This window comes from Triticum aestivum, chromosome 6B (assembly GCF_018294505.1).
Source record: "Triticum aestivum cultivar Chinese Spring chromosome 6B, IWGSC CS RefSeq v2.1, whole genome shotgun sequence".
Lineage (NCBI taxonomy): Eukaryota > Viridiplantae > Streptophyta > Magnoliopsida > Poales > Poaceae > Triticum > Triticum aestivum.
Genome location: NC_057810.1, coordinates 24,111,249 through 24,182,924, shown reverse-complemented (window position 1 = coordinate 24,182,924; position 71,676 = coordinate 24,111,249). Strand labels below are relative to the sequence as shown.

General features: G+C 44.2%; 4 protein-coding genes across 14 annotated transcripts in view; 1 reads left to right on the top strand and 3 right to left on the bottom strand.

The window, feature by feature from the left end:
* Positions 1–20,215: 20,215 nt before the first annotated feature.
* On the bottom strand, positions 20,216–28,466 carry LOC123135488 (disease resistance protein Pik-2). 6 transcript variants are annotated; one of them, XM_044554572.1, is made up of 6 exons: positions 28,153–28,466; positions 27,608–27,722; positions 25,787–27,532; positions 25,596–25,691; positions 24,514–25,263; positions 20,216–22,333 (listed from the first exon to the last, which is right to left on the bottom strand). In XM_044554572.1, the coding sequence occupies exons 3-6, from the start codon at positions 26,927–26,929 to the stop codon at positions 20,411–20,413; spliced, it is 3,912 nt and encodes a 1,303-aa protein (XP_044410507.1). In that variant the 5' UTR covers positions 26,930–27,532; positions 27,608–27,722; positions 28,153–28,466; the 3' UTR covers positions 20,216–20,410. The 6 variants fall into 6 exon arrangements, with proteins under 6 accessions (XP_044410507.1, XP_044410504.1, XP_044410505.1 ...); XM_044554569.1 differs by having other exon boundaries at positions 27,608–28,466; XM_044554570.1 differs by having other exon boundaries at positions 27,651–28,466.
* A 15,979-nt stretch (positions 28,467–44,445) lies between these two features.
* Positions 44,446–54,936, bottom strand: LOC123135485 (disease resistance protein Pik-2). 6 transcript variants are annotated; one of them, XR_006466018.1, is made up of 6 exons: positions 51,661–54,936; positions 51,473–51,568; positions 50,385–51,134; positions 46,500–49,458; positions 44,789–44,937; positions 44,446–44,616 (listed from the first exon to the last, which is right to left on the bottom strand). XR_006466018.1 is itself a non-coding variant. In XM_044554565.1 (4 exons), exons 1-4 carry the CDS (start codon positions 52,726–52,728, stop codon positions 47,557–47,559), a joined length of 3,816 nt encoding a protein of 1,271 aa, XP_044410500.1. In that variant the 5' UTR covers positions 52,729–54,936; the 3' UTR covers positions 44,446–47,556. The 6 variants fall into 6 exon arrangements, 1 of the variants encoding a protein (XP_044410500.1); XR_006466017.1 differs by having other exon boundaries at positions 46,826–49,458; XR_006466016.1 differs by having other exon boundaries at positions 44,789–49,458.
* Positions 54,937–62,619: 7,683 nt separating this feature from the next.
* LOC123135484 (wall-associated receptor kinase 3) lies at positions 62,620–66,529 on the top strand. The gene is made up of 4 exons (XM_044554564.1): positions 62,620–63,646; positions 63,929–64,417; positions 64,813–64,959; positions 65,042–66,529. Exons 1-4 carry the CDS (start codon positions 62,788–62,790, stop codon positions 66,292–66,294), a joined length of 2,748 nt encoding a protein of 915 aa, XP_044410499.1. The 5' UTR covers positions 62,620–62,787; the 3' UTR covers positions 66,295–66,529.
* Positions 66,530–67,860: 1,331 nt separating this feature from the next.
* LOC123135483 (disease resistance protein Pik-2) overlaps positions 67,861–71,676 on the bottom strand; it is an 8,652-nt gene continuing 4,836 nt past the window's right edge. Inside the window, exon 6 of the mRNA XM_044554563.1 lies at positions 67,861–70,499. Within this exon, the coding sequence (XP_044410498.1) occupies positions 68,583–70,499 (1,917 nt within the window). The 3' untranslated portion in view covers positions 67,861–68,582. The remainder of the gene's footprint in view (positions 70,500–71,676) is intronic.

Here is a 71,676-nt window from a genome sequence, read left to right as displayed (position 1 = left end):
GGTATAGCTTCTACTTAAGATCCGAGGGCAAGATCTTTGTTGCCAAGAACGGATCCTTTCTGGAAAAAGAGTTTCTCTCGAAAGAAGTAAGTGGGAGGAAAGTAGAACTCGATGAAGTACTACCTCTCGAACGGGATAGTAGTGCAGCTCAGGAAAATGTTCCTGTGATGCCTACACCAACTGAAGAGGAAAATAATAATGATGATCCACAAGGACACGTTCCGCACCAGAGTGGTACGACAACCATGTCCTGGAAATCATGTTGTTAGACAACGGTGAACCTTCGAACTATGAAGAAGCAATGGCGGGCCCAGATTCCAACAAATGGCTTGAAGCCATGAAATCCGAGATAGAATCCATGTATGAAAACAAAGTATGGACTTTGACAGACTTGCCCGATAATCGGCGAGCGATAGAAAACAAATGGATCTTAAGAAGAAGACGGACGCGGATGGAAATGTTACCATCTATAAAGCTCGACTTGTCGCTAAGGGTTATCGACAAGTTCAAGGGATTGACTATGACGAGACATTCTCTCCCGTAGCGAAGCTGAAGTCCGTCTGAATCATGTTAGCAATTGCCGCATACTATGATTATGAGATATGGCAGATGGACATCAAAACGGCATTCCTTAACGGACATCTTAAGGAAGAGCTGTATATGATGCAGCCAGAAGGTTTTGTCGATCCTAATAATGCTAACAAAGTATGCAAGCTCCAGCGATCCATTTATGGGCTGGTGCAAGCATCTCGGAGTTGGAACATTCGCTTTGATGAGATGATCAAAGCGTTTGGGTTTATGCAGACTTATGGAGAAGCCTGCGTTTACAAGAAAGTGAGTGGGAGCTCTGTAGCATTTCTCATATTATATGTAGATGACATACTCTTGATGGGAAATGATATAGAACTTCTGGACAACATTAAGGCCTACTTGAATAAGTGTTTTTCAATGAAGGACCTTGGAGAAGCTGCTTACATATTAGGCATCAAGATCTATAGGGATAGATCGAGATGCCTCATAGGTCTTTCACAGAGCACATACCTTGATAAGATTTTGAAGAAGTTCAAAATGGATCAGTCCAAGAAAGGGTTCTTGCCTGTGTTGCAAGGTGTGAGATTGAGCTCGGCTCAGTCCCCGACCACGGCAAAAGATAAAGAAGAGATGAGTGTCATCCCCTATGCTTCAGCCATAGGATCTATTATGTATGCCATGTTGTGTACCAGACCTGATGTAAACCTCGCCGTAAGTTTGGTAGGAAGGTACCAAAGTAATCCCGGCAAGGAACACTGGACAGCGGTCAAGAATATCCTGAAGTACCTGAAAAGGACAAAGGACATGTTTCTCGTTTATGGAGGTGACGAAGAGCTCGTCGTAAAGGGTTACGTCGACGCTAGCTTCGACACAGATCTGGATGACTCTAAGTCACAAACCGGATACGTGTATATGTTGAATGGTGGAGCAGTGAGCTGGTGCAGCTGCAAGCAGAGCGTCGTGGCGGGATCTACATGTGAAGCGGAGTACATGGCAGCCTCGGAGGCAGCGCATGAAGCAATTTGGGTGAAGGAGTTCATCACCGACCTAGGAGTCATACCCAACGCGTCGGGGCCGATCAAACTCTTCTGTGACAACACTGGAGCTATTGCCCTTGCCAAGGAGCCCAGGTTTCACAAGAAGACCAGGCACATAAGGCGTCGCTTCAACTCCATCCGTGAAAATGTTCAAGATGGAGACATAGATATTTGCAAAGTACATACGGATCTGAATGTCGCAGATCCGTTGACTAAACCTCTCTCGCGAGCAAAACATGATCAACACCAGAACTCTATGGGTGTTCGATTCATCACAATGTAACTAGATTATTGACTCTAGTGCAAGTGGGAGACTATTGGAAATATGCCCTAGAGGCAATAATAAAAGTATTATTATTATATTTCTTTGTTCATGATAATTGTCTTTATTCATGCTATAATTGTATTATCCGGAAATCGTAATACACGTGTGAATACATAGACCATTATATGTCGCTAGTAAGCCTCTAGTTGACTAGCTCGTTGATCAACAGATGGTCATGGTTTCCTGGCTATGGACATTGGATGTCGTTGATAACGGGATCACATCATTAGGAGAATGATGTGATGGACAAGACCCAATCCTAAGCATAGCACAAGATCGTGTAGTTCGTTTGCTAGAGCTTTTCCAATGTCAAGTATCCTTTCCTTAGACCATGAGATCGTGTAACTCCCGGATGCCGGAGGAGTGCTTTGGGTGTACCAAACGTCACAATGTAACTGGGTGAGTATAAAGGTGCACTACAGGTATCTCCGAAAGTGTATGTTGGGTTGACACGGATCGAGACTGGGATTTGTCACTCCGTATGACGGAGAGGTATCTCTGGGCCCACTCGGTAATGCATCATCATAATGAGCTCAAAGTGACCAAGTGTTTGGTCACGGGATCATGCATTACGGTACGAGTAAAGTGACTTGCCGGTAACGAGACTGAACGAGGTATTGGGATACCGACGATCGAGTCTCGGGCAAGTAACATACCGGTTGATAAAGGGAATTGAATACGGGGTTGTTTAATCCTCGACATCGTGGTTCATCCGATGAAATCATCGAGGAGCATGTGGGAGCCAACATGGGTATACAGATCCCGTTGTTGGTTATTGCCCGAGAGTCGTCTCGGTCATGTCTACGTGTCTCCCGAACCCGTAGGGTCTACACACTTAAGGTTCGGTGACGCTAGGGTTGTATGAATATGAGTATGCAGCATACCGAATGTTGTTCGGAGTCCCGTATGAGATCCCGGACGTCACGAGGAGTTCTGGAATGGTCCGGAGGTAAAGAATTATATATATAGGAAGTGTTGTTTCGGCCATCGGGAAAGTTTCGGGGTCACCCGGTATTGTACCGGGACCACCAAAAGGGTCCCGGGGGTCCACCGGGTGGGGCCACCCATCCCGGAGGGGCCCAAGGGATGAAGTGGGGACGGGAACCAGCCCATAGTGGGCTGGTGCGCTCCCCTTGGCCCACCCCCTGCGCCTAGGGTTGAAACCCTAGGGTGGGGGGGGGCGCCCCACTTTGCCTTGGGGGGCACTCCACCCCCCTGGCCGCCGCCCCCTTGGGAGATTGGATCTCCCAGGGCAGGCGCCCCCCTGGGGGCCTATATAAAGGAGGGCAGGGGGGAGGGCAGTCGCACCCTGTGCATTGGCGCCTCCCTCCTCCTGCTACACCTCGTCCTCCTCCCGCAGCAGCTTGGCGAAGCCCTGTCGGAGTTCTGCTGCATCCACCACCACGCCGTCGTGCTGCTGGATCATCATCAACCTCTCCTCCCCCCTTGCTGGATCAAGAAGGAGGAGACGTCTCCCGTCCCGTACGTGTGTTGAACGCGGAGGTGCTGTCCGTTCAGCACTTGGTCATCGGTGATCTGAATCACGGCGAGTACGACTCCATCATCACCATCCCCTTGAACGCTTCCGCACGCGATCTACAAGTGGTATGTAGATGCAATCTCACTCCCTTGACTCGTTGCTTAGATGAACTCATAGATGGACCTTGGTGAAACCGTAGAAATTTTTTTAATTTTCAGCAACGTTCCCCAACAGGTGGGAGGTGCGGCGCGAGCTGCGATGGGAGATCGTGGCGGGGGTAGATCCGGAGGCTGGCGCGACAACACGGCGCGGGGGGGATTTGGCGGAGGGCGCAGGGCACCGCTGCCAAACCAGACCCGTCACATGGTCTGGCAGGGGCCAGATCTGCCACCGACATCGTCGGGCGAAGCGAGATCTGCTGGCGAGGAAGTTGCAGATAGATGGGAAGCTGCTGCGCGTGCCATGAGCGGCGCAACCAAGGAGAAGATGGCGGGGAACAAGGAGCCGCCTCCGCCTCCAACATCTGGGCAAGCGACGGCTAAAAACAGTACTGAGATCTGCATCAACTGCTCCCTCCCAGGTCATTTCGCTCCTTGCTGCCCTACTATTCATTGTGAGAGATGCAACAAATTAGGTCATATGGCTCAATTATGCCAGGTCTTGAGACCTTGGGAATGCATTCCATTCATGTGTGGTTTCCAGTCCCCTGGTCAGGGTTTCTTCTATATACCTGATTCGTGTGCTGCCAAGCAGAATGTTGAAAAAACTAACAACGTGGTCATCACTGTAGTCGAGGGGGAAGCTACTGTGAAGGATATTGAGCAGGAATTCAATGCCATCTTCGCGAAGAAACCTGGCAAAAAGAAATGGCGCTGCACGGCCCGTTCTATTGGCCCTGATAGGTATGTGATGTGATTCCCTAATGCCAGTGAAGTTGAGAGAGCATGCTATTATGGGAAACGCTTGCCATTGAAAGAAGGGACCATTGTTGTCTGTATTACTCCTTGGACTGCTTCGATTGGAGCCAAAGGTATCATGGAAAAAGCCTGGGTTAGGGTTCATAATATCCCTATTGAGAAAAGATGCATTGAACATATCGCATATGCTGGGGCTCTTGTTGGGGTCACATTGGAAGTGTATGAGTCCACGATTCATAAACTTGAATATGCTAGAATCCTTCTTGGGTGTAGAGAAATCGAGAAAATTCCACCCTCAGCGGAGGGTATGTGGGGGAGCAATATTATGATTTTTTCTTTGAGGTTGAGAAAGCTGTGACTATGAGTGCTGAGAAAGGCCAATACTCCACTACTGTTGACAATAGTTCATCCCCATCTTTCCCCAAGAAAGCTAGGATGGATTCATATCCTGCTTCTTCTGTGGGTCAGGGGGAAACGAGTACTTCTGTGGGTGGAAACTTCTCTTCCCAGAATTATGACAAGGGCATGCAGAGGCTGCCTGTGGTAGCTAAAAGTGAAGAAGAGGAGGATAGCGAGGAGGGTAACAATACAGAACTGCTGATTGAAACTATGGCGAGAGAACATGCAGATGAAAAACTATCTCTCTGTGGCTCTCAGTCTGGTGATCTGGATGTGGATGAGCTGACTGCATCTCCTTGTAATGAGATCAATATGCATAAAGGTGCTTGGGGGATAATTACTCCTGTTCCACCCTCACCTCTGTTTGCTTATCATGATGTGAATGCTTATGGAAACACATTTCCTCCCCTGTCAGACTATGTGGTGTGGCCATCCCTGCCTCATATCATGCCCTTAGAGGAAGGGTCCATGGAAAGAGGAGAAAACTGTAGCACTTATACAGTTGAGTATCCATCTGGATCACCGATTCATGACAGTATGGCCCGTGAGGAGGATTCTCCGCGCAGGCAGAAACAGAAGCTGGAGAATGTGGGTGACGTGGCTGCCAACAGGATGAGGAAGCGCAACTTGGAAGGTACGAACATGCCCAATTCAAAAAATCAGTTCTCTGCTCTGTCTGATACTGCTATTATATTGCGTGCATCCCTGATGGGAGTGCAAATCCCTGATGATGACTTTGATACTATTGATATTGAAAGAACATGAGGTGCCCCCATGTTTGGTTTTGGTAATTGATGACAATCTCTATGGACTAATGGTTGTCTTGAGTTATATATGAAGGATTTGTCCATAGGCTTTTCTTGAAGTCCATGTGTTGGTTTCAAGGAGTTTATGAGTTGACCAAGGTGCTATTAAGGAATTATCCAAAGATTGGTCATGCGGGTGTTGAGCTTATTGCAAGCATGTCTTGAAGAAGAAGGTTGTGTGATCATTCATGTTTACCTTCAATACATCATCCAAATGAAGAGAGTTGCAAAGATTCAAGGTTGATCAAGACTAAGTTAATAGTGAATGAAGTTGATTAACTCACAAAGTGTAGAAGATGTACCGAGAGGGATCAAGTGATCCCATGGTATGGTAAGCATTGTCCATTGCACTTTGTGTACTAACCCATGGTCTATGTGAGAGTTCTATGTGGGGTTAGGTACGTATCCATGGGCTTGCATCAAGAGGAAGATATCATACAACCCATGGAAAGGATGACATCAAGTGGTGATCGTCATCAAGATTGTCGTGTGCAAGTTCAAGTGGAGCATCACGAAGAGATCAAGTGGTTGAATCTTGCCATCCATTGTGGTGTCATTGGACTTGTGAAGATGAGCCGAAGAGTGGCTGACCCATAGTGGACTATGGGGGAGCAATCATTTAGTCTTCATCGAGCCAACGCAATCAAGAAAGGTGGTCCAACTTGAGGGAGTGAAGATCGTCATCATCTAGCTCAAGTGGACCATGTGCAAGGCAAAGGTTTGCCCTTGATAGGTTTTCTATTTTACCGGTCTCATGGTAGTTGTGGGAGACCGGGTTATAGGATCGATTGCCGTACTATCAAGGGGGGCTCTCGATGAGTTGCTTGATCGTATTGTTCGTAGAGAGCTCAAACCATTGCATCCTTGCATCATGTTTCTTAGTTCTTGTTTGATTCTCTTTGTGAGTCTTAGAGCTTATGGTCATCTTGATGACAAGCTTGAGTTCATCGAAAACGAAGTTTGCATGTGTCTTCTATGATGTTTTCGGTGTTGGAGGTTTTACCGGTCTTCTCCGAGGAAGGGTTCTCAACATTTTCTTTTGGGCCTTTTCTCATTTGCTTATTATTGGTATTCCTTTCAAGATTGTGTTAGCCCTTGTCACTAGCTTTCCAACAAACTTGGTTTCATCGAATTCGGAGTCCGTTTGCAAAAGTTGTGGCAGTTTTGGTGTTCTGAAAAGGCTGCATCGGTACTACCGCAAATTGGAGCGGATGTAATTTTTTACTACCGCTCCAGAGCGGTACTACCGCGGCTCCTAGAGCGGTAATACCGCTCCGGACCAAAAAACTCATCCCAAGTCCTGCGGAGGTAGGTACGGAAGTATATTTTTTGTACCGCAAGCAGTAGTACCGCTCTGTGCGGGTTGTGAGCATAACGGTTGGATTTTACCCCACCTATAAAAGGGTGTCTTCTTCCCCATTGAACCTTATCCTTTGAGCTCGTGTTCTTCCCCCATTGTTGACCTTCTTTGAGCTTGCTAACTCTCAATCCCTCCATGGATTCTTGCTAGTTTTTGAGGGAAAAGAGAGAGGAGATCTAGATCCACGTTTCCACCAATCACTTTCTTCTCTAAGTGAGGGGAACCCCTTGGATCTAGATCTTGGAGTTCTTCGTGTTCTTCTTTCGTTCTTCCTCTCATTTTCCTCCCTAGCATTAGTTGCTACGGTGGGATTTGGGAGAGAAGGACTTGGGCACTCCGTGTGCCCTTGCCATTGCATTTGGTGCATCGGTTTGAGTTCTCCACGTGATACGTGGAAGTTACAAGTTGAGAAGCTTATTACTCTTGGGTGCTTGGTGCCCTTGAGCTTGTTCCTCTTGGGTGCTTGGGCGCCCTAGACGGTTGGTGGTGTTCGGAGCTCAATCATTATGGTGTAAAGCTTCGGGCAAGCGTCGGGGTCTCCAATTAGGTTGTGGAGATCGCCCCGAGCAATTTGACGGGTTCCGGTGACCGCCCCCAAGGGTTGCCAAAGTGTACGGGTTCGGTGACCGCCCCCAAGGGTCGCCATTTGTACGGGTTCGGTGACCGCCCTCAAGGGTCCCTTAGTGGAATCACGGCATCTTGCATTGTGCGAGGGCGTGAGGAGATTACGGTGGCCCTAGTGGCTTCTTGGGGAGCATTGTGCCTCCACACCGCTCCAAACGGAGATTAGCATCCGCAAGGGTGTGAACTTCGGGATACATCATCGTCTCCGCGTGCCTCGGTTATCTCTTACCCGAGCTGTTTACTTATGCACTTTACTTTGTGATAGACGTATTGTTTCTTGTCATATATCTTGCTATCACCTAAGTAGTTTTTCTTGCTTAGCATAAGTTGTTGGTGCACATATGTGAGCCTAGTTGTTGTAGGTTTTGTGCTTGACAAATTAACCGCTAGGTTTATTCCGCATTTGTTCAAGCCTCAACCGTAATTATTTTAAAGCGCCTATTCACCCCCCCCCTCTAGGCGACATCCACGATCTTTCAGATATCTTGCATGAATTAGAGATTTCTAGAAATATGTTACAAGAAAAGAATTTAAATTCTAATCCCCAGAATATTACCATCAATGATGGTTTAGGAAATGATGTGCCCCTATCCTTAGATTGGGACGATGACAATGGAGAGGTCGAAGAACCTTTTACCCTGGTTCAGCCTAAAAATAGGAAAAATAGAAATCCACACAAGAAAATGGTGGTGGCGTTTTCTCCTAATAAGTCCAACAGACCCATGACTAGAAGTCAGCAAAAGAAGGGTGTTGGTAAGGCTGCCATGAATCCTGGCAGACCTGCCAGAGTGAGGGATAAACCTGATCATTATAAATGAAAGGGGTTTTTTGGAATTGTAGGAGTGTGCGTAAAAAAGGTATGTCCACCTGTATTATTGACATGATTAACGGCAATAATCTGGACTTTATTGGGCTGCAAGAGACTATGAAAGAATCCTATGACTCTGCCTTTTTAGAAAAATTGACCCCCACAACAGGTTTCGATGGGAATGGGATCCTTCGAGGGGGAAATCCGGAGGTATTCTTTGTGGTATCAAGAAGGATAGCTTTGATATCATTACTGCCGTGTGTGGTAAATTCATTCTGCAGTTGAACTTGTTCGATAAGAACAAAAACTGTCATTGGTCCTTGATGACTGTGTATGGCGCTGCGCATGATGAGCAGAAACCTGAATTCATTGTTGAACTGTCTGCTATGTGCCACAGGGTCAGCATGCCATATTTGGTCGGTGGTGATTTTAATATCATTCGACATAGTGGAGAGAAAAACAAAAAAACGCCCCTGTCCCATTTTTCAGATGTGTTTAACTCTGTTATTCACTTACTTGGACTGAGGGAGATTCATATGACTGGTGGTCGGTACACTTGGTCCAACAAACAAGATAACCCTACGTTGGAAAATCTTGATAGGGTCCTTATGTCTCCTGATTGGGAGGATTTATACCCTCTTGCTAATGTCCATAAACTGGTCAAGGACAAGTCTGACCACAATCCTTTGGTGCTGGATGGTGGGAGAGCCCCATCCAGAGCACTAGGCAATAGGTGCTTTAGGTTTGATAGTGCCTGGCTCAAGAACCCAGACTTCCTTCCTTTGGTTACTGAAATCTGGTCTAGGCCGGTATACACTTTAAACCCTATTGACATCTTAAACATTAAACTGAAGAGGATTAAGAAATTTTTTAAAGGCTGGGGGTCCAATCTGTTTGGGCACAATAGGATCAGAAAAAATATTATCAAGCTCGAACTTCAGGAGATCGAGAAACTGGAGGAGGATGATGGGTTGTGTGGGGATGCATATAAAAGGAAATTGGATATTTTAGTGGAGCTCAACAATATGTATGTTGAGGAAGAGCTCCATTGGCACCAGCTGTCTAATGAAAGGTGGCTTTTGAAAGGAGATAATAACACTGACTTTTTCCATAAAGTGGCTAATGGTCGTCGTAGGAAAAATTCCATGGTCTCCCTGGAATGTGGGTCCACTATTGTGGAAGGGACCAAAAACCTACTTGCACATGCTACTGAGTACTACAGAGATCTATTTGGACCAGCTCCTGGCAAGATGTGCCAGATCGATGCAACTTTATGGTCTCAGGATGAGATGATTTCCTTGGAGGAGAACGAAGACTTGACTCGACCTTTCTCTTTGGAGGAGATTAAGCATGCTTTATTTGAGATGAGGTCTAACCGTGCCCCCGGACCTGATGATATCCCTGTTGAATTCTATCATCACTGCTGGGATGTTGTAGCTCAGGATCTGTTCTGTTTATTTGAGTGGTTTCACGCTGACAAGTTAGATGTGCAACGTCTGAACTATGGCATCATTACCTTGCTACCTAAGTCGAGCAATGCGAGTAGAATCTAGCAGTATAGGCCCATTTGTCTGCTGCGCTGCCCGTATAAGCTGCTCACCAAAGTCATGGATATTAGGGCTAGCAGATATGCCCATAAGCTGTTCAGTATCCAGCAGAATGCCTTTATTAAAGGGAGGCATATTGTGGATGGTATTCTATCTTTGCATGAGATTATGCACTATACTCATGTCAAAAAACAAGTTGGAGTAGTTCTCAAGCTCGATTTCGAGAAAGCCTATGACAAAGTAAACTGGGATTTTTTGCTTGACTGTCATGAAAAGCGCGGGTTTAATCCCAAGTGGCGTGGCTGGGTCTCTCAGATCCTAAAAAATGGCACGGTTAGTGTCAAGATCAATGATGAGGTGGGGCCCTATATTCAAAGTGCTAAGGGAGTGAGACAGGGGGATCCTCACTCTCCCTTCTTGTTCAATTTAGCAGCTGAATGCCTGACTAAAATGGTGCTGGCAGCTCAGAAGAATGGCCTTGTCAAAGGTTTAGCTGCTGATCTTATTGAGGATGGGGTGGGCATCTTGCAATATGCTGATGATACGGTGTTGTGCTTTGAACATGATGTTGACAAAGCTGTCAACATCAAACTCTTGTTGTATCTCTTTGAGCTTATGTCAGGACTTAAGATCAACTTTGAAAAGAGCGAAATTTTCAGTATTGGGGGTGATAATGATACTGACTTAGTTTATGTGAACATGTTTGGATGCCAAGTGGGGACTCTGCCTATGAAATATCTGGGGGTACCTGTTACCTATTCCACTCTCAGGAATGTTGATCTGGATTTCCTTGAGGGTAAAATGATCAAAAAACTTGATGCCTGGGTGGCTTACGCGGCATCATCTGGGGGCAGACTGACTTTATTAGGGTCCAGTTTGGATGGAATCCCGTCCTTCCTCATGTCGATGTTCCTCTTCAATAAAACTTTTATTGAGAAGCTGGATAAACATCGCAGACGTTTCATTTGGAGGAGAAAGAATAAGAAACATGGTTATCATATGGTTAAATGGACGAGAGTTTGCAGATCTAGGAGGACTGGGGGTTTAGGGATTAAAGATCTTCATAAACAAAATATTGCCCTGCTCGTTAAGTGGTGGTGGAAACTGGAAACGAGTGATGGTTTATGGCAACGTATTGTTCGAGCTAGATACTTCAGGAACAAAACAGTAGCTAACATCCGGAGTCGCTTTTTGGACTCCCCCTGCTGGAAAGCCATTATGAAAGTCAAGGATTCATATATGGCTGGTAGAAAGGTTAACATTGAGAGCGGGAACCTTACTAGGGTCTGGTATGACCCGTGGATCGAAAACATTGTACTGAAAGATCATTTTCCTGATTTGTTCAGTGTCTGCCAGGATCAGGATTGCACTGTTGCATCCTGGGCTGCGAGTAACTATGAGATTGGCTTCAGACGCAGATTGGTTGGGGCGTTGGGTGATCAATGGGCTTGGATGGTCATGGAAGCTAAAAAGCTGACGTTGAATGAATCCCCAAATAAGATTTCTTGGACCCTTGGTGGTAAAGGCAAATTTACCACTAAATCCTTGTACGAGTGGCTGGAGAGAAACCTGTCAAGTCCTAACTATAAAATGGTGTGGGAAGCACCTATCCCGCTGAAGATTAAGATCTTCCTTTGGCAATTATTTCAAAATGCCGTCCTTACCCGTGATAACATGCGTGCCAGGAATTGGCCTGGAAATCCCATTTGTTCCTTCTGTACTAATGTTGAAACGGCAAACCATTTGTTTTTTTCGTTCTCGCTCGCTCGTTCAGTTTGGGGGACGCTGGGCATGACGGCAGGGGCATCTTGCTGCCCTCGCTCCCTTTGGCAAAGTTTGTCTTGGCTTTATAAATTCTTTCCGGGTGGGAAGCATGTATATATGATGATAATTGCTGCAATATGTTGGGGGATTTGGATTCTCCGCAATAAAGTTACGTTTGATAAACATGTCGTTCGATCTCCTCTGGAGGCTGTTTTCATGGCATGCTCTTTTATGATGTATTGGGCAGGTTTGCTGAAGGAAGAGGACAGGGTGAAGCTCCAGGCGGGTGTGAAGAGATTGGCGCATGCTGCTGCGGCTCTGGCGGACAGATCCTTCCCTCGAGACAGGCTGCTCTTGGGAGACAGAGATGGTTTGCAGATTGGCTAGACGCGGCCAGCGCCTGGCAGCTTCTACCTCGCTTCCCACTGGGGTTTGATGCCCGCTGGTGTTCTGTATTGCAACTGTTTCACCTAGTCGCTGGAGTCTGCTAGATGTTTCATCCTGAGTCGTTTTTGGTACTTCGTGTTCTGAGCAGTGGCTTGTAAGTGTCATCAGGTTTTCGCCCCATGGCTGGTGGTCCGTTCCAGGATCATCACGCGGTGGGTTTCCTGGTGATGCGCCAACTCGCTCCCCCCTTTTCAGTCTCATTTCGCGCAAAAAGGTTTTATCTGTTTTTGAGTTGGGTGATGAACTTGGATAAAGACTGATGTATTTCCGTTGATTGCAAAATTAATGGAAAGGGGTTGTGAGCCCGGTTGGAAAAAAAATAGAAAAAGAGAAATGGGAATCCCTAGGGGAAATAGAGAAGTTAGTAGTACGTGAAGAAAGAAAGAAATTAGTTCAAAGACCATGCATGTTGGATCTGTGTATATATGCATTTCATGTCCAACACAGGATTTGTTCAAATAGGCACATTGGGTCATTAGCCTAAAGCACATCAATCCAGAATCCAATTATACCGATTATACATCCATTATTGATAGAAAGCATCCACTAATTCCATCCTCATCATTAAGTATACTCTAAATAAGACTACACTGAATCAAGACATGTAAAGCATGTGTTAATAATAAATATGTAGGACAAGACCAAAGCTGAAACTGAACAGAACAGAGATGACATACGGCCATCCTAGACCAGAGTTGTCACCCATGATGCCCAAGGACGTGTTCAGACCAAAGTCGCTGCTGAATTGATCTGTGGTTCCATATGGTCTATACAACATAAACATGAAATCTCCATAAACAGACACGCAGGCACAGAAAAATAAAAGGAGACAGGAATGGAAGTAAGGAGACGAACGCTTACTACCCACGTACCTGTGAAACGAAGATAGTAGCAGCATGGCCAGATGCAAGAGGAACACCGACGCTTGGGCGGCACCTCCACGCCTGTTCCCTTGGGCCGTTGAGAGAGGCAACAAAGCACGCAGCTGGGGTGGGGGTGCGGCGGCGCGTGGGGTACTGGCAACTCACACGGGGGCATAGGCAGCGGTTGCACGCCCCAGCAGTCGATGTTGTAGAGCGCCGAGAAGAAATTGGTCGACCCGCAGGCGACGCCATCGTGCAAGATGCCAGCAGCTCCCCGACTTTTCTCGGTAAAGCAGCTAGAATGGCGCAGCCGGTTCCTCCATGATGGTGGCTGCTCCTCCTTTGACGAAGATGCCCGAGGGCGGCGCTGGCGGCACTCCCGCTTGGATGGCGAGAGGCAGACCCACCTGGCGATGGCGATGCAGGTTCTCGCTCCTCAGAGCAGCACCAGCACCGACTCGATGCAACTCCTTGCCCGATACAGGGCCCTGGTGGCGGCGACAGAACCCCCCTTTGTGGCCACACCCCGAGTGATCCCTGGTGCCTTGTGCGGCTCCATTGACTGCACACTCAGCGGGCAGCCCTCAATGTCCCTGGCAGCTTCCAGTCTTTCCACGGCTCCCCGCAGCGTTAGGGCAGAGTTATTTACTGAAAACCACCACACTTGGGGCTAGGGTAACAACTTGATACCACATTTGAGCCAGGGCACCAAAAACCACCAACTTTGTGCCTAACCAGTAACGCGGAGCACTGATGGTCTCATAAGCTCGCGAAAACAGTTGTTCTGACATCTTGGGCCCACATGTCGGGCTGACGTGGCGAAGACCAAAACTTTGACCGACTGATGTGGCAAATGCTATGCGGGCCCCGCCTGTCAATGAGTAAAATGGTCATCTTCTTCACATCTATTTCTATGGGGCATTTCATCAAACAGCTTTCCGGCGGCCAGCGGGGAGCTCATTCTTGTAGGCATGCCCATGAGCTTGGAGCAGATGGACCACTGGATGCGGCGAGCCCGCCCACGAGCTGGCAGCACTCGCTCCCGAGCTATGTGCCAACCTGCCTGTTCATGGACTGAGCACAGCCAACATGTCCACCTCCCGCCCACGGATGCACGCGCCAGTGAGGCGGCGGCAGCCGGAGCACAAGGCAGCAAGCGGTGATCAGGGGAGGATGCGCGGAGGAGCTAGGTGACCTTGAGCCGACCACGCGCGCGGTACTCGCCCTGCACTGCACCCACCACGCGTCCATGGCCTCCCCGTCGTAGATGGCCGCCAGGATGCCAATGGCGCACTCGTGGCCGCGGCCGGACATGCCCTCCATGGCACACGCCCGCACGGGCACGGCTGGAGCCTCCCTGCGCACCGCCGAGGCGTCGCCGGCCGTCGTGCACAGCAATTCCAGCGCCGCCAGCGCGTGCTCCTCCGTGGACGTCGGGGCCGTCCTTCCTGCGCCGCACCTAGTCGTCGGGGATGAGCGTGCTGCTTCCCATGATGGCCCCAGCCGCTGCACGTGGACGCCAGAGCCGAGGAAGAACGGCGCGGCCGACAGCTGCTCGGGAACGGGTCCGGCGAAGGGAGGCGGGGATCTGGTGGTCGATTAAGAGGGGAAGGAGGCGGCTGACGGGATCTGGTGACCGGAGGCAGTAGTGGGGACACGCCGCGATGGCTCCCTCGCTGGATCAGGCAACGGGGTGGAGAGCAAGGGGAAGTTAGCCCTCCGGCCTCCGCTACCCAGCGGCGGCGTACGATGAAAGAGAGAGACTAGGAGGAAGAAGAAAAAAGATGGGGGGCTGACAGGTTGGACCCATGTCTAGCTTGGCATATTTGTCCACGTATACATGCCAACTCAGCCTGACTGGTGGACCCAACCTGTCAGGTCTGCTGTTTATGTGAGCTCAGCCGACCATTAGTGCTCCGCGTTACTGGTTAGGCACAAAGTTGGTGGTTTTTTGTGCCCTGACTTAAATGTGGTATCAAGTTGTTACCCTAGCCCCAAATGTGGTGGTTTTGGGTAAATAACTCGTTAGGGCACCATGAACTGTAGCAGAAAAAGAAAAACATAATGAGACCGGAAGAGGTGGAGAGGCGACGACAGCGAGAACATGAACAACAACAACGGGAATGGCATGCCGTCGCCGCCTTAATCCTGCTTCCCGCACGTACGCCGTTTCTGACGATCTCTGTGCGCCATCACCATAGTCGCCGCCTTAATCCTGCTTCCCGCACGTACGCCGAGACGGGTACCGCCGAGAACGGACGTGGGAACAACCTTGATCGAGAGACGCATGCCGAAGGGAGGAGCTTTTATAGCCGGAAATGACGGTAGAGCGGTGCTAAAACATTGGAAGGGATTCTCCGCGACGCGCCTTCGACTGCAGATGAAACGACGACAAATGCACCGATAAGAAAGAAATAGCAGGCTCTGGAATAGACGGTAAAAGTGGCAGCTATGAAAAAAACAGCAACATCTACATAAGACGATCGAGGTGGCGTTCTCTCAGCTGGATGGCACTGATTAGCCCAACGAAGGACAACACATATAACCCAATAAAGAGACTTGCGCAGTCAGCACCATCTAGATCAAACGACCGAGAGCGGTAAGGCGGCACCGCTGTCTCAGAAGGAAACACGCCACCGCGTAGCGAAGGAAGACCAACTGGGCCAACAGCAGCACACACGCAACCCAATGGACAACAGAAAGCGACACAACAACTGGGCCAACAGCGGCACGACCAGAACGGTAGACAACAATTGGGCCGACAGCGACAGAAGCAGAACCCAATGACGAATAGAAATCAAGAGAAGCATCGAGGCAGAACGACCGCGCCAGGGCACGAACTCGACCATACAACCTGCCGCACAGACAACAAAAAATGTAAAGCAACCAACACAAATGTCACGCATTCGTACACGGGCAAACACACAAACGTACGCACGTTCAAATTTTTTGAACGAAACCCTAAACACAGCACGCATTCGTACACGGCCATATATATAAAAAAATACACGTGCCATGTATAAATTTACCCAGAGGTCATTTTCATACAATTGGGTTAACATTAGAGCGAAAACGCCCCCGGAAATAGAGGCTTGGGTAAGGTTTAGTATATTAACAAACAATCATCCGAACCAAATGCTAAAGACACCCCAAGTGCACATGAAAAAATGCGAATGAGTTAACAAAATTTTGATCGAAGGCCTACGGCCGCACGCGTTTTCTACCCCGTAGCCTCCCAAACAAATGCACGTGTCAACAATTGATAGGCCTCCCAGTCCCCATCAGCCAAGTGGCGAGACGTGGGGGCAAAAACCTCCCCCAGATATAGAGGTTTGGATATGAAGAATTGATGTGTGCAGGGGAAACAGAGCAGGGGAAACCGGTGCACGCAAGTGCAGAAACAGAGGGCATGCTCTGTTCGTGCCTCTCCTCTGTGCTAACACACGGTTTGTTTCCAGAACAGTTCGGTGCCTCTCCTCTGTTTCCCCTGTTTCTCTTGCTCTGCCATCACTATCTGTCACGAAACCAATCGTTTGGATTCTCATCATGACATCTCTGTGGCTCTGTGCTTGCTCTCCGGACTCCGGGATTCACCAAAGCACACGTGTCTCAACTATAAGATTACCATCAGTTACCAATATTATTATTAATGTTTTTTCACACAGTTATCCGGCTTTTGTTTGTGAAAAGTCATACTAGCATTTTGCTAATGTTTTGTGTTGCCATGAAGTCCGCGAAAACTTGCATATTAAATCAGTACTTGAGCCTTTCTACACTTAACTTTGCATTCCTTGGCACGAGGACATTTTCTTTTTCCTCGCTTGCTCAGGTTCAAATTTTGGTGGAACTGTCATCATGCAGTCGAGATATCAAAGGGGGTGGCACCAATAGCTGTCCCGACCGATCACCTTCTTCATGCACGAGCCGGCTCCATTCAGTGGTACCTAGTGCTACTCCGACTCAATCATCTGTTGGTTGACATGAACTCCTGGGGATACATGTCAGCGAACCTCTCTTCTACGGCTAGGCTGGACCATGGGCCGCCACTCGTGGACCTTGGCCTGCTCAAATACTACATGAGACAGCCAGTACAAATACAAGAGAGATGCCCTCGAGAGGAGGGGGACTGGAACGGCGGCTTCGGCCGATAGGCTTGGCGTGGCTAGGATAGACTCTGTTCGTCATCTCCTTCCTCTGTTCTGCACCTTCTTACCAATTTCTACTCTGTAATCTCCGAATTCATGTCAAATGAGTGATTGACTATTGAGATCCTAACAATACATATATGCATTGCCATGACACCAAGACAAGAAGTAAAAAATCGCAAGGAAGTAGCTGTGTTGTGCTGAGACTGTGAGAGTGGCGGTGGCAGTTTGACAGACAATATGTACACACCTTGGGCAGCAGCAAACAAGATTGGTTACGGTTCGCTAGCTCTGAGCTGAGGCCTGCCTCCAAATGTTGAGTGGCCTACCTTCGGCATTCTAAATCTGCATGTGCGACTCTGAACCTTCAGCATCCAAATCCACTAATCATTATTTTTTCCTGACGGCTGTGCTGCTGATAGTGCTTTGTCTGTCATACATATGTACGTAGTCCATCATCTTCCTCCTGCAGGAGTTTGGCAAGGGAAGTAAGAAGACGCACTACATAGATTCAGTCATAAGTTTACAAATTGCCATGACTTTCAAATATTCAGTTATAAGTTCCTCCTTATAATGACCTGACCTGACTTCGAAGATCCAGTCATAAGTTGTACAACTGTTCTGTAGTTTGCATTAACTTTGCCTTACAATTCTGCAGTTTGTACTTGTCAAGATGATATGTATGCTTCTTAAGGAAAAAGGAAATAGCTTTGTGAGGATGATATCGTAGCAACTTGCTCTACTTGAATGTTTCGGAATTTTATTACCAGACACTTAAGTTTCGAATAGACAACCGTGGATTTTTTTTTATCATACCCTTGATTTTGTTGGTCTTGCAACAGCAAGAGAAATGAGTGTGCGACGCGATTAATTTGAAAAGAGCATGCTGTGTTGGAATTTCGAGCCGCGGCTGCTTGTTTTAACACAGAATTTTGTATTTGGAGCTATGGCTCGTGCAGACTAGTGAGACTGGTTGCTTGCACAAGTACTGTTACAGGGTGGAGTATTGCTGTTTGTTTCTTTTCTTTTTTGATGGAATCTGTGAACAAGAGTTTACACGGGGTTAAATAATCCAGGTCCACAGGTCAAGACCAAAGGTAGGTTGTCACTGCTGTCTGCCAATTGTACTTCCCTATGTATTAAAATATAAGATATTTTTTGACAGTGTCAAAAAAGAATATCTTAATTTTTTTTTTGGCTTAAGTAGTTAGGAGACAGACTCTCAGTTCCTGTACACAGAAAGTTCTTCAAAAATTTTGGCTTAAGTAGAGTAACAGGCTAACAGCTAGCATCCTATTCCAGCTGCAATCTGTCTATGGTGTTGCATCGTATTCGATGCTTTACAAACAACAACGGACATTTGACAGTAGCTTGATTGAATGATTGTTCTATGAATGTGAAGGAGGCGCCTTTAACTGATACCCCTGCTGCATTACTGTCCTGCTGTGTTCGGCATGCATGGCCCACTTTGTGTTTTGATTAACAAATACGTACTACGTACATCAATTAGTAGCTGATCAACGTCTGTTCGCAAGCTCGAAGAACAATAGACAAAAGGAAAATGCAAAGTGACAAATCCTTAAATCTGGGAGTTACCACCAGAGAAAGAGTTGTGAAATTAAATTCAGTCTGGATAACAAACATATTCAGAATACATAAACAACACCAACACGATGTATACTACAATAGAATACAAGAAGGAAGGAAGAGAGAGAGAGAGAGAGAGAGAGAGAGAGAGAGAGAGAGAGAGAGAGAGAGAGAATCTACTACATAGATGCAGCCATGCATGATATCCAAGATTCAGTCATTAGTTGTGGAACTGTTCTGTAGTTCGGAGTACTATGATGATATTTATCTTCTTATAATAAGAGAAGAAAAAAGAAGGAACAAGCCTGTGAGGATGATGATATCTCTGTGAGGATGATGTAATAAATGGACTCCCTCATTCTTCGTTGCTGCTGTCTTTCTTTGGCTTCAGTTAGCACAGCAACAGCCAACAAAAAGCATCCGTTGCCAGCTGCAGTGTATTGTAAGTTGATGCAACTGAAACGAAAATCAACGAAGCGAAGACCCCTAAACTTGGAGTTGCAGTAGGAGCATTCGATTCACATGTTCCTCTTCCAATGTTTCAATCCTATATTAAATATTTCAGCCTTTTTCTTCCGAGAAAGCCTTTTGTTATCAGCTTATGAAGTTTCAGTCATAAGTCATAACCCTCTTTTCATGCCTTTTTTGACATATATATTATTCACATGCTTATATGACTGAGTTGACAAACTTTCTTTAATTCAGTACTTGGATGTTTCAGAGTTTGCCTATTGTTGCTGGGATGACCCGGCTTCGAGGATTCAGAGTCAAAGGAAGTTTGTGAATTGTGAAGTTAATAAACATATTTGCCCATCTTTTTTGTGCCTGCAGTGGGTGACTAATGAAGTTAGAGCGTAAGGAATTGCTCACGCGGCCATTGAGCCACCCAAGCAGAGTCTTGAAGCAGTCGTAGCCATATAATACCTCTCTTATGACTAATCTCACAGCATCCTGAAGCAGCAGTAATACATCTGTTATCAACTACAGTGTTCTTCTTTGTTGCTGTATACCTGCCGCTTGTGGGCAGAATTATAAACCTGGGAGTATGCACCAGATGAACAGTTGTGAAATTTAGTTCAGTGTGGAGAACAAAGATACAAACATGTATCTTTTTGTCAGGGGTTAACATGTCCAATTTGTTGATTATGTGTCAAACCTCTGCTTTTTCTCTCAGGGGATGTGCTGCTGGCAGTTCTTTGCCGGTAATCCATGTGCACGTAGTCCATCCTCTTCCTCCTTACCATGCAATTGGCAAGAGGATATACTACATAGATGTTTATCTTAAGAAAAGAAAAAGGAACAAGTCTGTGAGGATGACATCTCTAGTGCTTGCTATACTCCAATGTTTTAAATTTTTTGTTAGCTGTAGCAGCTTCTGAAGGTTCATATATAAAATGGCATGGCTAATGGCACTACATGTGTTACCGACTGTGATGTATTCCTCCTCTTCTTTTGGGAGCAATCATCGTGTTCTAGCTGCAATCTGCATTCGGTGTCGTACCGCATTCGATGCTGGTACAACAAAGGAATGCACGCGGAGGCATCCTATCAGTAGCTTGTGATTATTATATGAAATTTACATCAAAGGAAGTGCTATGTAGTGCGTTTTAAAGTGATACATACAACTGTTGCATTACAGACTTACAGTCCTGCTGTATACGCCCGAGTGACCCAATTTGGTACTCTCCTACTGTATGTATAGTACGTAGAATACAGGAGAGGCACGATAATATGCGCGTGCGCACACACACACAGAGGAGAGTTTAATAGTCAGTCAATAATGTTCGCTCTCACGTGCTCCCCTACCTGCCTCTCCACCTCTTCCCTCTGCACCTCATATATTTTAGTGAGATAACTGTCACCAACTTTAAGCAACTGAATTTCCTTGAGGCTTTTAAGGGCTGGCAGCCCGGAGATGACCTTCAGCTCTACGCACACACCAATTTGTAGCAGCTCAAGCTTGCGCATTGTGTCTTCTTCAAACTGCACCGACTTGAGGTTGTCTAACCAATCGAGCTCCAGCACCATGAGGCTAGGGAAAGATGACCTCTGGAAATGGAGCTGTGTCCCCCTGAACGAGTCATTCTGCAGGCGTAGAACCGCAATATTTGGTAGCACCCCGAGGGCTTGTATGGCATCATCATCTTGCTTCAAACTGCTGTAACTTAGCACCAACTTGGTGAGATTCTGAAGCGTATGGATCCATTTTGTTACAGTGACTAGCTTACCAGCCAGAGTGAGGCTCTCAAGGCTGCTTGGTGGCAACAAACCCTCACCCAAACAGCCATCTAACTCATTCCTCTCTTCATGCGGGTTACCCACTTCAACTGACAAAGATTGAAGCTGATTATGACCAGCAATGGCAGACCATAACTCATTGATGTTCCTGTAGCTCAGACCACCCACTTTAAGCTTACGTAGCTGAGTAAGCTCTCCAAACTCTTTTATAGTGGCATTTCCATTTCTCCCGGAAACATCAACAATACCTAGTGAGTGAAGGGCCTTCAATCTGCCAATCCCTCTAGGAAGTATAACACCATCTAGACGCCTCTCCTTGAAGCAGTGTAGATTGAATATATCATACCTATTCAAACCAGCATCTAAAACTTGTGGTCTCAAGAAAAGATGACCTCTGGACAACAAAACACTGCATGTTTGACATGTAGGAGTACAATATCTGTAACCTGAATATTTATCTACTATGTCCTCTCCCTTGACATCGTGCCCTCTGTTCCAAAAACCAGCTGCATGAAGGTTCTGTAACTTGCTAAGATTGGTGATTGTTCTTGGCAACTCAATTATCTGTGTACCTTTAACATCAAGTGTTTGGAGGTGCCTCAAATTCTGCAAAGAATTTGGCAGGTATAAAATACTGCGACATCCTCGTAGAGAAAGGTACATGAGGTGATGGAGCTTCCCGATTTTCTCAAGATGATGATCCCTTAGCCCTACGGTGTCTTCCAAGTCAAGCACTCGCAGGAACCTCATATTATCAGAGATGAAAAATGGTCTCCACTCTCCAAACACGGTCAATGACCGTACGTGTGACAAGTCTAGCATGCTCTCCAGCACATGTTTATCCCTTTTCCAGTTGCTGCCTATGACAAGATGGCGTATTGCACCTAGTGTGTTGCTCAAACAACATCCTTCCTCCAATGTGAAAACAAGGTTTTCCTCCCTAGCCTTTGAGATGCATATTTCACGGATCATATCATGAAGTTGGCAAGAACTGATTTTCTGTTTGTATTGGTCTATCCCTTCCCCTGGCAGGATCATACTCCTATCCAGGAGGTCATCAAAGTACCTCCGACAAAGTTCAACTGCATTCATGCCATGCATATCCCTTGAGTAACCCTCTGCAATCCACCGCCTCACCAAGCGACCCCACCTAATTCTATGATCTTCTGGAAATATGGACAGATATAAGAAAACAGATTTGAGATGGTATGGCAAACCATCATAGCTCCTCATAAGAATTGTTTTTATTGCCCTAAGTTCAGGATTTATCTCCAATTCAGTTCTAATTTGATCATTCATCTTCTTCCATTCAATAGCATTCTTTGGCTTGCTGGCTAGGAATCCACCGATAGTCGATATTGCAAGGGGAAGTCCATCACATTTATGTAGGATGAGTCTTGCTTGCTCCATCATAGCTGGGACTAAATCATGTTTGTCAATATTGTCCTTGAATACCTGTAATGGACATATTTTGACAAAGTTAACTATTTGGATTAAAGAATTATTGTTGCTAAACTAAGAATATGAAATAATATAAACTTGTTTGTCCTAGCTTCAAGTTGTAGATTCTGTAAGTAAATCCTTGACCCTTAGGATAAGTTTTTTATGAAATTATTCTCTTGGACTTTTAACTTTTTGTTGAAATTTCCCTTTTGTTACTCTTACTTGACAGTCATATAAAATGAAATTCTCTTCATATGGAGAATTCATCAGCATTCGAATTACCTTGTATCTAAGTTGTGCACTAAACATTGTGATCCTAGATACTGCTACAATTAAAGTGTGCACCCGAGAGCGTGAGTGCGATAATTCAAATATGCACATAGGAGCACATGCCCCAGTTTAAAAAAATTGTGCTTCCAAGAAATTCTGAAGAAATCACGATTACAAATTTTCAAGTATTTTGCACAATTACATTTTTTTAATAATGTTGCAAATTTTGCTTATGAAATGAATAAATAAATTTGAGGATAACAAGGTTGCTACTTTAGCCCTTAAAATTTGTGCGCATGAGCCTGGTAACAAACCTGATGATTGGTTGACAATTTAATTCAATTTCATGATAAGATTCACTCAAATAGTACAGGCAAAAGAACAGTATTGCTCAACTCCAAGAAATACCGGAAAAAAAGAGACTCACCCCTAACAAAGTAATTAGCGACTTCACCAGCTTACATTAAAAACACACAAGTATCACTCATGAGTATGGTGAGAACATTTGACGCTACAACTAAATCAAGGAGGCAAAACATTTACTGAAAGTGAGTTGATTGTCTGAACCTACCTAATTACAACCGCACCGTAATCTTTGTTGCATTTCTGTAGCACGTGGAAAAAATTGAGGGCACAAAATTGCTATTTCAACTCTTCAAACTTGCTTGCACAGGACAAAAACTGCAAATTTTCAATGAAACTTTTTCCAAAAATGCGCAAAAGCTTTGCATCTTATTCCATTGTTCAAAAAATTGTAGGCTAAGAATATGCAAGTACATCCAAACACCAACACAGAGGACAACAGCCAACAAATCGCTAGGTGCTCATTACAACACACACTCCAATAGACCAATAACGGCCTTGATGCCATCCACACACGAAAAAGCGCACACACATGCACCCCAACTTGAGGAAAGATGGTAGCCCATCAGCAACAATGAATCACAACCTCACACCATCGACAAAGGGCCCCCCCCCCCACCACCACCACCACCATGGTGCATCTTCCTCCCACAAAGTAGGTCAAATACGGCATGACCCACACAATGAGGAGAAAGGCCCAGTTTGACCAAGACAAGCACATGAGATGCCCTCGTCATGGCTTAAAGATGCTGAACTACCAAACATGGTTGACAACCTGGATGTTGCACCGCCGCAAAAAGCCACACTCTACATCTATCACAACAAACTCCTGAGCTACGAAATGTCATCCTCCTGCCGCGTCATGATGTAGACAATCCAAGCTAGCCAAAGCATGGTCATCGTCCATGCAGTCTGAGGCACTGATAGTCTGATATACCAGTCAACACAGATGTTCAAGCAACATCGCTAGGATGAAATGGCACAAGTTCATCCATGTCCCCCTCCATTGGCAGGCGAAGCAGCAATACCTCCGCGTCGTGGATGACACTGTGAACCTGGGAGCCAGACAATGCCTCGCAGGTCTAGCGAGCCACCAGACATAGCTCAAATCGGCATATCAACATGCTTGCTGATGCCCCAGCCTCTGACGGATTTACGGAAACACCACTGGCATAGTCCAGATAGCACCCACAAACTACCAGCCCACGGCCACCACCGGCCCAAGACAACGGGAGGTCCCAGCACGCTGCACATTGGGAGGCTCGACTTGCAGTGTCCAAGAAAGCTACCCAATCACACAAACCCACCATGGTGCTTACCCATAAATTAGCAGGCGAGTTCAGATCTAATATTTATCAAAAAAAATCCATTTCTGTTGGTGGACATTTTTCTAGATCTAATATCTTGGTACGAACTATTAGTGATTAAACATTTTCTTCAAAGAAGACATCAGCTTTAATACTTCTAAATTTTGAACTGAGAGAAATATTGAGCTTACGAATATCATGTGAAACAAAACTCATATGAAAGAGAAGAAATGGTACTAGTTACAAAACTACCTTCTTTATGAAGAGGTCAAGTGCAGCAGCATCTTTCAGACCTTCAAGACAGTACATGTTCTTGTCTTCTCTTGAACAATGTTTGGCAACATTTTTTTGTCTTGTGGTTAATATGATCCTTCCAGCATTATCCAAACACGATTTGACCAAATTCCATTCAGAAGTGGACGATATATCATCAAGAACAACAAGGCACATTTTCAATTTTAGTAACCGAGCTAACTCATCCTTCAAGTCTTGAAGTTTCATCACTGATATGCTTTTCTTTTCTGCTCCAGTTGATGTTGATCCAGCAGGATCTTCTTGAATAGTATTCTGAAGCTGCAAAACCAAATCTCTAAGGAGCACTTCAGGGTTGAAAGGACGAAATGCTGTGGCCCATGCGCGTTTCCAGTCACCAAGCTGTTGACTTCGGTAGATGCTTCGGACAAGAGTGGTTTTTCCAAGACCCCCCATTCCCCAAACTGAGATCACCTTACAGCCTTGATTGTTGTCTGGTTGTCCAACTAATTTGAGAAGAATAGATTTCTCTGTTTCTCGCCCACAGAGTACTTCACCAGCCAGTGCTAGTGTCCTGCTGCGATCAAACTTCTTTCTTGCAGTTGGGTTATGAACTTTTTCTTCATCTGGATTGTTAGGTACTTGGTCTTGCTCCTGTATTTCAGTGGTGAGCATTGCTCTGTTTTTCTCAGTAGTAGTAACATTGTTTGAGTTGGAAATGGGCTCTGCAGAACATGATTCATGCATAACCTGAAAAAAAAATCTATGAGAATTTATGCAGTTGTGTTTTACACATTTTCATATCTAGACTACCCGTGTATCTCTTTAAATATTGAGGATATCCATGCGCACAATTTTATTGAGAGTGCCAAAAAAATCATCTAAGTTCATATACATCCTGGGATCACTTCAAAGCACCGTGTGTTTTTCAGTTAGTGTAACTCTGAGCGCGCACGGAGTGCATGCATCTGTGCATGCATGTGAAGATAAGAGGGACACACTATCAGACATTTACACAACCCAAATATAATCCAGACAATGGAATTCAAGATTAAAATTTTGACCAGCTGGCGGAGTATCACCTTCAGTTTCTGCTTCTCCATAGAAGCAAGCCTTGCTTCATTGGTGTCAAACAATGTCACACTAACACAACCCATGCTGACCCGCTCCTCTGAATTCTGCAATTAGACCCAAAATGAAAAGAAGAACCAATAAGTAATAAATAAAACGAAGAAGAAATTGTAACAGAAACCAAGACAAGAAAAAGATTTACCTTCTTGTGGAACAAATAAATAGTTTGATCACATGACAACTGCTTGAACCCCGAAACTTGGTATGGTTTCTCTGTACACAGGCTTGCAATTTCAACTTGCTGTGTGGAAACAACGATTCTACTTTGTTTCTTGTTGTTGGGAAAGTACTTCTTAATGCAATGCCACTCTTCTATTGTGGACAGGTCATTTATTACAACCAGGTAGCTACTGCTACACAACTGTGCATTAAACACGCAGACCAAATCACTTTGATCCATCTTCTCCATCTTTGCCAGAACAGCCCCAACACTTGTTTCTTGTTCTGCCTTTCCAACCTCATCATGGGAATTTTCATTTAATTGCCTTAGCAAGCTCTGGAGGAACTCTTGTGAATTGACAGATGGCTTTCCAACCTCATCATAGAAATTTTCATAAAATTGCCTTACTAAGCTCTGGAGGAACTCCTGTGGATTGAAAGGATGCATCAGCCTAATCCAAGCACGGAATCCAAACCTTTTCAATACCTTCGGGTCATCATAAACCTCCTGGATGGCTGACGTCTTCCCGAGATCACTGTTAGTTCCCCAAACAGCGATCACCCTAAGGCCCACATTGTTGCTGGTAATCAGCTGGCGGAGGTCCACCTCTGATGGTTTTTCGTGCTCCAAGGCAGCAAGCCTTGCTTCGTTGATGCCAAACAGTGTTGCAGTGGCAATGCTGGCCTGCTCCTCTGCCGTGGTAGGCTTGGAGCCTGAACTCTCCTTGATGAGGCGATAGCGCAGATTCCTGTTGCTCACATCCTCCACCTCGGCCCTCAGCTCCTTCACCTCCTTGGCAATGCGGCGTCGATCACCTGGGTTGCGGGGGATGCAGCCCAAGAATGGTTTTTTCTCCGAGTGGAGGCCGAAATCCATGAGGCTATCCTCCACCTTATAGGCCAGGACCCCAATCTGTTTCACCCAGGTGGTGAGCACCTTATTGTGGCTTTGCTCCTCATCGGCTGTCATCAGGAACGACTGCATCATCTGCAGCTCGTCCTTGATGAAGTTCACATTGCGCTCGACACCGAGCTGCAGCGCGATTTCCTCTGCCGCCTTGGACTTAGCATAGCCCAGCGCACCGTCGAGCACAGCCTTGCCCAAGCTAACCGCCGTCGCCTCCATGCTTATCGTTTCTTTCTTGCTGCGATATGAGGTGTTGGTGCTAATGCTAGCTCTGAAGATATTGGTCCCTGCCAATACCCTTTTGGTTTCCCCGCAGAATACTGTCAGCTTATTAGCCTTGGAGCAAACTATACTTTAGGTTTCATGCTAGTACCAAAGAGAGCATCTGATGCTTTACCAAAAGCAGCAAGGAGGTAAGATATGGAGCTGGAGGATCAATGATCCTTGCAGGCCAGGCAAGGCAGCTACTTTTGTCCAAAACTGCACGTCAGTCATTCCACTTCTTTTCTAGCGAAGGCTGTATTGCTCCCAGTTACCAATTAACCGCTGCAACTCCCATATGCTTAAGAAAACAACTGGCCAGTTTGCTTGAAATTAATCCAGTTAACTTATGATGCACAACAAGCTCATTCTAATTGCAGGGTAGGCAAATTCATGTCATTCAGTGCAGCACCAAAATGACGATTTATGAGGAATATGAGTTGAAAAGTTGTTTCTTCCAAAGTATAGCAGGAAACGACACCAGGTGCTGAACAGAACAAGAAGTAGCTTTTTCTTGGGGGTGCTTTGGTTAGAAGAGTAGCAGCTAGCATCCGATTTTAGCTGTAATGTATATGTGGAAAGCAATGAATAATACTTTAATTCCATTCGACCTCCAAGCAATGAATAATACTTAACTTGAGAACCGCAATGAAATCATTCGATTTGATGATGGGCTAACTTGTGTGAGGGGATCTGCTGGTTGCACGTCAGGTAATGCATCTCCAAAGGCCTTAGTGAGGAATCTGGCTAACTTCAGTGAGGAGACAGCGGTATGTCAGTTTGAGTAACATTTTTTTTTCCTTCTTTCTTCAGAATTACTTCTCCACAAATACAGGACAATGATCACGCTTCTCCCCTGCATCGACAACATGAGGATCCAGCATGTGCAAGACAAAGCAGAGTTCGCTATGCTGACAAGGACAGAACTTGGACAGCACTGGCAACTCCAAATGAGAAATCAGGCTATGCAGATTCTTCAGACTGCAGAACACTCAACATGTAAGCTACTCGTACAAAACAGACTCGCCAGCACAAATTGGCGGTGTCTCGGGATTCTACTCCACCATTAGGAGTGAGTAACTCAAAATCTGAATCACCCACTTTGAATTTAATTAAATCACTTGATAAATGAATGGCGCTACGCCTACGAGTAATTACAGCGCAATGAGGGCCACTGGTACCTTTTGGAGGTTCAACGCCACTGTCTTCGTTGCTCGGGCCACCGCCGCTGCTGCGCCCCGTCCCGCTCGGACCGACGACGACGCCGGACTCGAATCCCCCCTGGAGCGGCGACGCCATCGAGACCGCCGCCGCCGCCGCGCGCCTGTACGACTCCCACCGCACCCCATCGCCAGGAAGGCTCCGTCGTCGCGCCGAGCTTCGCCGCCGGGGACACCTGACCGGCGTGGCCGCCGGCGGATCGATCCGATCTCTAATTTGGGCGGGTGGGTGATTACAGTGACGCTATCTGATGCTCCCCTAGAGTGAAGCAAAGCGTATCTGAGGGATAACCATTTACGCTTTCGAAATACAAAGGCGTATTTGTCCTCTTTTACTACTCCCTACATTCCGTATTATAAGATGTTCTATTTTTTTTAATCGGATGTATAGACGCGTTTTAGTATGTACTCCAGTATGTTCATAATTTCAGTCCATATATAGTCTATATTAAAATATTCAGAACATCGATGAAATGTGAACGGAGGGAGTACTTGCATAACTAGGTTGGGCCGGACGGAATCTATTTGAAATCCGTCTTTGGCTTGTAGGCTACTAACGCGAGTACTGTTACCTTTTTACTTTCAGAAAACACAAAAGAAAGCGAGAGCTTCCATATGTGTTGGATTCTTTATTCATTTAGCAATGCTATTCCTTAAAAAAGGTTGTGAAAGATTTTTTTTATAGAAAAGACACCAATCGTCGTCATATTGTCTACTATTTATCAAGAAAAACACTAAACGACACAAATGAAGAACAAGACACAAAACGGCCACTAAAAAATGACACAAAACAACCTCAAAAGCATGAAACTTCGAGCCATTGGTCCGATGAAGCCCCCAAACACTCGGTTGCCTTTCGTAATTATCGTGTTATCTCCATGACGGAGTACTCCCACAACCCAGACGGGTGTCGCTCCACCCTTTGGCATGGCCCAAGGTTTATTCCCACCCTTGGTTATAAAAGGGGTCCTGCCATCTAACCACCTTTGGCCGTGTTTCTCGGGCAACACGATGGTTCATATATTTTTCCTATCATATTCCAACCATGAGATAGATCCTTTCATCCATGATGTATTGCCCAAATTGTTTGATCACTTCATTGCAGGTACGCTTGGCGGACTTATCCAGTGTTTCCTTCTCCCCTCGGTCCTCAGGCCATGGACTTAGGTTTCGTGCTTCTCAAATCTGTGTTCTCCCCTGCCCGATCAGCTTCCTTGGCATGGTGTGTTGGGGAACGTAGCAGAAATTCAAAATTTTCTTACGTGTCACCAAGATCTATCTATGGAGAGACTAGCAACGAGTAGGAAGGAGAGTGCATCTACATACCCTTGTAGATCGCTAAGCGGAAGCGTTCAAGTGAACGGGGTTGATGGAGTCGTACTCGTCGTGATTCAAATCACCGATGATCCTAGTGCCGAACGGACGGCACCTCCGCGTTCAACACACGTACAGCCCGGTGACGTCTCCCACGCCTTGATCCAGCAAGGAGAGAGGGAGAGGTTGAGGAAGACTCCATCCAACAGCAGCACAACGGCGTGGTGGTGGTGGAGGAGCGTGGCAATCCAGCAGGGCTTCGCCAAGCACCATGGGAGAGGAGGAGTAGGGAGAGAGGTAGGGCTGTGCCAGAACTTCGTGTATAGCTCCCATGCGCCTCCCCACTATATATAGGGGTGGAGGGGCTGGTTTCTTGCCCTCCAAGTCCATTGGGGCGTTGGCCAAGGTGGGAGGAAAGAAATCTCATTATTTCCTTCCCCACCGATTGTTATCCCCCCTTTTTAGGGATCTTGATCTTATCCCTTCGGGATATGATCTTATTCCTTCTAAGGGGGGATCTTGGTGCGCCTTGACCAGGGGTGTGGGGCCTTGCCCCCACTACCCACGTCCATGTGGGTCCCCCCATGCAGGTGGGCCCCACTCCGGAACCTTCTAGAACCTTCCCGGTACAATACCGAAAAATCCCGAACATTTTCCGGTGGCCAAAATAGGACTTCCCATATATAAATCTTTACCTCCGGACCATTCCGGAACTCCTCGTGACGTCCGGGATCTCATCCGGGACTCCGAACAACATTCGGTAACCACATACAAACTTCCTTTATAACCCTAGCGTCATCGAACCTTAAGTGTGTAGACCCTACGGGTTCGGGAGACATGTAGACATGACCGAGACGTTCTCCGGTCAATAACCAACAGCGGGATCTGGATACCCATGATGGCTCCCACATGTTCCACGATGATCTCATCGGATGAACCACGATGTCAAGGACTTAATCAATCCCGTATTCAATTCCCTTTGTCTATCGGTATGTTACTTGCCCGAGATTCGATCGTCGGTATCCAATACCTTGTTCAATCTCGTTACCGGCAAGTCACTTTACTCGTTCCGTAACACATCATCCCGTGATCAACTCCTTGGTCACATTGCGCATATGATGATGTCCTACCGAGTGGGCCCAGAGATACCTCTCCGTTTACACGGAGTGACAAATCCCAGTCTCGATCCGCATAAAACAATAGATACTTTCGGAGATACCTGTAGTGCACCTTTATAGTCACCCAGTTACGTTGTGACGTTTGATACACCCAAAGCACTCCTACGGTATCCAGGAGTTACACGCTCTCATGGTCGAAGGAAGAGATACTTGACATTGGCAAAGCTCTAGCAAATGAACTACACGATCTTTTGTGCTAGTCTTAGGATTGGGTCTTGTCCATCACATCATTCTCCTAATGATGTGATCCCGTTATCAACGACATCCAATGTCCATAGCCAGGAAACCATGACTATCTGTTGATCACAACGAGCTAGTCAACTAGAGGCTCACTAGGGACATATTGTGGTCTATGTATTCACACGTGTATTACGATTTCCGGATAATACAGTTATAGCATGAATAAAAGACAATTATCATGAACAAGGAAATATAATAATAATACTTTTATTATTGCCTCTAGGGCATATTTCCAACAGTCTCCCACTTGCACTAGAGTCAATAATCTAGTTCACATCGCCATGTGATTAACACTCACAGGTCACATCGCCATGTGACTAATACCCAAGAGTTTACTAGAGTCAGTAGTCTAGTTCACATCACTATGTGATTAACACTCAATGAGTTTTATGTTTGATCATGTTGCTTGTGAGAGAGGTTTTAGTCAACGGGTCTGAACCTTTCAGATCCGTGTGTGCTTTACAAATCTCTATGTCATCTCCTAGATGCAGCTACCACGCTCTATTTGGAGCTATTCCAAACAACTGTTCTACTTGGAGCTATTCTAAATTATTGCTCCATTATATGTATCCGGTCTCTCTACTCAGAGCTATCCGGATAGGTGTCAAGCTTGCATCGTCGTAACCTTTACGACGAACTCTTTTACCACCTCCATAATCGAGAAAATTCCTTAGTCCACTAGTTACTAAGGATAACTTTGACCGCTGTCCTGTGAGCCATTCTTGGATCACTCTTGTACCCCTTGACTGACTCATGGCAAGGCACACTTCAGGTGCGGTACACAGCATAGCATACTGAAGAGCCTACGTCTTAAGCATAGGGGACGACCTTCGTCCTTTCTCTCTATTCTGCCGTGGTCGAGCTTTAAGTCTTAACTTCGTACCTTACAACTCAGGCAAGAACTCCTTCTTTGACTGGTCCATCTTGAACACCTTCAAGATCATGTCAAGGTATGTGCTCATTTGAAAGTATTATTAAGCATTTTGATCTATCCTTATAGATCTTGATGCTCAATGTTCAAGTAGCTTAATCCAGGCTTTCCATTGAAAAACACTTTCAAAATAACCCTATATGCTTTCCAGAAATTCTACGTCATTTCTGATCAACAATATGTCAACAACATATACTCATCAGAAATTCTATAGTGCTCCCACTCACTTCTTTGGAAATACAAGTTTCTCATAAACTTTGTACAAACCCAAAATTTTTGATCATCATCAAAGCATACATTCCAACTCCGAGATGCTCACTCCAGTCCTTAGAAGGATTGCTGGAGCTTTGCATACTTATTAGCATCTTTCGGGATTGACAAAACCTTCCGGTTGTATCACATACAACCTTTCCTCATTAAAATCGTCGAGGAAACAATGTTTTGACATCCTATCTGCAAGATTTCATAAATAATGCAGTAATCGCTAATATAATTCCAACAGACTCTTAGCATCGCTACGAGTGAGAAAATCTCATCGTAGTCAACTCCTTGAACTTGTCGGAAAACATCTTAACGACAAGTCGAGCTTTCTTAATGGTGACATTTACCATCATTGTCCGTCTTCCTTTTGAAATCCATCTGTACTCATTAGCCTTACGACCATCGAGCCGTTCTGCCAAAGTCTACACTTTGTTTTCATACATGGATCCTCTCTCGGATTTTATGGCCTCAAGCCATTTATCGGAATCCGGGCCCACCATCGCTTCTCCATAGCTCGTAGGTTCATTGTTGTCTAGCAACATGACCTTCAAGACAGGATTACGTACCACTCTGAAGTAGTACGCATCCTTGTCATCCTACGAGGTTTGGGAGTGACTTGATCCGAAGTTTCATGATCAATATCATAAGCTTCCACTTCAATTGGTGTAGGTGCCACAGGAACAACTCCCTGTGCCCTGTCACACACTAGTTGAAGAGACGGTTCAATAACCTCATCAAGTCTCCACCATCCTCCCACTCAATTCTTTCGAGAGAAACTTTTCCTCGAGAAAGGACCCGATTCTAGAAACAATCCATATTGCTTTCGGATCTGAATTAGGAGGTATACCCAACTGTTTTGGGTTTCCTATGAAGATGCATTTTATCCGCTTTGGGTTCGAGCTTATCAACCTGAAACTTTTTCATATAAGCGTCGCAGCCCCAAACTTTTAAGAAACGACAACTTAGGTTTCTCTAAACCATAATTCATACGGTGTCATCTCATCGGAATTACGTGGTGCCCTATTTAAAGTGAATGTGGTTGTCTCTAATGCCTAACCCATGAACGATAGTGGTAATTCGATAAGAGACATCATGGTACGCACCATATCCAATAGGGTGCAACTATGATGTTCGGACACACCATCACATTATGGTGTTCCAGGCGGTATTAATTGCGAAACAATTTCCACAATGTCTTAATTGTGTGCCAAAACTCGTAACTCAGATATTCATCTCTATGATCATATCATAGACATTTTATCCTCTTGTCACAATGATCTGCTACTTCACTCTGAAATTACTTGAACCATTCAATAATTCAGACTTGTGTTTCATCAAGTAAATATACTCAACATTTACTCGAATCATCTGTGAAGTAAGAACATAATGATATTCACTGCATGCCTCAGCACTCATTCGACTGCACACATCAAAATGTGTTACTTCCAACAAGTTGCTATCTTGTTCCATCTTACTGAAAATGAGGCTTTTCAGTCATCTTGCCCATGTGGTATGATTTGCATATCTCAAGTGATTCAAAATCAAGTGAGTCCGAACGATCCATTTGCATGGAGTTTCTTCATGCATATACACCAATAGACATGGTTCGCATGTCTCAAACTTTTCAAAAACGAGTGAGTCCAAAGATCCATCAACATGGAGCTTCTTCATGCGTTTTATACCATTATGACTTACATGGCAGTGCCACAAGTAAGTGGTACTATCATTACTATCTTATATCTTTTGGCATGAAAATGTGTATCACTACGACCGAGATTCAATAAACCATTCCTTTAGGTGCAAGACCATTGAAGGTATTATTCAAAAATAGAGTAACCATTATTCTCCTTAAATGAATAACCGTATTGCGATAGACATAATCCAATCATGTCTATGCTCAACGCAAACACCAATCTCGGTGGTAGAGGGAGCGTGCGATGCTTGATCATATCAACCTTGGAAACACTTCCAACATATATCGTCAGCTCACCTTTAGCTAGTCTCCGTTTATTCCGTAGCTTTTATTTCGAGTTACTAACACTTAGCAACCGAACCGGTATCCAATACCCTGGTGCTACTAGGAGTACTAGTAAAGTACACATTAACATAATGTATATCCAATATACTTCTATCGACCTTGCCAGCCTTCTCATCTACCAAGTATCTAGGGTAATGCTGCTCCAGTGGTTGTTCCCCTTATTACAGAAGCACTTAGTCTCGGGTTTGGGTTCAACCTTGGGTTTCTTCACTAGAGCAGCAGCTGAATTGCCGTTTCATGAAGTATCCCTTTGTTCCCTTGCCCTTCTTGAAACTAGTGGTTTCACCAACCATCAACAATTGATGCTCCTTCTTGATTTCTACTTTCGCGGTGTCAAACATCATGAATATTTCAAGGATCATCATATCTATCCCTGATATGTTATAGTTAATCACGAAGCTCTAGCAGCTTGGTGGCAATGACTTTGGGGAAACATCACTATCTCATCTGGAGGATCAACTCCCACTCGATTCAAGTGATTGTTGTGCTCAGACAATCTGAGCACAAGCTCAACGATTGAGCTTTTCTCCCTTAGTTTGCAGGCTAAGAAAATCGTCGGAGGTCTTATACCTCTTGACGTGGGCACGAGCCTGAAATCCCAATTTCAGCCCTCGAAACATCTCATATGTTCCGCGACGTTTCGAAAACGTCTTTGGTGCCTCTACTTAAACCATTTAATTGAACTATCACGTAGTTATCAAAACGTGTATGTCCGATGTTCGCAACATCGACAAACGACGTTGGGGTTCAGCACACTGAGCGGTGCATTAAGGACATAAGCTTTCTACTGATCGCATAATCGCTACTATCAACTTTCAACTATATTTTCTCTAGGAACATATCTAAACAGTGGAACTAAAGCGCGAGCTTACGACATAATTTGCAAAAGGTCTTTTGACTATGTTCAGGATAATTAAGTTCATCTTATGAACTCCCACTTAGATAGACATCCCTCTGGTCATCTAAGTGATCACATGATCCGAGTCAACTAGGCCGTGTCCGATCATCACGTGAGACGGACTAGTCATCATCGGTGAACATCTTCATGTTGATCGTATCTACCATACGACTCATGCTCGACCTTTCGGTCTCCGTGTTCCGAGGCCATGTCTGCACATGCTAGGCTCGTCAAGTTAACCCTAAGTGTTTTCGCTGTGTAAAACTGTCTTACACCCGTTGTATGTGAACGTAAGAATCCATCACACCCGATCATCACGTGGTGCTTAGAAGCGACGAACTGTAGCAACGGTGCACAGTTAGGGGAGAACACTTCTTGAAATTTTGTAAGGGATCATCTTATTTACTACCGTCGTCCTAAGCAAACAAGATGCATAAACATGATAAACATCACATGCAATCAAATAGTGACATGATATGGCCAATATCATTTTGCTCCTTTTGATCTTCATCTTCGGGGCTCCATGATCATCATCGTCACCGGCACGACACCATGATCTCCATCATCATGATCTCCATCATCGTGTCTTCATGAAGTTGTCACGCCAACGACTACTTCTACTTCTATGACTAACGCGTTTAGCAATAAAGTAAAGTAGTTTACATGGCGTTCTTCAATGACACGCAGGTCATACAATAAATAAAGACAACTCCTATGGCTCCTGCCGGTTGTCATACTCATCGACATGCAAGTCGTGAATCCTATTACAAGAACATGATCAATCTCATACATCACATATCATTCATCACATTCTTCTTGGCCATATCACATCACATAGCATACCCTGCAAAAACAAGTTAGACGTCCTCTAATTGTTGTTGCATGTTTTACGTGGCTGCTATGGGTTTCTAGCAAGAACGTTTCTTACCTACGCAAGACCACAACGTGATATGCCAATTGCTATTTACCCTTCATAAGGACCCTTTTCATCGAATCCGTTCCGACTAAAGTGGGAGAGACTGGCACCCGCTAGCCACCTTATGCACCAAGTGCATGTCAATCGGTGGAACCTGTCTCACGTAAGAGTACGTGTAAGGTCGGTCCGGGCCGCTTCATCCCACAATACCGTCGAAACAAGATTGGACTAGTAACGGTAAGCATATTGAACAACATCAACGCCCACAACTACTTTGTGTTCTACTCGTGCAAAGAATCTACGCAATAGACCTAGCTCATGATGCCACTGTTGGGGAACGTAGCAGAAATTCAAAATTTTCCTACGTGTCACCAAGATCTATCTATGGAGAGACCAGCAACGAGTAGAAAGAGAGTGCATCTACATACCCTTGTAGATCGCTAAGCGGAAGCGTTCAAGTGAACGGGGTTGATGGAGTCGTACTCGTCGTGATTCAAATCACCGATGATCCTAGTGCCGAACGGACGGCACCTCCGCGTTCAACACACGTACAGCCCGGTGACGTCTCCCACGCCTTGATCCAGCAAGGAGAGAGGGAGAGGTTGAGGAAGACTCCATCCAACAGCAGCACAACGGCGTGGTGGTGGTGGAGGAGCGTGGCAATCCAGCAGGGCTTCGCCAAGCACCATGGGAGAGGAGGAGTAGGGAGAGAGGTAGGGCTGTGCCAGAACTTCGTGTATAGCTCCCATGCGCCTCCCCACTATATATAGGGGTGGAGGGGCTGGTTTCTTGCCCTCCAAGTCCATTGGGGCGTTGGCCAAGGTGGGAGGAAAGAAATCTCATTATTTCCTTCCCCACCGATTGTTATCCCCCCTTTTTAGGGATCTTGATCTTATCCCTTCGGGATATGATCTTATTCCTTCTAAGGGGGGATCTTGGTGCGCCTTGACCAGGGGTGTGGGGCCTTGCCCCCACTACCCACGTCCATGTGGGTCCCCCATGCAGGTGGGCCCCACTCCGGAACCTTCTAGAACCTTCCCGGTACAATACCGAAAAATCCCGAACATTTTCCGGTGGCCAAAATAGGACTTCCCATATATAAATCTTTACCTCCGGACCATTCCGGAACTCCTCGTGACGTCCGGGATCTCATCCGGGACTCCGAACAACATTCGGTAACCACATACAAACTTCCTTTATAACCCTAGCGTCATCGAACCTTAAGTGTGTAGACCCTACGGGTTCGGGAGACATGTAGACATGACCGAGACGTTCTCCGGTCAATAACCAACAGCGGGATCTGGATACCCATGATGGCTCCCACATGTTCCACGATGATCTCATCGGATGAACCACGATGTCAAGGACTTAATCAATCCCGTATTCAATTCCCTTTGTCTATCGGTATGTTACTTGCCCGAGATTCGATCGTCGGTATCCAATACCTTGTTCAATCTCGTTACCGGCAAGTCACTTTACTCGTTCCGTAACACATCATCCCGTGATCAACTCCTTGGTCACATTGCGCATATGATGATGTCCTACCGAGTGGGCCCAGAGATACCTCTCCGTTTACACGGAGTGACAAATCCCAGTCTCGATCCGCATAAAACAATAGATACTTTCGGAGATACCTGTAGTGCACCTTTATAGTCACCCAGTTACGTTGTGACGTTTGATACACCCAAAGCACTCCTACGGTATCCAGGAGTTACACGCTCTCATGGTCGAAGGAAGAGATACTTGACATTGGCAAAGCTCTAGCAAATGAACTACACGATCTTTTGTGCTAGTCTTAGGATTGGGTCTTGTCCATCACATCATTCTCCTAATGATGTGATCCCGTTATCAACGACATCCAATGTCCATAGCCAGGAAACCATGACTATTTGTTGATCACAACGAGCTAGTCAACTAGAGGCTCACTAGGGACATATTGTGGTCTATGTATTCACACGTGTATTACGATTTCCGGATAATACAATTATAGCATGAATAAAAGACAATTATCATGAACAAGGAAATATAATAATAATACTTTTATTATTGCCTCTAGGGCATATTTCCAACATGGTGTACATCCTTGAAGTAGGTAAGGTCTTGCTTCAGCTTTAGGTCGTCCATATTGTTGATGAGTTTTCAAGTGGGATATCCTGATGTATCACATTTCCCCCTCACTATTAGTGATGGCTTCTTCTACTATATATCTTCTGACGATCCCACCGGGTAAATATGCTCTTCAGGGGCTGAAAAGGATCGAGAGGTCGACTAGGGGAGGGGGGGGGGGGGGGGGAGGTTGTGAATAGGAGACTTAACTTCTAATTTTAAGGGCAAAGTGGATAAAGTGGGTTATCTAGATATGCAACAAAGTGAGAACAACCTATATGGAAAGCAAGCTCAAAGCAGAATGAGAACTGCAATGACAAAATTTGATTCGATGATGTGTTAACTTAAGTGGACATGTTGGTTGCACCTCAGGTAATGCATCTCCCAAGGAGTATGGCGTTGCAAAGGTCGGGCTCCATGGAGCCCATTTTGCAAAAAATAAATCAAAATGTATTTAAACTTTTAAAAATGTCAAATCTTTTTCTATAAATACATATGCATGTTCTTCACATATGTATCAAATTTCATCAACTAATTTGACTATTTGCATGCTACACAAAAAAGACAAATATCAGTCCCAAAAACAAAAACAAAAACAAAAAAGGCATATTTTAATCCGTGTATTTGTTTTTTTTTTGTATACATCACATATCAACATATATGTTTATGAAATTTTACACATGTATAATACAAACATATGTCTGTGTATACTTTTTTTCAGATTATTTTGAAGTGTGAAAAAGTATTTCTACTGAAAGAAAAATAAAGAGCTCTATGGAGCTCGGTTGCTGCTTGCACTTTTTGATCTTCAAAGGCCTTCGTGCTGTGCTAACTTCAGCGAGGGGGCAGCCCTATGTTTGAATAACTTTTTTCTTTTTACTTTTGAATTTCTCAACAAATACAGGACAACATGAGGATCCAACAAGTATAAGCTCCAGCATTTCATTACAATGCAGATTATTCAGACTACATAACACGCAATATGTGAGCTATAGAACAGACTCGCCAACACAGATTGATGGAATGGAAATTAAGGAACATGTCAACGGCATGAGGGTACCGCTTCGGTACTCCCCCCCCCCCCCCCCCCCCCTCCCTCCCTCACAAAACGTATAAATGACAACATAGACCTTTGACAAATTATATGCATTTCATATGTATGGTGGGTCATCCGGCTTATACGGATTAATACATGTACGAACGGGCCGGCCCAATTTGCCACATTCGTGAAAAATAATATAAAAGAGAATGCAATGAGAGTCGAACTCCCAACCTCCAGAAGGCATGCTACCAATGCTAGCAAACCAAGCTAGAGGTTGTGGATGCCATAAACACATCGCAAAACTTAAAGTACCAAATAAAGTGCCAGTTTTGTTTTTCTTTTACTTTCTCAATATCTCTTGGAAACAAGTATGAACAAAATTTCTTGAAAATATGAACAATGTTTCAAAATCGTAAAAAATGGAATATTCTTTTCTTAAATGTGAACAATTTTTCAAATTGTGAACAAATTTTGAAATCTGAATTTAAAAAACAGTAATTTAAAATACACACTAAACATTTTCTTAATATACATGAACTTTATTCCAATACACACTGAACATTTTTTAAATATATGATGAAATTTTTTGAAATGCACGCAGAACAAAATTTCTATACACGATGACATGTATTTATACACCATGCACATTTTTCTTCAATGCGGTGAACTTTTTTCAAGATGAAAATTATTTCGAAAATGAACACAATTAGAATTTTGAACTTTTATCAGAATTTGGACTTCGAGACTTTCTTTAAACGTGAACAATTTTTAAAAACATGAACCAATTTTGGAATTTCAAACATTTTTTGAAAATCATTAATATATGGAAAACAAAAAGGAAACAAAAAACCATAATAAGGTTCTAAAAGGTTCCCAAAACCGGTTGCTGGCTCGAACTGGGTTAGCCTGTATCGCGTCTGTCGCTTGTTTTGCTTTAGCGAAGTCGCGATGGTTTGATTCTCACAGGTGGCAATTAGGGCTCGCCGTTGGGGGAGTAGAGTCATATAGAGGGCGCCACACACAGGAGGTCGTCGGACTAGGTCAGCCTATTGTCGCACATGGAAACACTGAAAATTTTATCAAAAAAGAAATGACAGTGCGAGGGATCGAACCATGTAACTCACATTGCTGATCACTCGTAGCTAAGCACATGAGCTGATAAGCTTCAATGTCTAACTACAAAAATGCAGACTACTAGAACTATCCCTCATCAATCGGGTTACTGTTGTGAACCGGTCTTTTCCCCAGTTTTTCTTTTTCTTTTCTTATAATTTTTGGTTTCTTATTTTATTTCACTTTTTTGTTTCTCTTTTAATTTTAAAAATGCTTTTAAAAATTTGTTCAAAATTTCAAAAACCGTGACTTTTAAAAATTTATTCATTAAATACAAATATTTATATTTTAAAAAATTGTACATGAATTTCAAATAAATGTTTGTGTCTTTCAAAATTGTCTAGATATTAAAACACGAACATTTTTAAAAATAGCATACAGGATTTTGAACACAAATATTTTTTTTTAAAAACACTCACAAATTTGGAGTTACAAAAACAGAAAAAAGATTGAACAATAGTTTGAAACCCATTTGTTTACTTCCCTGAATATTTTGTGTATTCGCATAGATAGAAAACACCATGTTCACGTAAGGTGTCCTATTAGGCCAGAAGGCTCTGTTAAGAGCACATTATTTTTCGACATCCTTTAAATGACCATTTTTTTCTAGTGGCTTGTATGACGAATTTAAGGTAACATGCCAAGTTGTTTCGGTTTTGGACAAATCTAGCATTTTCTAGAGTTCAGTAAAAAAAGATGATAAATGGCCAGACACGTCGCAACATGCAAATGGTGTCGGAAGTTGTTCAGACCTTGCATGGATGCCACATATGTCTTTGCCAAACTGCTGCAAGAAGTTAGAGTCATTTATCCGTAGTCCAAAAAAACCACTAGTTGAGAGGAGTGTGTTAGACTAGGCCAGACGGGTGCAGATGTGAGCACGTAATTTTTTTAATTTGAATGCTTCTGTTAGTTGCAATTTAGTCATTGTCAATCAACATGAACATATTCTTATATCCTAACCATTTCTTGAAATTTGTCAACAATTTTAGAATTTTTAATTGTGTATGAAAGTTTTATAGGTTTAACTCCTTTTTCAAAATTGTTAACAAATTCCCAACAATTGGTGGTGAAAACAAATTGCAAACCACGTACTTTTTATTATAAAATAACAAATTTTTTGAAACGCAAACATTTCTCAAATATTTGAACAATTGTTTTGAAAACAGGAACAAAATTTTAAATTCCAGACCATTCTATAAAATTGCAAACAATATTTGAACACAAAAACATTTTTTAGTATTCCAAACAGTATTTCAAATTCTGAAAAAGGTTTAAAAAAGTATAATAAAGTTCAAAAACGAGAAATGAATGAGTCGTTGCGGCGAGTTGAGCTAAGGGCACAACAGGCCAAGCCCACGCCAAGTAGCGAGTGGGGCTCGCTCTGTGCACGCCACATGTGCTGACCTGGATTTGAAAAAGGTCACAAATTTGAAAAATGTTCATTGCTTTTTAAAAAGTTCAAAACTTTTTTCATCACTCTTAAAAATAGTTCATGGAATTTCACAAAAAAGTCATGAACTTGAAAAAAATTCACCAATTTTTTAAAAGATATATAGGAATTCCAAAAAAAAAACGGTCAACGGATTTTGACAATAGATCACAGACTTTAAAAAGTTCATGGATTTTGATAAAAAATGTACGCAAATTGGAAAAAAGTTCGTGAATTTGGAAAAAAGTCACAATAACTGAAAAGGTTCAGTGACTTGAAGAAAATTTTGCGAACTAAGAAAAGGAAAAAAGTAAAAGAAAAAACATCAAAGAAAAAACTGTCAAAGAGAAAAAAAACAAGAAAAAAAATCATTCACGTTACATTTGCCACAAAGGAAGAAGAAGATGAAAGAGAACACAACAACGTAACCCGGCGCCGTGAACCCACCTGTGGTTGGATGGTTAGAGGGACCGTGGTATCCCCAACCACCTGGGTTCAAATCCTGGTGCTTGAATTTATTCCTGGATTTATTTTAGGATTTCCGGGAATGCGCATTCAGTGGGTGGAGACGTTCCCGTCAACGACGAGGTGCCTACGCTGACTTCATAAATTTCAAGATGATATGCCGACTCAATCTCTCGGAAGTGCTCATAGGCGTAGGGTATACGTGTGTGCGTTCATAGGGGCGAGTGTATATGCGTCTTGGGTATGCTCTCGACCGTTCTCGACACGTATGCTCTCATCCTAGTTCTAGATTCTAGGTGTATAAATAAGTACTCCCTCTGTCCCAAAATATAAGAAGCCTGAGCATATCCAACGCGGTTGTCGAATTAGACTGCGAGATTCTTTTGCAGGTTGCACAAGGCTCTTTTTTCTTTTTTAGAAAAAGAGGATGACCCCCGGCCTCTGTATCTGGGAGATGCATGTAACTATTTTATTAATTATTCACAAAGACCTTACAAGCTGTGCAAGGCTCTGACTATGACCGTGCTTCTGAGGGGGTTATCTACATAGACATTCGTCAATTTGTGCGCCTAAACTTCATTTCCTTATAGTTTTCGTTTGTCCCACGAGAATGTAATAAAGTTGCCCGCGCCATGGCGACGAGGGAATGTACTGGCCAAGTGCCCCACCTGCTGCTGTGGTTGGAGGCTGTGCCGAATGATGTCTCTGTTCTGATGGCCAACGGTATTGCTGTGCCAGTTGAGTAATGTAAACGTAGAGCTCCAATTTTTCTTTAAAAAAAAACCCACCGATCAGATCACTCTCATCAAAGGAGATGTGCAACTAGAAGAAGCTTGTACTGCCCCGTTCTTTGTTGAAGGAACATTTGGCTGGTGTGTGCGCGACCTTCTTCAGTGCGTCTCGACTCCAGTTCCTATGCTATGCACTCTCTCGAGTCTCGACTCTAAATAAATGGAATCTGTCATTGTACCCTTGTTTGTTGCTGCTCTTCTTTTTTGGCTTTACTTAGCAGGGCAACAGCAAACCCAGCATCATTAAGAACTAACTAAACTTAAGAACTGCATTTTTTTTGCGAGTACTTAAGAACCGCATTTGATTCAAAGATGCAGTCAAATATTCAGTTTCGCAGGGATGATGCTGTAGCTGGTTAATGACCGGGCTTCCAGTTCAAACCCCGAGCAAGTGCACAACTGCAGCAGGAGCCAGAATCAAAGAATGCCTATTCTATCAAAGAGAAAAAGAAACGCAAAGTCAGCATAGAAGGACTTGTGAAACTGAATTCAGTGTGGGAGAACAAGCAACGAGTTATTTGTACTAGAAGAACAATTACAAAAGCAGGTACAAACACCAATCTTTGGTCTCCGATGGAATCTACATATACATACATATATACATATAAATAAAAGTTTATTCAACAATATTCACTCTGACGTGCTTCATATGCTCCGCTACCTGCCTCTGCACTGATTCCTTCACTGTTTCACTGAGAGGAAAACCACCCAACCGAACTTCCTTGAGGCTTGTGAGGGCTGCCTGCCCGCAAAATGCATCCAGCTTGTAGCACCAACCTACTAGTAGCAGCTCCAGCTTAGGCATTGCGTCTTTTTCAAACAGTGCCGACTTCAGCTTCTCTAACAAAAACAACTCCAGCACCATGAGACTCGGGAAAGATGAGCTCTGGAAATGGAGCTGTGTCCCATCGAACGAGTCCTCCCTCAGGCATAGAACTGCAAGATTTGGTAGAATTCCAAGGGCTTGTACTGCATCGTCTTGCGTCTTGCCCATCTTTTTTTATGCCTGCAGCTTTGGTAACTAGTGAAATTAGAGCATGAGGAATTGCTGACGCAGCCATTGAGCCACCCAAGCAGAGTCTTGAAGCATTCGTACCCATACAATACCTTTGTTACGACTAATCTCACAGCATCCTGAAGCTGCATGCAGTAATGCATCTGTTATGTATACCACAGTATTCTTTTTTTGTTGCTGCTGCTTGTGGACAGGAGATGGATTCTCAGCTCCTGTGCTATCTGCTATCCAGATGAAGCCGATTCCAGCTTGAGTGTGGTGCCGTATCACATATTCACATTCGATGGAGTGATATTACCACAAGTGATTAAGTGAACGTGCAGGCCAAACCCACCAAAGCTGACAGTGACAGGACAACGAAGGAAGTGATACCTCTACTGTCCCGCTGTATTCGGCCGAGGGACATGCATAACCCACTTTGTATTTTTTCTAATAACGAAGAAATACATTAATTACTACTAATAGGGGAAAATAAATGAAAAGAATGTCAGCTCACGGATTGGTAAATGTAAACCTGGGAGTCGCCACTTGAGTGCTTCACAGGGACTGCACCGCACCTATGTCTGAATCCTTTTGGCTTCAGTTAGCAGAGCACAAGAGCCAACCCAGCTTCCATTTCCAGGTGCAATGTCCAATGATCCCGCAACGGAAAGCATTGAGCAATAGTACTAACTGAACTTGAGAACTGCATTTGATACGATGCCGTGCTAAATTCAGTGAGTTCCAAAAGTTTTTTTTTAAATGCCTATTGCTCGAAGGAACAGCGAAATGAAAAGTCACAGAATTGTAAGTCCGGGAGTTACCACCAAAGAAAGAAACAGCTGTGCAATTAAATTCAGCATGGAGAACATACATACATATATGATACGTGCATCTTTATTCTTAGGGGTTAACATGTCCAGGTTGTTGGCGATGTGTCAAAGTCAAACCTCTGCTTTTTCTCTGAGCTGTGCTGCTGACAGTTCTTCGCCTGTCATACATGTGTACCTAGTCCATCGTCTTCCTCCTTTACATGAAATTTGCAAGGGAAGTAAGAGGATGTACTCCACTACATAGATAGATGCACTCATGACATTCAAGATTTTTTTTTTCGAAAAGGGGGGATTCCCCGGCCTCTGCATCAGAAAACTCATGACATTCAAGATATTCAGTTATTAGTTGTGGAACTGTTCTGTAGTTCAGCATGTGTATGATGATCTTTATCTTCTTAAGAAAATGAAAGGAACAGGTCTGTGAGGATGATGATATGTCTGCTGCTTGCTCTACTTCAGTGTGATAGAATTTTCTTGGCTAGCAGGTTTTGAAGGTTCAGACCTTTGTTGCTTTACTTTGTTTGGTCATACTCTGCAATCTGGTGATCTTGGAACAACATATGACCGGCTTTTAAAATAGAACACTATATGTAGTGAATGGTGTGTAAATTGAAATATACAGATCTATGGAGCTGCAAAAACTACCAAGATGCAAATTAAATTCCTTTATTATAGCCTCCATCCTCCCATGTTTCAGATATGACAGTTCCACCTCTGACTAATGACAGAGAAAAGTCAAAACAAAATTGCAACATGTAGTCCATGCCAAAAATAAAAGAGAATGAAATACCACTACACCATAAAAGTTGCCAATACTTCAATAAATAAAAAGATTGCCAGTACTAGAAGGCATGCTGGACTAATACATCAGCTGACAAGGTATATGCTATTTGGCCTGTTTCCGGAAGACAATATTACTGAACATCTTTCAAATCCTTAAAACTCCTGTTGGTAGAGTAATGATGCAAGGACCTGATTACCGCACAGAGCCACAGATACTGTTAGAGCGTGAGGTATCCCTCCAGGTTCTAATCCTACCTATATCGGCACGGCGCACATCCATACTAAACTCCTACTTCATGTGAACTAATATTCCTTACGACCTGCCTGGTTCTTACAATGGCATGGCTGTGAGAGAGCTGCCGACCACAAGGTGCTTGTTGAAATACTAGAGAGAGACAGAGGAGGAGGAAGAAGAAGGTTGATGCTGATGTGTGGGCCCCACCTGTGACAACGGTCAAGATAAACGGCTTTGGCTTTCCTGCCACGTCAGCCCTGACAAGTAGGTCCCCCTTGTTATAAACGTGTTTAAATTGTCTGAAACAGTCATCAACTGAAAGTGGTAGTGTTTTGCAATGAGATTAGCTGAAATCGGTAGTTTTTTATTGACGTTTTGAAAATGGTAGTTCAGTGGGATGACGACCACAAATGTGGTACTCCCTCTGTCCCATAATATAAGAAAGTTTTTAACACTACACTAGTGTCAAAAACGTTCTTATATTATGGGACGGTGGGAGTAGCTTTTTGTTAAATACTCGGTATTCTCTCAGGGGTTGTGCTGCTGATACTGTTAAGGAGTACTTGGTATTCTCTCAGGGGTTGTGCTGCTGATACTGCTTTGTCAGGACATGGATTTTCAGTTCATGTGCTATCCGTATGAGCAGAGCAAGTCCTTCTTTTCTTGGCTTCAGCTAGCAGACTAATTAATATCCCATGCTCTACTACAAAAAAGGAACTACAGGGCACCTTTCAGTACCTTGTAATTTCAATGAATGTACAGGAGGACAGCAGAGGAACTGCTCGGCTCTGTATTATCCATATGAGCAGAGCAACTTCTTGTTTTGGCTTCCGAGTTCCGACGGTTGCATTGCACTCCATGCACTACTCCAAAAAGAAAAGGATTGCTTCCGGTATTTAGCCGAGAGACATGAATAGTCCAGTTTGTGTTTTATTAACAAAAATAATAAATCAATTATTAGCTCTGCGACGCCCGTTCACTCGAAGAAAAATAGACAAAAAGAAAGGAAAGACGTCTCAACATGTTCTGTATAGTAGAATAACGATACAGTAACAACTACGCACCTTGGGAAGCAAAGAAGGCTATGAACTGAAGCCTGACTCGACATGTTCAGTGTCCTCTTCCAAATCTGAAGAATTCTGAACCGTTCGTCCACCCGTCCTGTTGGAGATGGACGAACCATCCTTGACATGTATGCTCTCCTCCTCCTAGTTCTTTTTTTTTCAAGGATAAACCATGGAGAGATGTATCAATACCATAGAAGAAGAGCCAAGCGGCTGATACGACGCCTGTCGTTGATTTCCTGTCGTTGTAGTTGTGGTGTTGTGAATTGATTGTCCTCCTCCTAGTTTTAGCTTCTAGGTGTGTAAGTAAATACCACTCAGCCACTAATCAGATCACTATCATGAATGGAGATGTGCAACAAGAAAAAGCTTGCCCTGCCCTATTCATGGTTGAAGGAATGGTTGGCAGTGTGAATGTCCTTCAGTGCTTCGCAGCCCCTATGCACCATCTCGATTCTGAATAAATGGACTCTATCATTCTACCCTTTCTTGGCTTTAGTTAGCAATGCAACAGCCAATCCAGCATCATAAAGAATTACCTAAACTTGAGAGCTGCATTCAATTCGAAGGTTCAGTCAAATATTCAGTTTCAACGGCAGGTGGTTAATGACCCGACTTGAAATTCAAACCGACCAAGTAAACATCTGCAGCATGAGCAATTACAAGAGCAAGTACACACACCAATCTTTGGTCTCCGATGGAATCTATATACGCATATATATAAATAAAGTTTAGCGAACAATATTCACTCTGACATGATTCATATGCTCCGCTACCTGCCCTTGCACCACCTCCTCCACACTTTTACGGGCATCCAACCGAATTTCCTTAAGGCTTTTGAGGGCTGCCAGCCCAGAGATGTCCTTCAATGATGAGCCGCAATCAACTTGAAGCAGCTCGAGCTTAGGCACCGCGTCTTCTTCGAACATAACCGACTGGAGGTTCTCTAAGTTCCGGAGCACCAGCACCATGAGGCTCGGGAAAGAGGATCTCTGGAAATGGAGTTCTGTCCCATTGAACGAACAAATCCTTAGGCATAGAACCGCTATATTTGGTAGCACCCCGAGGGCTTGTATGGCATCATCTTGCTCCAACATGCTATAACTCAGCACCAACTTGGTCAGATTCTGAAGCTTATGGATCCATTCTGTTACATTGACTAGCTTGCCAACCAGCTTGAGGCTCTTGAGGCTGCTTGGTGGCAACAAACCTTCACCCAAACAGCCATCTACCTCATTCCTCTGTTTATGCGGGAAACGTGTTTCAACTGACAAAGACTGTAGTTGATCATGACCAGCAATGGCAGACCATAACTCACTGACGTTTCTGTAGCTCGCACCACCTACTTTAAGCTTACGTAGCTGAGTAAGCATTCCGAGCTCTTTCAGAGTGGCATTTCTGTTTCTCCCTGAAACATCGACAACACCTAGTGCATGGAGAGCCTTCAATTTACCAATCCCTCTAGGAAGTGTAATACCATCTAGTTTCATCTCCTGGAAGCGGTATAGATTGAATATATCATATCTGTTCAAACCAGCATCTAAAACTTGTGGTCTTGAGAAAATATGACCTTTGGACAATAAAACACTGCATGTTTGACATGAGGATATACGATTAATGTAACCTTCATACTTATCAACTATGTCATCCTCTCCCATAACAACCAAACGGTCAAAATAACCATCTGCATGAAGGTGTTGTAGCTTCCAAAGATTGGTGATTATTCTTGGCAACTCAGATATATGTGTACCTCTAAGATCCAGTGTTTCGAGGTGCCTCAAATTCCGGAAAGAATTAGGCAGGCATAATATGTTGCAACATCCTCGAAGAGAAAGGTACTTGAGGTGACAGAGCTGCCCAATTTCATCAAGATGATGATCTCTTAACCCCACTGTGTCTTCTAAGTCAAGCACTCGGAGGAACCTCATATTATCGGAGATGAAAAACGATCTCCACTCTCCAAACACAGTCAATGAACGTACATGTGACAGGTCTAGCATGCTCTCCAACACATGTTTATCCCTTTTCCAGTTGCTTCCTATGACAAGATGACGTATTGCACCTTGTGTTTCGCTCAAACAACATCCTCCCTCCAGTGACAAAACAAGGTTTTCCTCCCTAGCCTTTGCGATGCATATTTCCCGGATCATATCATGAAGTTGGCAAGAACTGATTTTCTGTTTGTATTGGTCTATCCCTTCCCCCGGCAGGATCATACTCCTATCCAAGAGCTCATCAAAGTACCTCTGACAAAGTTCAACTGCAGTGATATCATGTAAATCCTTTGAGTAACCCTCTGCAATCCACCGCCTCATCAAGCGACCCCACCTAATTTTGTGGTCTTCTGGAAATATGGACAGGTACAAAAATGCAGACTTGAGATGGTATGGTAAGCCATCGTAGCTCCTCATAAGAATTGACTTTATTGTCATAAGTTCAGGATTTATCTCCAGCTCAGTGCTGATACAGTCATTCATCTTTCTCCATTCAATAGCAGTTTTTGGCCTAGTGGCTAGGAATCCACCGATGGTCGTTATTGCAAGGGGAAGTCCACCACATTTCTGCAGGGTAAATCTTGCTTGCTCCATCATAGCTGGGGCTAAATCAATTTTTACAGTATTGTGTTTGAATACCTATAACAGACATAATTTGACAAAGTTAACTATCTGGACTAAAGAAATATAGTGGTTAAATTAAGAATATGAAATAATATGAGCTCATTTGTCCTAGCCTCAACTTGTGGCATCTAGAAGCCAGAGAGCGCTGAGTTGGTGATTCCTAGTGTAAGTTTACTATGAAAAATAATTCCCCAACTTTGATTTAAAAATTGTGTTAATTTTTTTTCCATTTGTTACTATCACATATAAGGGTATGAACATGAATTTTTCAGTATGCACTAAACGTGGTAATTCAAATATGCACCTAGAAGTAGGCTTTTGATAATTCAAATATGCACCCAGGAGCACATGCTGTGGGTAAAAAAACATGTTCTGCACTTTAAGAAACCAAAAAAGTCATGAATACACATTTTCAAGTACTACTTACATTTGTTGAAGAATTTGGCACACTTTTCCCTGTGGAATGAAAAATAAATTTGAGGAAAAATGGGTTCTACTTTAGCGCTTATTAAAAGTTGCATGCATAAGCTTGGTAGCAAACCCGATGTGAGTTTACAATTGTATTTTATCGACAGGATTCACTTGAAATAATACTAGTAAAAAGACATTTTAATTTCATGATGAAAAGATTTGCTCCAAACAATACCAGCAAAAGAAAAGAATCACTCCTAATGTGGCAATTAGCTACTTCACACAATGAGGAGGAAGCGCCGGTAGGTCCAAGATGAGCACGCAAGAGGCTTTGTCCATAGTGTAAAGATACTGAACCACTATTGGAGTATGAACACCTTTTTTAACAGATATTAGTTTTTATACTTCCACAAAGTCTGAAATGGGAGAAAGATCAAGCTGACGAATATAATTGTACATGAGGTAAAACTGATGCAAGGTGAAGCAAAACTCATACGAAAGGTAAGAAAGGCTACTAGATATGGAAGTACCTTCTTTATGAACAGGTCAAATGCCACATCATACTTCAGAACTTGAAGACAGTACATGTTCTCGTCTTCCCTTGAACAATGTTTGGCGATATTTTTTTCTCTTGTGGTGATTATGATCCGTTCAGCATTACCTAAACACTGTTTGACCAACTCCCATTCAACAGTGAATGATATATCATCAAGAACAATAAGGCACTTCTTTAACGCTAGTAGCCGAGCTAGCTCCTGCTTCAACTCTTGAAGATTCATCATTGCTATTCTTTTCTTTTGCAGTCCAATTCCTGTTGCTCCAGCAGGATCTTCTTGAACAGTACTTTGAAGCTGCAAAGCCAAATCTCTAAGGAGTACTTCAGGGTTAAAAGGACGCAATACAGTGGCCCAAGCACGCTTCCAGCCACCAAGCTCTTGGTTATGATAGATGCTTCGGACAAGAGTGGTTTTTCCAAGACCCCCCATTCCCCAAACTGAGATCACCTTGCGGCCTTGATTGAGATCTGGTTGGCCAACTAACTTGATAACAAATGATTTCTCTGTTCCTCGCCCACAGAGCAGTTCATCAGTCAGTGCCAGTGTCCTGCTGCGATCAAACTTCTTTCTAGCAGTTGAGTTATGAACATTTTCTTCACCTACATTATTAGGTTCTTGGTGTTCCTCCTGTATTTCACTGATGGGCAAGGATGTATCTTTCTCGGAAGTAGTAACTCTATTTGAGTCGGAAACGGGCTCGGCAGAACATGATGCATGCATAGCCTGAACCAAAAATAGATCTATGAGAATTTATGTAGTCTCGAGAAATTCACATTTTTAGTGAGAGCAGTATGCCCAACAATCATGTAAGTTCATATACATCCTTGGTACAACACACAATTATTTTTCATCCAGTGTGTTATTTATTTCCCTCTAATTTTTAAAGTTTATTAAATATGTTTGAGCAACAGAATTAGCTCATTCATAACATGCACATGCGTGAGCTGGGTGTGCGTGTGCATGAGAATAAAAACAACACATTAGTAAACATTTAGGAACCCAAATATAATCCATAGACATGCAATTCAAATTTGAATTTCGATCAGCTGGCGGAGTCTCACCTCCGGTTTCTCCTCCACCACAGCAAACCTTGCTTCCTCGTTGGTGTCATACATTGCCACACGAACACCGTCCATGCTGATCTGATGTTCTGAATTCTGCAATTAGACGTGAAATGAAAAGAAGAATCAATCATCCATATAGAAAAAGAAACAAGAACATAGGGGAAAACCTATAGAAAAAGATTTACCTTCTTGTGGAACAAATAAATAGTTTGATCACATGACAACTTCTTTAACTCCGAAACTTGATATGGTTTATCTGTGCACAAGCTTGCAATTTCAGCTTGCTGCGTGGAAACGACGATTCTACTTTGTTTCTTGTTGTCAGGAAAGTACTTCTTAATGCAATGCCATTCCACTATTGTGGATAGGTCATCAATCACAATCAGATAGCTATTGCTACACAACACCTTATTAAAAACACTGACTAAATCACTTTGATTCATCATCTCCATCTTTGCCAGAACATTAGCCCCTACACTTGTTACTTGTTCTGCCTTTCCAACCTCATCATTGGAACTTTCATAGAATTGCCTGACCAAGCTCCGCAGGAACTCTTGTGGACTGAAAGGATGAATCAACGTAACCCAAGCACAGAATCCGAACATTTTCAATACCTTTGGGTCATCATAAACCTCCTGGATGGCGGATGCCTTGCCAATATCACCGCTGGTTCCCCACATGGCAATCACCCTAAGGTCAACATCCTTGCTGGTAATCAACTGATGGAGGTCCACCTCTGATGATTTTTCATGCTCCAAGGTGGCAAGTCTTGCTTCGTTGATGCCAAACATTGCAGCAGTGGCAACGCTGGCCTGCTCCTCTGCTGCAGTAGGCTTGGAGCCTGAGCTCTCCTTGATGAGGCGATAGCGCAGGTTCCTGTTGCTCAGGTCCTCCACCTCAGCCCTCAGCTCTTTCACCTCCTTAATGGTGCGGCGTCGATCACCTGGGTTTCGGGGGATGCAACCCCAAAATGGTTTTTTCTCCGAATGAAGGCCAAAATCCATGAGGCTGTCCTCAACTTTGTAAGCCAGGACCCCGATCTGTTTCACCCAGGTCGTGAGCACCTTGTTCTTGCTTTGCTCCTCATCAGCAGTCATCAGGCACGACTGCATCATCTGCAACTCGTCCTTGATGAAGTTCACATCGCGCTCGACACCAAGCTGTAGGGCGATTTCCTCCGCCGCCTTGGACGTGGCATAGCCCAGTGCCCCGCCTAGAGCGGCCTTGCCCACACTCACCGCCGTCACCTCCATTGCCCTTCTTCCTCAATGTGATATGGAGGTATTGGTGCTAATCAATGTAAGTCTAGCTAGCAGCTGATACAGGCAGGTGGACTAATAAGGGGAGTCCATGCCAGCTACAAGCCTTTTGCTAAGTAGGCATTTTCTTCTTCTTCGTTACAAGACTCAAGCCAACATTATGTGCGCTGGAGTCATAACAAAATGATTTAGCTACATGACCGGCTCTGGTTGGACAGAAATCAGTAATTTACTATATTTTGCTGCAGTTTTGCCCGGGTAAGCAAGCATTGAAGCCTACAGGCTACAGGGTCACCGCATCCCGTCGTTTCGCATATGCAAATTGCTAGAGGACTAACTGCATAAGTCTAGATAGTATAATCTCTGATGATTAGAAAACAACGATGATTAATTGGTAACATAATGCAGGCCTTGAGGTGGTTTGCATTCATACGCATCCATCCAGCATAAATTTGACTTTGAGATTAGTTGTCTCTTCCACGGCCCAAAAGCTAGTTGGAGATCAGCTGAATTAAGCCTCGAGGTGGTCTGCATTCATACGCGTCCAGCTTGCATTTAACTCTAAAGATTAGTTTAACTCGGTCGGCTTACATTTAACACTAAAGATTAGTTTAACTGGGTCTGTAACAGGACGGCAGAACCTGACTAACTTAATTTTACGACCTCACCTTGAGATTAGTTTAGCCGGGTATGATTTTAATCTTCGGTCGAGGACATACTGAAGTGAAGTCACAGGAAACGTGGAGCCGGAAATTACACATTGTGTGGAAAGATAGAGGATATAATTACCAGCACTTTCTGTGCTGCCATTGGATGCCTTCCACCATTAGTTGTCGACCAACTTAATCAAGCCTTGAGGTGGTTTGCATCCACACGCATCCATCCAGCTTAAACATGGCTCTGAGATTCGCTCTGCACATGGCCAATCCCAGCTTAAATTTGACTTTGAGATGGGGTGCCTCCTCCACAGTCCAAAGGCTAGTTGTAGATCAACTTAATTAATCCTTGAGGTGCTCTGCATTGGTACACATCCAGCTTGCATTTGACTTTGAGATTAGTTTAACTTGGTGTGTAACAGGACTGCAGGACCTCACTATTTCAATCTTAATTAGCTGGATTTGATTTTAATCTTCGGTGGGGAGGACGCGCTCAAGCCACAAATGTGGAGACGGAAATTACACAATGCAAATGTGGAAGAAATATTGGGTAGAATTACTAGCAGTTTGCAAAATTTTGCAACAATGCCAATCCACTGTGCTAACGGTAATGCGCAAATAGATCAGGCTTTTACCTTCACTGCCATCGTGTGCGCTGGACACCTAATAATAAAGTAATGTAGCTACAAGCTAATCTCAAGGCTTAATGCAGAGGCCTTCAAAGTCAAATGCAGAGGCCTTCAAAGCTAATCCCCCTTCACTGCCATCTGTGCATTAGTTTACCTTCACTGCCTTCTGTCAAGTTGTTGTGCGCATCACTTAATGCAGAGGCCGGGGTAATCCCCCTTTTCAAAACAAAAAAAACAAGACTCGAGACACCGTCGTGTGCGCTGGACACCTAATAATAAAGTAATGTAGCTACATGGCCAGCTCAGCTTGAACAAACAATCAAGTAATTTACTGCAGTGCTGCCGGGGGTAAGCAAGCACTGAAGCCTAGAGAGGGTCACAACATCCAGTGCCCATCCCATGTGCACAACTGCAGATGCCAGAAGACTAACTGCATTAGTGTAGATAGTGTACTCTTTGATTATTAGAAAGCATCAATGATTAATTGGTGCGCAACCACCTTGCATTTTGACTTGGAGATTAGTTGTCCGCATGTCCAATCCCATGTCGACAACGCGAAGAGGCAGATATTCGTTTAGCTAGGTGTTAACGGCACGACTATTTTAATTTTACGAACTGACATTGAGGCTAGTTTAGCTGGGTCTGATTTTAATATTTCATCGCGAAAATGTTTACTGGAAAAATAGAGGACGTAATTTCTAGAACTTTGCAACAGTTGGCGACAAGACCAAGAGGCAGAGAGGAAATGCTGCAACCAATGTGAATCCATACAGCTAGAGGTGGTTCGCATCCACACAGCTTAAATTTAACTCTGAGATTAGCTGTCCACATGGGACATGGCCAGCCCAAGCTCATGTTTGACTTTGAGATTTGTTTAACAGGACCATAGGCCAGCTGCCAATCCATTCTGCTAATTAACGGTACAGACGCACAATTAAATTTGGCTTTACCTTCACCGCCGGCCGGGGTGGGGAGCTCCTGCTCGCCGGAGACTTCGACCATGTCGGCCTTCACACAGAGGCCGTCGGCGCTGCCACGGCGGAGGGCGACGCGCTTGAGGTTTCCGGCGCCGCACGTAACGCACCTGAGCGCGCCGCAGTCCAACCTCCCGGGCCCGTCGTCTGACTGGCATCGCGGCCCGCCGCCAGGCTCCGCCGTCCCTGCCGCCCTACCGTCGAAGAACTGCAGCTGATTTGGGGGTGATGATTGCTTTGATTAGCGTGCGCTCGGGGGAAGCCTACACTGGTCTTACGCTTTCGCGGTGTGGAAGTGCATCCTTTCCCGTTCTTTTTTTTTTTTGAGAAGAAAGTGCATTCTTTCCATTTTACGTGTTTCCAGTTGCTTACGAGGTGATTGAATTTTACTCCGCTTTTGAGGTATTGAAGTTGGAGATTGAAATATCGACTAGACTAGATACTAAAGAATTTTAGATAGAACATTCTACGAAAAAAATAATATTTTTAGAGGCCGGATTTGCCAAGTCCGTCTGGAGATGCTCTAAAATTCACTTGTTACGACTTTTTGTGATCCAAGTGAATCTCTTTGCCTATTTTTTACTAGGATTTTGTTTTATCTACTCTAGTGGATGGATGGCGGTGGCGGACAGGAGGAGGAAAATGTGGATGGATGGTAGGGTTTTGGTGTCGACGGTCGACTTAAATAGCCGAACACAATGCACTATGTGGCGCCATTGGTCCGACCAAGGAGACGAGTTTCGGACTGCCGAGTTTGAGAGCATTTCTGGCTGGGACCCGTTTGTCAGTCCGACGTGGCGGGCGTGTCCAGTGCCCCATATCTGCCCCATATTTGGGCTGGATATGAGGGTGTCGGTCAGCGCAGGCGTTTTAGGCCTATTTAAGGTGTCTATCTGGGTCGAAAAAACGTGACCGGTCAGTGACGGATGGCCCGCCTAGACGTATGAGACGGGTTTGAGAGGTCCTGCTGTAGATGTTCTAGGTTTCCTGGAATATCAAGCATTTGATGTTTCTTTGGGGTAAACGTGAGTTCTAATCCTCGGTGATAGTTTAGAGTCGGGTAATACAAACTCGATGATACTGTTTGAAAGAGTCCACATACAAAAGCAAAATTCCTATTCAAATAGCGCTCCTGTCAATTCCTCAAAAAAAAAATTAATTATTATGCCCTCCAAATTAATGGTCGCTCACTTAGTATAACTAGTACAAAGTTGTACTACAACATCGTGGAGAAATTAGGCTTAAACTAGTTATGGTGGGAATCCATAGAATTGGAAAGAAAGAAAAAAATAAGTTCTTGCTTTTCGCATACACTCACCCCTATGAACGCACACACGCACAGCCTATCCCTATGAGCACCTCCGAAAGACCAAGCCAGCATATCATCTTGAAATTTAAGAAGTCACCGTAGGCACCTGAAACGTCTCCTCCCACTGAATGCGCATCGCCGAAAATTCTGAAATAAATCCAGGAATAAATGTGAGCACCAGGATTTGAACCCTGATGGGCTGGGGATACCACAATCCCTCTAACCATCCAACCATAGGTTGGTTCGCAAATAAGTTCTTGCTGTGTAACTATGTAGGTTCCTCGAGACGAGAAGTGTAACTAGGCACCCGTAAAAAAAAAGAAGGAGAAGTGTAACTAGGAAGAAACACTGGTTAGGTTAAGCCGTTGCAGTTGGGCCCATAAGGCCTGTTCTGTTTCCTTAGATGTAGTAGAACCTTACTAGCATGTCTCAGTCAGGTCCACCAGCAGCTGCCTGCGGAACCTGCAGGAGACAACAGGCAGCTACACCAGCTGCATGATTGGGACAGTGTAGTACTGTTGCAACGTAAGCGTTTTTTCGCTGAACAACATTATAGAGAGAAGGATATTGGATCGTCAGGGGCGTCTCCCCTAGCCATGTATCCTCCCTGAATCTTGTAGAAGTACCATTTCCAACCACAAATTTTGTCTTGTTGAAAAAGATTGATTTCACTCTCATCAGTCCCTTTCAAAAAGGCGAATCAGTCGGTCTTACCGTCACTTGGGACAAGGTTTTGGACTGAAGATACTTATTACGAAGAATCTGAGACCAAGTAGCATCCGTCTTTACAGATAACTTATACAGCCACTTGCTGAGAAGACATCTGTTCTTTACCTCTAAATTTTCAATCCCAAAATCCCCTTGATCTTTCGGCCTACAAATGATATCCCACTTAGCGAGTCTGTACTTCCGTTTTAATTCATCACTCTGCCAGAAGAAGCGCAATCGATAGAAATCTAGCATTTTCCGTACTCTAACTGGTACTTCAGCAAGACTTGTTACAGGAGAGCTTGAGGCACGCTCTCCTGATCCTACGTGTAAAAATACTAGTTCCAATTACTCTGAAGCTTGCCTTGCCCCACCGTTGTTCCTTATTAATACCGAAAAAGGGTTTCCCCTCACTTTGTATACAAAGCAACCAACCAAACCATACAGGAATAGGTGCTGGGGCGGAAGCAGCACAGTCACGCCCAATTCATTCTTCGGTAAATTACCAGTTCATTATTAATTACCAGTTCATTCTTGGGTGTTGTAGACTGTAGAAAGGTGGTGCAACCTTCTTCAGTGCTTCACACAATGAATGCGCCCCTACTATACTCTCTCATTCTTTGTTGCTGATGTGCTGTCCTTTTTTGCCAAGTTTAACGAGATGAGCTATGGAGCACTAGTTTAATAAGTAAATTGACTCTGTTTAGTACAAAGCAAGATACAAACTTAACGAGCTGAGCTATTGAGCACTAGTTAAGCTCACGAGCTATGAACTTTTGGTCCAGCCCTAGCTAGCTGTAGGCCCTCAAGATTGGCGATGGAGCAGATCCTCAATCTCCATACCGTGGCAAGCAATCGGTGCAGACCTTCCTCCTGGGCCCAGCATCAACTTTCGAACTTAGCTGTTGGTCACCAGTGAAGGGCGCAACTCCAGTAATGAAGGCCAAGACTGAACTGACACAGACAAGGATGGTGGTCATGTAGCCCGTTTATGCTGAGCCTTATAGGTTTATTTTGTCTCCCTGTGTAGAGCGTTGTTTCGAAGTCTGTAACGAGATCCTCAATAGGATCTTTCGATTCTATCTCACTCAGGTGGTTTGATTCAGTTCGACAACCCAATTACAAAGAGAAGAGGGATGGAACGAGAAGAGAGCCGTCTGGGAGATGTGACACCAATTGGGTATCCTTTCCGGAAGTCTCTCCACCGCCCCCGTTGAGAGTCGCCACCAACCACCCGGATCCAGGGCCGGTACATACATATTCGGGGCCCTGGGGCGAGACGATAAAATGGGGCCCTTGTGTACAGAAAAAAAATTCAGAATATAGTATATTTCCAAAGCAATTTAGTAAGGTATTATACATACTAGCATAGATTGATGGTCTTTGAACTAAAACCACAAGGGAGGTGAAAAACACACATTCAGATCTTGTTGTTTCTCCTAACACTTCTGGAAGAAAAGTTGTCAATAACCACATCAGTATTTATTTCATCCAATTTTTCTTTCTCAATGCATAAAGTAGCAAGAATATACTGTTTTTTTTCACTCTTTTCTCAATGATAAACATTTTTTAGAAGACATATCACCAAACAATTGCAGTAAAACAGTCAATACAAGGAACAAAAACACCTGAATATAGGCATATGGCTTGATATCGAATTGTCGATGTAGCTTCCCAGATCTGAAGGCTGCAACACTCATTCCCCGTCTCCCCTTCTCATCCCTGGATCCAATGAAGAAGCTTTGAAGAACAGACCAATAGAGTAAGAACTAGGAAGAGAAAATAGGAGATGTGAGATGGAGCAATCAGAGGCGGAGCGCCGGGCTATTTAACAGCGAATCAAAAGAGTACTTGTTTAGGGGAAGGAGGTAGACGTACCATCTCTGATGCGGTGATGCCTCAAGCGTCTTCTTGATGGGGAACGTTGAGGATGCAGAGAGATGATTACGGAAAGGAATACCATCATTGGTCTCCATTAATGGATGCACGGAGCGGCTCCTCGAATTTAGAAGTGCACGGGAGCGGCGGCACTGTTATCTGGGATTGGAGAATTTGGGGGAGGAGCCGAGGAGGCGAGGAAACTAGAGACAAGACCGGAGGAGATCGATGGAGCGCTGCAGCAGCGTAGCGAACTAGCTATCGATCCTTTAGGTCCGTGAGTGCTACTACCTGGGCCGGGGCCCCTACCTCCTAGGGGCCCAGGGCGGTCGCCCCGTTGCCCCGCCCTATGGGCCGGCCCTGCCCGGATCCGGTCCCTCTCGCCGCCGGCGCTCGCGTTGGTGGATGTAGAGCTGGATTAGGATGCCGGTTCCTCTTGTACAGCAGTAGATGTAGGTTTAGATGTAGAGCTGGGCGTGGTCTCGTGTTTGCCCATGTGGCGTATGGCGTGATGCCGCTCTGGAGCTTGTCCTCGGCGCCGGCGAGCGGTGCTGAGGCGTGGATGACCTCGCTTGCCTGTCGACGTCCATGGAGGGCGGCGACGGAGGTCGAGGCTGGCCGGAGCTCCTTCCCCAATAAGCTCGCGGTCATTGTCCCTGTTCTGGAGGATCGCCAGAGCCTCGTTCTGTTCTTCCCTTGCTGCCGTGGTGGTGGGGAGGAAGAGGGGATGAGGTTGACATCAAGATCCTGCCGATTTGGGTTGGAGCAAATACTCACTGGTGGATGGTGCGAACTGATGGCACCTGCTGAGCTTGGCTGTGGCGGCCGTCAGCCTGTTCTGGAGCCGGCTTTTAGCGGTCGATGGCCTGGTTCTCGTGCATCGCCCAGTGACCTTTCTGGCTGAAGGGCAGCCTACTATTTCCTCCTGGCCAGGATGCCATATGGGAGGCAGTTGCACCTTCGTCTCGGATTTCATGGAGTGCTGCTGCAGCCATGAAGGCTTCGTCGCCCCAAGTGGTCCGTCCCCTATGACAGTGAAGCTCGATCTGAGGGGAAGCAGTGTTGGACCCAATTGCAGTTCTATCTTACAGTCGGGGATCCTCCTTGTTAAAGTCAGGGACCTGTGTGTGATTTCTCTTTCTTTTGAGTCCTTGTCTGAGGTTTGTACTGTAATGACCAGGAATCAATGAAGCTCTCTAGGTCCTTCGGGACCTAGTTTCTGTTCACTCAACCAAGACACTTAGAAACGCACCCCACCGCTATGTAGGACCCATTCGTCTTTGGAGTACTTCGCGGACGGAGCTGGGCCCTGGGGTCGAGCTGACTTGCCGGTACCACCAGCCAGGCCACCAATGGTAGCTTTAGTCTAAATGTTGCTCTGCACTTGGGCTGGTTCAGTTTCAACAGTGGTAGCTTTGGTCTGAATATTGTCTTGCGGTTGCGCTGGTTCAGTTTTGATAGTTTGCTTCAGCCTACGCTGTTCTGCTTCTGCATGTTTGGCCGCGGCATGAGCTCCACGCTTCTCCCAACGACGCTGCATTTGGGGCATGACAGTCCTTAATATCTTGCACTGTAGTTTTGGTCTTTTATGCTACTGTCCTTTTTTAAAAAATGCTATCCTTTTATTTTTCAGAACCTGTTTTTGGGTCCATGCTCTGAACATTGTTATTTTGATTTCATTGTAATCAATATAGAAAAAAGAAACGCCATCATGTGATATTATAGCACCAACATAGTACATGCAACCACCAACACCAAAATTTCCCCACATAAATATAGGTTGATTAGTCGATAACATAGAATCACACCATGAAAGGCCCATCAAATCACCGCCAGTGGCGGAGGTAGAGGGTGGCCAGGGTGGGCCATGGCCCACCCTGAGATTTCTAAATACCATTTATACCATAGGAGCAAGGCTAAAAAAAATGTACATGTACAGTACAAACTAACACTGCTGGCCCACCCTGGCCCAGTCAGCTAGGTCCGCCACTGATCACCGCGTTATAAATAAAAATGAAACATACTATCATCTCCCCCACCTTCAAACTAAATATTCCATTTGTTCCATAACATAAGGGATATTAGTTGTTTACAAAGTCAAAAAATTTAACTTTGACCAAGTTTAGAGCAAAAATATTGACCTCCACAATATTTTTTAAAAAAAGTATGAAAATTTATTTCATGATGAATCTTAAAATACCGATTTGATATTATGGAGCTATATTTCTCTACAAATTTGATCAAACTTAAAAGGTTTTACTTTTCAAAAAACTAATACACCTTATATTTTGAAACAGAGTGATTATTTTTTTAAGAAAGCCAACGACACCAACAGCGCAGCAAAGCGCGCCCAACCCTTCTAGTATAGCACTAATTTGGAGATATCTGAAGCTCGTGGATCCATTTTGTTGCATCCACTAGAGTACCAAGCAGAGTGAGGCTATCGAGGCTGCTTGGTGGCAACTAACCCTCACCAAACAACCATCTAACCGATGTCCGTGGACTGCTCTAACTGACAAAGGTTGAAGTTGATTGTGAATAGCTGGAACCATGCCGCATCGATCTGTCTGTCTTTGGCACTAATGCTAAAGGCGTAGGTAACGGACGGGCAGCTCGATCGCTCCAAGAGGAAAGGATAAGATCCTGGCGGCATGGCTGCTGCTATGGCAGTGCTGCTTGTATCCATGCCGTTGGGTTGGTTGTGGTCGATCTGCTCCCCGAAGTCGGAGGCTTTTGTTTTGTTCCGGAGCCATTTGGCAGCTGGGAGATGTTAACTGATGATGTAAGAGTTTCGGTAGTAAGCGATCGAGGATGCCGTGCTGCCAGGGTAATGGAAATAATGCACGCGTTCCATTAAAAATGAAGTCGATCGTTTGCTAAAGAAGAAAGCTACCCCTCGTGTCCTGATCTCCACTTGGAAACAAAAGACTTCAGACTCCACCAAGTCAGTCAAGGCGACAGGGGAGTTTTGAATGGTACTAGCATTACTAGCCATTCACTGGCAGGGAATACACAGACTGCTTCTGGAGGCTAAATTTCGTGTTTTGACCCTTTTCGTATACTTTTTCGGGATCTGACCCTCGTTGAGAAAAATTTCAGGATTTGTACCTTTTTTCACCACCAGGCACCTTGACGGTAGGGTTGGACGCCCTACCATAAAAAAGTTCTAAGTCTCCAACACTGTGCGTGCGAGGGCCTACTGCCAGGCACCTTGGCGGTAGGGTTGCACAGCCTATCACCAAGGGGCTTGGCGGTAGGCAGGAACCCTACCACCAAGCCCCTTAGTGGTAGGCTATTGTACCCTACCGCCAAGGCGTCTGGCGGTAGGAAAATTGTCAGATCCCGAAACTTTCCTCTATAGGCAGTGGCGGAGCCAGCACCCAGCGAGCCGGGGCGGCTGCCCGGGCTCCCATGCTCCATGTGCATGGAGCTCTAGTATAAACTAATAGTTTGATTAACAGTTTGTTTGGGCAAAAGCTAATTAAACGTGCAGTAGTTAGAACTTGCCCAGGCTCTAAGCTTGAGCTGGCTCCGCCACTGTCTATAGGTGTCAGATTGCGAAATAGTATACGAAAAGGGTCAAAACACGAAATTCAGCCGCTTCTGGCCGTGTTACATCAGAACGGAACATTCTAACCCGTGGCAGGGGGTACGTACTGCCCAATCTGATTCCTAATCACTGCCCACAACAACAAAAAGAAGACAATAAAAAAGAGAAGGAATTATCGCCCCAGCTGAGCGTGTACCACTCTCTAGCCTGCATTTGTGGTGGCGTGTAATAATCTGGTTCTTTCTTTTTCTCCAGAGCAGAGTGAAAATTGACAGATATATGCAGGACAGCCAACGATAGAAGGCGAGACATCCATCGCTGGCTACACCATTTTCCCTGGAATATTGTTATGAAGATGAGGCTCCTCGACGCACTCCGTTGCATGCTTGCGCTGTCGTTGCTACGAACTGCAACGGCACGAGCATCCAGTGTGCAAAGAAGCCAAGCCGGCTGCCAGGAGAGCTGTGGCAACCTGAGTTTCCAGTATCCATTCGGCATAGGGGTGGGTTGCTTCCGGCCACCAGAGCGAGACTTTGAGCTCATCTGCAACAACATGCACGGTGCTTTGCAGTCCCCCAGACTATTCCTGCACGACGGCATCACGGAGGTCACCGGTGATATCATCACCGGCGATGCCAGACAAGAAATCGAGGTATCATTTTCTCATTCCCTCTCCGTGAGATCTGAGGTCGACGCGTACAGCATCACCTGGAATCCTAGGAAATCTCCCGGTAGATATGTTTCAGCACTAAGCTTCACTGGTTGCGACTTCGACATGTACGTGCTAGAGCATGGCACGAACAAGACGGTGGGTCAGTGCACTGCTACATGCCCTGTCAAAGATATCACGGATACGGTGGCTTGGCAGTATTGCAACGGTACAGGATGTTGCTTCACCAACGTCGATGCCGAGTTTGCTACAGGCATCGAGATAAAGTTTGTCCGCCACAAGATTGGACAGCTGAAGTTCCAAGCGAACAGCAACCGAAGCTCTATATGGCATACAGTTGATGTAACCGCTGATTCCATTATTATGTGGGGTATCATCGTTAATGAACATGGCCCCTTGCAAAACAGCACAGATTATGCATGTCTCAGCAAACGTAGCAGCAGTCACCAGTTCATATCATCTGTCGCTTATGCTTGCGTGTGCGACAGTGGTTACCGAGGTAATCCGTACATAACTGATGGCTGCTCGCGTGACAAAGGTAATTACTCTGAGATAAAAAGCCTAGTTCTTTTTACAATAGTTATATACTGTCAAATTTCATAAATTTTCTTTAGCAGTAAAGAAATACAAAAAGACTAGTGCTATCGGGTTAATAAAGCTTCAATTCCCTTGAAAACTAAAACTGAGTGCATTGGTCGTGCCATTCATTCCTTATGATCTTTAGGAGTTGATGACATGTGCCCTCTTGTATTGGGTACGATTTTTGGATTCTTTGAAAGGTAATCTTAAAATAGATGCACTGACCTTCTTATGAAATCAGGATATGATCCAGTACAACGGAAGACCAACTGCTCTAGATGGTGTGGGGAAATCAATGTCCCTTTCCCATTTGGCTTAGAGGACGGTTGTTCTGCAAGGACGTCATTTCAGCTCAATTGTACAAATTCGTCCACGTCTACCCTCCAGTTTCTTGTCGAGTCCTACGGTATACACAACACTTATGTAAAGTACATAAATATCATGAAGGGGCTAGTGAATGTTAAATACAGCTTATATGATGAACATGCCCATTCGGTACGTATACCTAAAGATCCTGGCCTCTATGTTACCTCCTGGGAAGTTGCATCACAGCTGTGGGCTGTAGCCAATTTAACATGCCAGGAAGCACAGAAGAATAGAACCGGATATGCATGTGTTAGCATTAATAGCACATGCTTGGGTGTCAACTCCGAACAAGTTTATGTCGGTTACCATTGCAAATGTATGGCCGGCTTTTATGGGAATCCATATATAGCGGATGGGTGTCAAGGTACACTCTCCATCCCTCTGCCTCCCCATCCTCCCTTGTGCACCTCCTAAATCCTAATATGAAAGTTCACTCTTTTCTAGGGAAATACCTTAGTAAACGGGTGCTTGAAGAACTATTTGAGAAGTGATACTTTTTTATCTCAAAACAAATAACTTGGTATACAAAAATGTGCTCAAGCCCGACCTTTATATCTACTTTACGCACACGGTAACCTGCTATGAAAAGTTGCAGATGCATAAAGATCAGTATGAGTTCATTCTATAATTTCTTCAGTGCCCCTAATGATAAAAGTTATGAAAGCTCAAAATAACCTATGCAGCTATTACGTGCAGGCACCAACAGGCAACTTAACTATATTAAGTATGTATTTGATCATGTATTACTTGTTGTTCCAGATGTTGATGAGTGCAAGATACCAGACACATGTAATTGGATTTGCCATAACACTGTAGGAAGTCATTATTGCACCGAATGTCCTAGCAATACAGTGTACAACACAGCAACAAAGACATGCACATCAATCAAACAAAATCTGGTACTAGGTGAGTTCTATGGTAAAATCAAAATTCCACTTAATGGGCTACATAAAACCATGAATGGTGCTGATGAGCAAAATCATTATAGGTATCACCATTGGGATTACCGTTGGTTTCGGAACTCTACTTCTCATCTTAATTGTAATATTTTCCATTCTTATATGGAGAAAAGGCATCCAGAAGCAACTACGAAGAAAGCATTTTCGGCAGAACCAAGGTCTACTCCTTGAACAATTGATATCATCAGATGAATATGCGAGTGACAACACTAAGATTTTCTCACTATCAGAGTTAGAAAAGGCAACAAATAACTTTGATCCCACACGTATTGTTGGTCGTGGAGGGCATGGCATGGTTTATAAAGGCATCTTATCCGACCAACGGGTAGTAGCCATAAAGAAGTCTAAAGTCATTGAGCAGGTTGAGATAAGCCAGTTTATCAATGAGGTTGATGTCCTCTCCCAGGTAAATCACCGGAATATTGTGAAGCTCTTCGGTTGTTGTCTTGAGACAGAAGTCCCACTGCTAGTGTATGACTTCATCCCTAATGGTTCATTATTTGGAATCCTTCATCCCAGTACCACTAGCAGCTCTGTCTTGTCATGGGATGATTGTTTGAAAATTGCTGCAGAAGCTGCTGGAGCACTCTATTACCTCCACTCAGCTGCTTCAGTATCAATATTCCATCGTGATGTGAAGTCCACTAACATACTCTTAGATGGAAATTACACTGCAAAAGTATCAGATTTTTGCGCTTCAAGGTTGGTTCCTATTGACCAAACTCATGTCGTTACAAATATACAAGGCACATTTGGATACTTGGATCCAGAATATTACCACACGGGTATATTGAATGAGAAGAGTGACGTCTATAGTTTTGGCGTAGTACTTGTAGAGTTGCTGCTCACGAAGAAGCCTATTTTTACAAGTGACTCTGGGCTAAAGCAAAACTTGTCCAACTACTTCCTTTGGGAGATGAGGGAGAAACCACTCGCAGAAATAGTAGCTACTCAAGTTCTGGAGGAAGCAACAATTGAAGAGATTAATGATGTCTCTAGTCTTGCAGAGACTTGTTTGAGACTACGAGGCGAAGAGAGACCTACAATGAAACAAGTCGAAATGAAATTGCAGTATGTGCGATCCAAAAGGTTGAGAGCATGCCAGGTTGCTGTGACAAATGAATACATGCAACCCTTAATATGTGGACAAAGCCAAGACACTCTTCTGATGTTGACTACTCCGAGTGGTATAGCAGACAGAGTTAATATAGCTTCTCAAAGGAACCAAAATTGCTACAGCTTGGAGCAAGAGTTCATGGCATCGGCGACTCTCCCACGCTAGTCCATCGTGTTCTTAGCATTAATGTTTGGTTGTCTACTTTTCCTATTGAAGTGTTATATCATTTGCCTCCTATGATGGAGAGGGTAAAGTATACTCTACACTGTATAGTGCACTAAATAATGGGCGCTTTATACTGTCCAGATTGGAAAGTTTCGTTCTTATTCTCGCCTTAACAAAAATTGTAATTCTGCTACGGATGTACCATATTATTATTATATCCCGGCTGCATTTTGAATTGTAACACCCTGATTTTCATGTGTTAAAACAGTTAAAAGCAAAGGATGTGACAATGTGTTCAAATAAAGTAATGTATTTTACTTAGAGTTGCCCAAATAAATGGAAAAAAAGTCAGTATATTAATGCAACGCCACTCCAGTTCTAATTAGGGTATCTTGGTCTAGCTTTAAAATTACCTTATCAAGCTCCGGAGGAACTCTTGTGGATTGAAATGATGCATCAACCCTAGTCCAAGCACAGAACCCAAACCGTTTCAATACCTTTGGCTCATCGAACCTCCTGAATGGCGGACGTCTTTCGAAGATCAGCACTAGTTCCCCACCACAGCGATCATCCTAAGATCCACATAGTTACTGGTAATCAGCCGGTGGAGGTTCACATATGATGATTTTCCGTGCACCAAGCAATCAAACCATGCTTCGTTGATGCAAAACATTGCAGCAGTGGCAATGCCGGTCTGGCCCTCTGTTGTGGCAGGCTTGGAGCCTGAACACTCCTTGATGAAGCGATAGCGCAGCTTCATGTTGCTCACGTCCTCCACCTAGGCCCCCCTTCACCTCCTTGGTGATGCACCACAAAAAATGGTTACGGGGGATACAAACCAAGATTATAGCTAGAAACGACACCAAGTGCTGAACGGATCAAGTAGTAATTTTCTTTTTCTGTTAGTGTTGGTTAGTAGAGTAGCAGCTAGCATCCGGTTCTAGCTGCAATTTATATATGGAAAGGCAAAATACTTAACTTGCCAAATGCAGAGAGCATTACATTCAGTAATGTGCTAACTTGATCTGTTGGTTATACATCTCCAAAGGACTTGGTGGTATACAAGTCAGTGAGGGTACAACTTTATGCCTGAAAACCTTTTTTTTCCTTTGATTTACTTTTGAACAAATACAGGGCATAAGCTCAAGCAGAGTTCACTATAATGCAGATTATTCAGACTACAGAGCTACAAAACAGACTCGCCAGCAGAAATTGATGGACTGTAAATTAAGGCACAGGTCAACGATGGTGTCTGGGGATTCTACTCGACCATTAGGAATAGGAGTGAGTAATTCAAAACCAAAACCAACCAATTTGATTTAAAATTAGAGCGTAATTACGAGGAATTGCTCATGCAGCCATTGAGCCAGCGGAGGGTAACTACTAACTAACGAAATTAGAATGCGAGGTGGTATTGCTCACGCAGCCACCGAGCCTGCGAAGGAAGCAGTCTTGAAGTTGTTGTGCCCATATAACAACTCTGTTACGACTAATCTCACCGCCTCCTGAAGCTACAATAATACCTCTGTTATGTACAGATTTATAAACCTGGGAGTCGCCACCAGCTAAACAGTTGTGAAGTTAAATTCAGTCTCAACTCTCAAGAACATACATATATGTATCCAGGGGTTAACATGTCCAGGTTGTTGGCAATGTGTCAAAGTCAAACCTCTGCTTTTTCTCTGGGCTGTGCTGCTGACAGTTCTTTGCCTGCCATACCATCCTACATAGATACAGTCATGATATCCAATATTCAGCCATTAGAGTTCTGTAGCTCGGAGTTGTATGATGATCTTTATCTTCTTACCAAAAAGGAACAAGTTAGTGAGGGTGATATCTCTGCTGCTTGCTCCACTTCAGTCTTACAGAATTTTATTGGCTAGCAGCCTCTGAATGTTCAGACTTTTGTTGCTTTACTACGTTTGGTCATACTCTGGAATCTGGTGATCTCGGAACACTATATGACCGGCTTTTAAAATAGAACACTGTATGTAGCCAATGGGGCATAATACTGAAATATACACATATATGGATCTGCGGAAACCACTGCTGCAATACAGACTTACGTACAGTCCCTGCTGTATACCGCTGAGTGACCTAGTTTTTGTAACCGATACATCAACTACTAGTCCTACTGTATGTATAGTACTCCCTCTCTAAACTAATATAAGAGCGTTTAGATCACTATTTTAGTATTCTAAACACTCTTATATTAGTTTACGGAGGGAGTAGAATACAGGAGAAGTACACACACACACACACAGAGAGAGAGAGAGAGTGTGTAATAGTCAGTCAATAGTGTTCACTCTCACGTGGTCCGCTACCTGCCTCTCCACCTCTTCCCTCTGCGCCTCAAATATTTTCCTGTAAAGGCCACTAGCAGCAGGCAACTGAATTTCTTTGAGGCTTTTGAGGGCTGGCAGCCCGGAGATGTCCTTCAGCTCTTTGCACACACCAATTTGTAGCAGCTCAAGCTTGGGCATTGTGTCTTCTTCAAACACCACCGACTGGAGGTTGTCTAAGTAATGGAGCTCCAGCACCATGAGGCTAGGGAAAGATGACCTCTGGAAATGGAGTTGTGTCCCCCTGAACGACTTATAGTGCAGGCGTAGTACCGCGATATTTGGTAGCACCCCGAGGGCTTGTATGGCATCATCAACTTGCTCCAATCTGCTATTGCTTAGCACCAACTTGGAGAGATTCTGAAGCTTATGGATCCATTCTGTTACATTGACTAGCTTACCCTGCAGAGCGAGGCTCTCAAGACTGCTTGGTGGCAACAAATCCTCACTCAAACAGCCATCTAATTCATTCCTCTCTGGATGCGGGTTACCTATTTTAACTGACAAAGTTTTAAGTTGATTATGACCAGCAATGGCAGACCATAACTCACTGATGTTTCTATAGCTCAGACCACCCACTTTAAGCTTACGTAGCTGAGTAAGCTCTCCAAACTCTTTTACAGTGGCATTTCCATTTCTCCCGGAGACATCAACGAAACCTAGTGAGTGAAGGGCCTTCAATTTGCCAATCCCTCTAGGAAGTATAACATCATCTAGATGCCTCTCCTGGAAGCGGTCTAGATTGAATATATCATGCCTGTTCAAACCAGCATCTAAAACTTGTGGTCTCAAAAAAAGATGACCTCTGGACAATACGCTGCATGTTTGACATCTAGGACTACGATATCTGTAACCTGAATATTTATCTACGATGTCATCTCCCTTGACATCGTCTCCTCTGGTCCAAAAACCAGTTGCATGAAGGTGCTGTAACTTGCTAAGATTGGTGATTGTTCTTGGCAACTCAATTATCTGTGTACCTTTAACATCAAGTGTTTGGAGGTGCTTCAAATTCTGCAAAGAATTAGGCAGGTATAAAATACAGCGACATCCTCGTAGAGAAAGGTACTTGAGGTGATGGAGCTGCCCGATTTTATCAAGATGATGATCCCTTAGCCCTACGGTGTCTTCCAAGTCAAGCACTCGGAGGAACCTCATATTATCAAAGATGAAAAATGGTCTCCACTCTCCGAACACGGTCAATGACCGTACGTGTGACAAGTCTAGCATGCTCTCCAGCACATCTTTATCTCTTTTCCAGTTGCTGCCAATGACAAGATGACGTATTGCACCTTGTGTGTCACTCAAACAACATCCTTCCTCCAGCGTCAAAATAAGGTTTTCCTCCCTAGCCTTTGAGATGCATATTTCACGGATCATATCATGAAGTTGGCAAGAATTGATTTTCTGACTGTATTGGTATGTCCCTTCCCCTGGCAGGATCATACTCCTATCCAAGAGCTCATCAAAGTACGTCCGACACAGTTCAATTGCAGTCATGCCATGCATATCCCTTGAATAACCCTCTGCCGTCCACCGCCTCCCCAAGCGACCCCACCTAATTCTCTGGTCTTCCTGAAATATGGATAGGTATAAGAAAGCATACTTGAGATGGTATGGCAAACCATCATAGCTCCTCATAAGAATTGTCTTTATTGTCCTAAGTTCAGGATTTATCTCCAATTCAGTGCCAATTCGATCATTCATCTTCCTCCATTCAATAGCAGTTTTTGGCTTGCTCGCTAGGAATCCACCGATAGTTGATATTGCAAGGGGAAGTCCATCACATTTATGTAGGATGAGTCTTGCTTGCTCCATCATAGCTGGGACTAAATCATTTTTTTCAATATTGTCCTTGAATACCTGCAATGCAATTTGACAAAGTTAACTATTTGGATTAAGGAATGATTGTTGCTAAACTAAGAATGAAATAATATGAACACACTAAATCCTGAAAAGAAAGATAGATGCTCATCTTCACACTGATAGCAGCAGGCTCACTTGTTTGTCCTAGTGTCAACTTATAGATTCTGGAAGTGAAGCCCTGACCCTAAGGGTATGTTTGTTATGAAAAATTTCTCTCATAATTTGATTTAACACCTTTTTTGAAATTTTCCTTTTGTTACTATCATGTAGAGGTGATATGAAAAATGAAATTCTCTTCATATAGAATTCCTCAGCATTCAACTTACCATGTATCTCAGGTGTGCCTAAACACTGTCATCCTAGATACTGCTATAATTCAAATGTGCACCTGAGAGTACGAGTACGATAATCCAATTATGCGAGTTCATGCTCCGGTAAAAAATACATACTTTCAAGGAACTCCAAATAAATCACGAAGACAAAGTTCAAGTAGTTTACAGAATTACATTTTATGAAATAAACAAATATATTTGAGGATAACAAGGTTGAAATTTGTACGCATAAGCCTGCAGGTAACAAACCTGATGACTGGTTGACAAATTCAAATTAATTTTGTGACAAGATTCACAAAAAAAAAAGTACAGGCAGAAGAACTATTATTGCTCGACTCCAAACAATACCGGCAAAAAAAAAGACTCGTACCTAACAAAGCAATTTAGCTAGTTCACACACTTCCATTAAACATACACTGAGTATGGTGAGAACATTCGCGTTGCAACTAAATCACGGAAGAACCCCTAAAAAAACTAAATCAAGGAAGCGAAACATTTACATCAACATCGCTCATGGCAAGAGAGAATGTGAGTCCATTGTGAGACCTGCCTAATTATAATCGCAACAAAATATTTATTGCATTTCTGTGGCATGTGTGTGTGTGTGGGGGGGGGGGGGGGTGAGGGGACAAAATTGATACTTTAACTGTTCAAAATTGCTTGCACAGGATAGCTGCAAATTTTGTATGAAACTTTCGGAAGAAAGAGCAAAAGCTTTGTATGTTATGGCATTGTTAGAAAGAATAATATACAAGCCTAAGACCATGCAAGTACATCCAAACACCAACATAGAGGACAACAGCCGACAAATCGCTAGGCACTCATTACAACGCACACACCAT

Coding starts and splice junctions, on each gene's coding strand:
- LOC123135485 (XM_044554565.1), bottom strand. CDS start 52,728: ATGGAGGTGACGGCGGTGAGTGTGGGCAAGGCCGCTCTAGGCGGGGCA. Junction 51,135..51,472: donor TGGTGGAGGAGAAACCGGAG/GTGAGACTCCGC, acceptor TTTTTGGTTCAG/GCTATGCATGCATCATGTTC. Junction 49,459..50,384: donor TTGACCTGTTCATAAAGAAG/GTACTTCCATAT, acceptor TGTCTGTTATAG/GTATTCAAACACAATACTGT.
- LOC123135484 (XM_044554564.1), top strand. CDS start 62,788: ATGAAGATGAGGCTCCTCGACGCACTCCGTTGCATGCTTGCGCTGTCG. Junction 63,647..63,928: donor TGGCTGCTCGCGTGACAAAG/GTAATTACTCTG, acceptor TTATGAAATCAG/GATATGATCCAGTACAACGG. Junction 64,418..64,812: donor TATAGCGGATGGGTGTCAAG/GTACACTCTCCA, acceptor TTGTTGTTCCAG/ATGTTGATGAGTGCAAGATA.
- LOC123135488 (XM_044554569.1), bottom strand. CDS start 26,929: ATGGAGGCGACGGCGGTTAGCTTGGGCAAGGCTGTGCTCGACGGTGCG. Junction 25,264..25,595: donor TGGAGAAGCAGAAACTGAAG/GTGATACTCCGC, acceptor TTTTTTTTTCAG/GTTATGCATGAATCATGTTC. Junction 22,334..24,513: donor TTGACCTCTTCATAAAGAAG/GTAGTTTTGTAA, acceptor TGTCCATTACAG/GTATTCAAGGACAATATTGA.